The sequence below is a fragment of the Antennarius striatus genome, chromosome 16, assembly GCF_040054535.1.
Source record: "Antennarius striatus isolate MH-2024 chromosome 16, ASM4005453v1, whole genome shotgun sequence".
In the NCBI taxonomy this organism is placed as follows: Eukaryota; Metazoa; Chordata; class Actinopteri; order Lophiiformes; family Antennariidae; genus Antennarius; species Antennarius striatus.
In genome coordinates, this window is record NC_090791.1 from 11375532 (window position 1) to 11447620 (window position 72089).

General features: G+C 39.1%; 1 protein-coding gene across 1 annotated transcript; it reads right to left on the reverse strand.

Annotated features, from left to right (window-relative positions):
- Positions 1-1201: 1201 nt before the first annotated feature.
- LOC137610034 (neuronal pentraxin-2-like) lies at positions 1202-10725 on the reverse strand. Its single transcript, XM_068337449.1, has 5 exons — positions 10279-10725; positions 8160-8406; positions 6237-6481; positions 2953-3132; positions 1202-2278 (listed from the first exon to the last, which is right to left on the reverse strand). The coding sequence occupies exons 1-5, from the start codon at positions 10723-10725 to the stop codon at positions 2051-2053; spliced, it is 1347 nt and encodes a 448-aa protein (XP_068193550.1). The 3' UTR covers positions 1202-2050.
- Positions 10726-72089: the final 61364 nt, after the last annotated feature.

Genomic DNA, 72089 nt, shown 5'->3' on the forward strand with positions numbered 1-72089 from the left:
AAAATAATGACTTCTAGTAACCTAGTATATATGGCACTAAAGTTAAAGTCAGCTTTAGAAACTTATGAGCCAAACTGAGTGGCCTATTTGCTGTTAAATTACCAGCCTGACATTAAAAACTGGCTAAAAATCATTTGCCATGTAAAGTGCAGCAGCAAGCAGCTGAGCCTCATCTCAGATTGGACAACCAATCGAAACATGATTTAATTGATAAAAGGAGACCACGTTTGTGTGTGTGTTTGTGTGTGTGTGCACAGAGAGAGAGAGAGAGAGAGAGAGAGAGAGAGAAAGAGAGAGAGAGAGAGAGAGAGAGTTATCATTGGAGTTCAGCCCTAATTCAGCGTTTAAACAATTGTTTAGGACTCACTCCTTTAGTTTTAGTTGCAGCATAATTTTTACGGACAATCAACCAATTGGCATGAACTGAAATGAGGGCTGAACATGAAGGTGACTTTTGAAAGCACCAGTGGTGATTATTTGTCTTATTCCTGCAACCTCTTTTAGAAAGTCGAAATTGTCGATAAACAAAAGCACATGTGGTTCTTACAAAAGGCCATTCACAATGTTATCTACGCATTTCAGTTCGTTTTTACATAAAGAGGAGCCGATCCTCTCTATCGGAAAGAGACCTGTTGATTTTACAGCGAGAATTCTTTACAAAGACATTCAAAAACAGGAAAAAATCACAACAAGTTGGTGACATATCCAAAGACTCATTCCATCATTCACTGTGTACACACAGCTTTATAACATTCTGCACTGTAACCTCCTGTTTAATATCAGCTTATATTTTTCTAGTCAAACTGCATTTATTCTATGCCATGGAAATAAGCTTTTTAAAGGCTTTTCAGACTCGGTGAGGAAATTCAAAACAAAGGAGAAAAATAACATGAATGTTTTTGTTGCCTCATTAACAAATGTTTCCTTGTGAGGCCCTGGCACCGGTCTTAACATCAGCATTGTGCTGTTTATGAAGAACAAACTACTTCCAAATGAACGTTCAACACAACAATAAGGACTAACACAGATTGAACTACAAAACAAATATATTATATTTACTACTGCAAAATTCTGATATTTTTAAAAAATATATATATCCATAGATGAAAAGTATACCTCTTTTTCTTTACAGGCAAACAATTCATTCTGATAGTGACATTCAACATGTCCACAGACTGATGCATCCATCTTACATCCTCTCCTCACCACTGCACCCCATAAACACAGATGACTTCTACCAGTTAAGAATTGTCCTTGAGACGCAGTCTTTGCACCCAGTGGATGCTTGTGTGAAATCAAAAGCTCTATTCGAGCCCTGATGCTGGGTAAATGTTTGACATCTGACCAGATCAGAACCGGCTCATCCATAAATCTGTATGGCAGCTGCTCAAGGGGCAGAGAGGCATTAAGCTTTACAACTCGAACATTTTCTCCACTTCCCATAATCTCTTGTCTTTTAACACGCGGGACAAGCCATACATTCATGTTTAGACACCAGAAAGAAGCAGAGAGAAACTTTGCTTGAAAGAAACGCTGTCCTGTATGAGTTGACCAGCAAGGGCAGTCTGTGTCCACCTTGAAACCATGAACGTTTCACTGTGCTTGTGGTTTTGCATGTCACTGCCCTTCAAAAAACAGCGAGGATCATAGGATCCAGAGCTCCACTCTGTAAGCGGGGAAATATGATCCATCACACATCAAAGTCTGCAAAAGCAGCACAGCATGGACAGCGTAAGGAATGCAATAGAGAAGAGATAGTCTCAAAGAGGTGCCAAATGGAAATGGAAGAGAAGAAATTACATTATGGCAGGCTGATGTAACAGCATATTTTTTTCAGATGAACACGTTGATTTAAAGTCTCCTGTAAGGTCCTCTCTGTTCAAACTGAACAGACACATCAATGTATAGTTTACATCCAATAAACATTGACTGTTTGTGCAGTCAGAGCATGTAAATATGAAAATCCTTTTGGATGCAACTGGAGCATATAACAGTCAAAACACACTCCTCCATCACAGCGGTGAGACTTGATTCCCTTGCTTCAGATCTTTTAGGACTCAAAAGCGCGATCCTCACAGATCTCCAGAGCAGCTTTACTTGCGCCACCAAACACTTCCACATTTGCGTCGATCCAAGGGACCACGTTGCCCGGCATGTAAGCTGAGCAGTTGGCCAGACCCACGATGTCAACGGGCCGCAGCACCCTGTCCCACATGTTGAACTGGCTCAGCTCCCCCACAAAGGCCTGAGTGGCATCAAAGCGTCCTCCGACTACATCCTTCACAGAGAGAAACAGAAAATGTCCCTTTTAGAAGCCGTCTGAAGAAAATGTAAACAGACTTAAATTAAAATGTATCAATTCTGTTTGATATTCATGGAACCGCAGAACTAGTCTAAATAATCTGTGTACTGCCACTTTAAATATCGAAATGTCGTGCATTCTCTAATACAGAGTTACGCGCAGCAGTCTTAACATTCTTGTGACTGAAAAAGAATAAAAACAATCCTTCAGCTCCAAACCATGGCAGCTTAACTTAATGGCTCTCTGTGGAGATTATACATATGTCACCATACATGTTTAAACAGATTATTGATGCTGTCATGGTACTAGCTGCCAGGAAAACTCTCTGATGTAGCTCCCAGGGGCATTCAAGGGCTTTCTAAAGGTAGATGAATGAGATAATGCAGAAAGGGCCACAGTAGCGTGAGAAGAGACTATCTTCTTCCTCTCCCCTTGCTCCCTGCTCTGTGCCTCTGGCGTTAGAACTCAGGAGAGAGTACACACACCGGGTGGAAAAACACACACTTGTGCATGCTGACAACACACACACACACACACACACACACACACACACACACACACACACACACACACACACACACACACACACACACACACACACACGCACACACCTGTTCATTACCACCTCAGCTTTCCTTTGCTACTCTCACCTGCTCCTGTCCAAGGATGATCACCCCTCCAGGTTTAATTGGGTGCCAAGGGGCCAAGTTGTCCCCGGTGCCCAGTCGCTCGCCGTCCTGGTAAGCCTCCCAGAAACCGTCTCTGGTCGTCCAGGTGATGCAGATGTGGTGCCAGCGGCCATCGCTCACTGACAGAGGGAGCTGTGCCACCTGCTCGACATGAAGGATGAGCGACATGAGGGCGAGGAAGAAAGAACGAGGAGCGGGAATGACATTGGGGGGAGGGCAAGGGGGAGATATGTCAAGAGAGGCTTGAGATAATTGAGCATGTTACAAACAAGGACAGCAATTAGAAGAATCTAGCTTCAAAGAAACGTCCTCTGCTGAGAATTCTCCAGATGACTCATGACATATAAAATTTAGATTACCCAGGTGACAACAAGGGATTGAACATCCTTCAAAGCCGTTTGGTAGCTAACAGCTAAACACTGTACTTTTACACTTTTGGGCTTTGTTCATACATAAAAGAAAAAACAACAAGTTATATTTCCAACCAGTGACATCATTATCCTCAGGGGAGAACGTGCAACATATGAGATTGTAGCATGTGTCTCATTAGACTTTCACTTGGGAGCCTGTATAATTTGTTCACACTCTAAAACTAAAATATGCAAAAAGAGAAAAAATAAAAATGAAAACATGAGCAAAATTCAGGTCAGTCTGAACTGAAGTAAAAGACCAGGTTAAGTTTTACAGGTAGAATCATCATCTGGGACTAAAAGGGAAACATTATTTTGGTAAACTGTGAAGACTCTCCGGATTGGAGAAATCTGAGTCTTGCTCATTCTATAAAGATAAAGGTAATTTCTGCATATCTTAATGGACATTGCTCCAAAATATTCTGAAACATGTAACACTAAAACACATTCAGGATTGTCTGTGATCTTGGTGGTCATTATCTTACAAAAAACAGTCAATATAATAATCCTCAAAAGCTACAACTCATTCAGAAGTTTTCGGTCACAGAAAAGATTATGAAATGGCATCCATTCGTGCCGCTGGGGCACAAATTGGTGTCCTGATGTGGTATTGTGGATGCAAAATTTTGCTCACAAAGTGGTTACAATTTGCATTACATCTGTGTGACAAATGACATCACTCCACAAATTCCTGCAACAACTTCGGAGATATGATTGACAAAAAGGAACACCATCATGTGCTTCTATCAAAACGTTACAAGCTCTTTTAAACACTTTCAAAAGTTTGAATAAGCTCCGAACCAAACATAATGTTTACCACAGATTTAGGACCCATAAGATTTGACGCAACTTGTTGAGCAGCATCTCAAATCTTAAGACTCCCTCTTGTTGCCAAGATTCAGATAATGCATACCACATCTTTGTGATATATACCGTTGACGCTCTATATCCTCTGAAGCTCCCTGTCCTCTCCTAAATAAAACGGAATTGGGTCTTTGGTAATGGCTTGTATACGACAGCTTTGGTGATTTGCACTCAAAGACACTGGCAATAACAACACAATAACCACAGGCCACATATAAATGAGTCATTCTTCTTCATTTAAATGAGGATAAATGAGCTCGTTCCTAAAACACAAAGTGCTTCAGTTATTGCATTGTAAAGATTATTATTTTCCTATGCACCATTTTTAAATCAAAGAGTTTTTCTTGTCATGGAAAAGTGCAAGTGAAATTCTATTGTGTGTCAAATATTTTAAAGTGATGCAGGTGTTGGTAGGGGCGTCTTTTCTTTTCCTGCTATTGATGTCAGAATGTCTGACATGACAAGGATTTATTTTAGTCATGGCCCAAAGTGTATTTTTGTACTTCAGATCCAAAAGGATTTGCACAAATAGCTGCAGATAGATGTTTCAGAAGGTCATGCAAGCGGCAAAAAACAGTTAAGTGTCTGCATTCCACAGATTGGCAGAAGTAAAAAAAATCCCTTCCATGATTTCTTATATAAGAACAGCTGAGTTTATCACAAATGATATGCCCGGTGGCCACATGACATTTCAGAGTGAAGATGACACTTTATTTTATAGAATATAAAAATAAAGAACCATAAAAACATCCTGAACAAGCCCAGAATTCTGCTTAAAATATCTACTATATTTTTGCATAGACGATGGCTCACTTTTTAATTTTGTTGAGGCAGCTTTTTTGCTTCCCTCTTAGCATGCAGCCAAATCAACAGCATAAACAATTTGCCCCAGCGGACCCTTTTTGTTCAGCTCATAGATGAGCTGCTGAAGATAAGCTAATCATATTCACAAGTCTTGCCTCACCCTCCTCACTTCGCCCTCTTTTGCTCTGTCTCTTTCCTTCTCTGTTTGGAGGATACAATGTCTTCCTTTTTTCCCCCAGCACCTTCTGATCTTTCACTTCATCACCACTCTCTCCTCTCAGCACCCTATCACCTACAACTCTCTGCAGTTTTTCCAACTCCTACCCGTTTTTCTATATTTTTTTCCTCTCACACTATCATCGCCTTCTCCACCATCTTTCTCTCATCTGTCTGACTTGAACACATGTATAATGCATGGTGAAAGGAAAAGCTGTGAGAAGAGCTGCCTGCGCCAATAATACGCTAATGTAAACAAGACTGTGAGTGTGTATGCGTGTGTGCATGTGTGTGTGTGTGTGTCCGTTTGTTGCAGCAAAATTTCACCAAATAAAATTTCACAAATCCAACATTATGCTGCGGAAGTAACCGTGCCACAAGGCAACAGAAAGTTACTATTCATTTCCTTTAAAGAGCAAATGTTATAAAATATTAATGTATGTTTCAACCACTTTGTTTTCTGATGTGTTAATTAAAATCCTGTTAGTTGACTGAGAGTATGTGATTTAGAGGCTGCTAAAAAGCAAAGGAGACCAGTCCTTCAAATGAGCACACATAGCTGGATGAGATCTATAATGAATCAGTGTTACTCTTTGGTGTGTGTAGGATGTGGGTCAGAGGTATGAAATGTTTATATGGGATGAAATTACATATTCACCCAACAGTCAGTGATTCTTCTCTTGACTGCATCGCCGCTGCTCTCACATGAATGAATGTCTCACACCACGGCGCACTCCTGCAGTGTTTGCTTTTAATGACCATCACAGCTAATCTTTTTTCACTACCTCATTACTGCCGGTTGTGTTGCAGAGCAAATGATGAACGATTCCCAGCTCCTCACTCAAGGAGCCATCAGCAAATAAACAGCAGAGAATGAAAGCATTGGTTAGCCCCCCTTTCCAATCAACAAATGATTAAAGAACTTTATGAAGCAAGACACTGAGGACATACCTTATCATTAACCAGCAGCTCAATGGGGTTGTTTCCCCACTCAATGAGCACTATCTCATTTGCCTGGCCGGGTACACCGTAAGAGAACGGGGTCCCGATGCCAGGACTGGCGCTGGACTTGAGCCACATGCACACGGTGAAGGCATACATCTCTGGGAGGCTCTTCTTGATGCGCCCATACAGGTAGTTGGTCCGGAGAGGGAGGGAAACCTTAAAATCCTCTGGTGACTTGAAGGCATTATTAGCTGTTGATGGATATTGACAGTAAATGGTTATATCTCTAATATGTATTCAAATTTGTTCCAATTAAAAGCTGTTCTTTTGGTATGACGAAGCTGAAGACAGGAGTATGATGGAGGCAACAAATAATTACACTGAACATGATGAAGAAAATCCTTGTGGAAGCAGAGAAAGCATGTTGACTCATGGAAAATTATATAAAGCAAAGAAATACCAAAGACTAAAAGAATCAATATTTCAGTGCACAGCAAGAAAACTACTATGACACTATTTAAATTTGCATGTTTGTTCACCAAACTTGTGCTGCTTGCCTATGGGTTATTCTTAAAATAAGAAGGTGCTGTACAGCAGAAATTTCAGCTGCACAGGATAAGTTATCACAAACAATAGTTTGATGGTTATTTGTATAGCAATACAAGTCTTATTCTATTGTTCTTTTAATTCTCATTGTTTGTTTTTTTATAAGAAAAAGGTGCTACCTTATTAGCTCCCTAAAAAGGTGAGAAATGGGTAACACAACATGTTATCAGTTATTACATCACCTATACTAATATTCATACATAAGAAATCTTTAATTCACGTAGGAATAATTTGAAAGAAAGACCCCAGATCTGGATTCAAACCCAGACCTATTAACCTATGCTTATTAATTTCAGACTTCCATGTTAGAGATATAATTCGGTCTGAGAATAACACATCTCAACTTCTAAAGGATAAAGTCTGTCAGTTAAGAAAGAAGACAAGAGTTTTAAAATATGAAAGCAAACGAACAAGAAATTGAGTAAACATCTGTAGAATATCATCATCAAGAGCGAAGGGAGAGGTAGCAGCTGAAAACCTAAAGAGAAAATGAAGACACACACACACACACACATACACACACACACACACACTGGTTTGCTGTGGTTTTCACCAAGGAAACACTTTATATATTTCAGTGGGGTTGAGCCACAGTATTGAGTCGAGTCTTTGAGGAACAGCTACTGTTGAAGCCACGTTTGTAGATGTTAACAGACTCACTGTGGACGTCTCCTGAGAAAAAAGGTTTGTCCATCCAGAACTAGTTGATCAACCACAAAAGAAGAAGAAAATCAAATATATCATCTACTGTGTAAGTTTAGGTTTTAACTTGAACCTCTTAAGAATTCAAACACCTGTTTAGCACTGACTTTATGTAAATTAAATTACATAAGATTTGTTCGGGTGGCATTTACAGGGTTGGTTTTCTTTTTGTGGCAACAAACCTAGATTTGACCAATTAATTTTTTCTGAATCTTCCATCCATTCATCTTCTAATCATTGCTTTATCCGCCGTAGCGGAATCCCTAAATAGTCACTAACTGAGTCGACAGCCTTGGAGATCACAGACCTACAGGAGACATTCAGGGAATGGTGAGATAATCCCAATTTACCTTTGGGCAGAGACATTTTGTCCACCATTAAAGGGATCCCCCAGAGTGTGGACAAACATCCAATATTTCTTTAACTAATTAAATATTCAAGCCTTCCTTCCAAGACCAGGCGCTCCTCCAAAGAGCACCACTGTGAAAACAACACGAGGTTTTCCCCTGCATCATCAGAAAATTACACAGTTATAAACTAATTAATATTATGTCTGCCAGACAAAAAAAGGTTCATCATTAAATATGGCCAACATCTCACATTACCCATTGTTCCACCTACTTTTCTCAAGCTCAGTGATTCTCTCCAGGAGAGCACTGAGAGCGCTCTCTGTGCGATGACGGTGGGCTGCCGTCTCGTTGTAGAGCTGGCTCTTCTCCTCCTCCAGCTCGGCCACCTTCCGGAGGAGCTGGGTCTCCAGCGCCCCCAGACGCTGCCGGAGCAGCTCCCTCAGCTCCGGCGGCAGGGGGGTCAGAGCCGGTGGGGCTCCAGCTGACACATTGGCGGTCGGAAGACGCAAGCTCTGCTGCTGGAGGAGGGAGAGAAGAGAGAGAAAGATTGGAGAGAACAACAGAGAGGATGGATGGATGGATGGATGGATGGATGGATGGATGGATGGATGGATGGATGGATGGATGGATGGATGGATGACAGATAGATAGATAGATAGATAGATAGATAGATGGATGGATGGATGGATGGATGGATGGATGGATGGATGGATGACAGATAGATAGATAGATAGATAGATAGATAGATAGATAGATAGATAGATAGATAGATAGATAGATAGATAGATAGATAGATAGATAGATAGATAGATAGATAGATAGATAGATAGATAGATAGATAGATCAAAACAGTGACACCTACATTTAATCCACTTAATCCTTTCCATTTAAACGGCCTACAGTCTCCACAAAAGACCCAGATTTGCAGACTGATCTTATCTACCTTTTAGCCATGATGTCCTTTTAGCACAATTATTTTCGAAACAGCAAAGTCACACCGCCGACAGTGTGCCCATGTGACTGAGTTTGATTGGTGACCTGCCAAACACCCACGGCGGGGGCCGGGGTATTAAGGGTAGGGGAGACACCTGATGTCACCCAGAGGTCACGACAGTCCTGATTGCACACAGTTTCCAAACGCCGGTGACAACATCTGTCCAGAACAAAGCTTCTAGGTTGTGTTTTCACTCTGCATGCCCCCCACACGTTGGTTTCTAAACGGTGTTAATATTGCCCCGCTTGCCTGAGATTCAGGCCCGTTTGTAATATGTCGGTTTTGATTAATATTTTCCTGACAGAAGTCATCCATCTGAGCAGCTCAAATGAGAGATTGCCCGAGCACCTAGGCCAGGAGCAAGCAATTGCAAGGTCATGAATGTCAACTATTGAAAAATTCAGATGACTTTGATGAGAGGGTCTGCTCCAGGGAGCCATATCCTATTAACAGCACCAGTATTGCAGTAGTTATTAATTTGAAGCAGATCAATATATGTGATTAAAATGTGATATAACATGTATCCTCACTGCTACAGTATAGGCTTGATTTGTTCAGGGTATTAAAGTTTCCAATCAAGGAGAGAGGGCAAGGGGGAAGGGAACAGAGAGATGAATGGATCAGCGATGCAGCATACTTTATGTAGATATAGAAGAGAATTTAAATAAACACGACTGATTGTTTAAGGCACCAGGGCTGACAAATGTTGAGAAAAAAAAAAACCCCAACTACAGTTATGATGTAACTTAAGTGATAAACCATGAATCACATCAGCCTTCTGCTCTGTATAGCCCTCCACTATAGGTGACCTCAATAAGAGGAGTGGAAAAAGCTAAACTAAACCATCACGCTTTTTTTTTTATTCAACACTGACACGGGTGTAACGTGCGCACATTCATTAAATCAACTGCTGTGAATAAGTAATCACATGGCTGCAGATTAGATAGCATGTGGGACACACACACACACACACACACACACACACACACACACACACACACACGCGGTACTCATAAATTATTCAACATTGCGCTTAAAAATCTCCGCACTCTACGTGCGCGGTTCTCTCTTTGATGGCATTATTTTATTGCACATTTATTATCATAATTACGATCCTCACGCTGCTGCTCTCACCACGACAATCGTATTGATTTGACATGCTTATAACGTGACCCTTTGATCTCAAAATTCTCCTCTGCATCGCAGAGCTTTAGACGCGTATACGCACTGTTCCCTGTTCATTCATTCATTGTTTGTATTACTGATTGAAAAATATTACCACAGTCTGCTGCGTTTACAACATTTAGAGAAGTATGCGTTTGGTTTGGGGTGGAACTTTCACCCAAAGTGATTTTGTGGCACATTTACGCAAAGAGACATCATGTCTCCGTCTTACTTCCAAGTTCTCTAGTCGACCTTTCAGACTCTGCATGGTCTTTCCCAGTTGATCGATGGTCTCCGTTGGGTCCCGCGGCAGGTCCCCCATGGTGTTCTTGCCGTACTCCTTCCGTCTGGAGCCCTGACCCCGGGACTTCCCGTGGACCGACTCGTCGGCCGCAGCTTCGCATCGCGCAAGCTTCGAGTTGAGCTCCTTGATGGTACCTTGTTGGCTCACGATGGTCTCCTTCTGCTGCAGGATGGTCTCCCGAAGCTGGATGATGGTGTTCCGCAGCTCTTCTTCCACGGGACTGCTGCTCTGGACGCGATTGCCCGTGGGACCGAACCCACAGCCCGGCTCTGCGCCCGGGGGAATGGCATTGCAAACGTAGCGACTACCTGTAGCGTCTTGGCTTTGCACCACGCATCCACTGACCAGGAACAGTCCGACAAGTAAAATCATCATCCCGACCAAAAATAAATTCTCCCTATTAAAGAAAAGAATGATTTCTATCCGCCTCAACCTCTGCGTTATCCAGTGGATTAAAAACTTATTTCAATAATAACTCCGTTCTTTAACCGCAAACATTTTTCAGGACGTCCAAAGTCTTTTGAATAAAAACGACAAAAATAAAATGATAGTGTAATTATCAGAAAGTAACGGAATCAGCAGTGTAAAATCATAAAATCATACTTCCACTAACCACATGGTTGGTTCTGTTTGGGGAAAAAAAAATCTACAAATAAATCTAAATTCTTATTCCAGTATGTGGAAACTAGGTCGGTAAAAATCAGAATATGATATCCTTTAGTGGAATATAAACTTATCTTGTTGGTTATATTGATGGAAGAAAATCCACAGTGGGGTTGCAGGGAAGTAGGTTTTTCCTGTCTTTCCTCTCCGCTTGGTTGGATTGTCAGTGAGTGGTGTTGAAAAGACAGCAACGCTGCTCAACCGGATTATTATTACTGGGAGGTGCGCTCTGGCGCGTCTGCTCATCATCTGTGCGCTCCGGTTATTCAGCTTCAGCCTGCGTCATCACTGGATCCCAGTGGATCCAAGCCATACTATGATTATTTCCTATTGACGTTTTATTAACTGCTTAGATGTGCTGAAGCTTGACCATGTCAAAACATATTTAAAAAATTAATGCTCCTATATTGCCTGCTTTAAAATGTATAGTTGCCTCTACTATTTAATAACGTGATGCTCTGCAAACAGATTGGTAAACAAACTTAGTAATAGTTTTTGGTGAAATATTGCGCTATTTCTGCCCCGGAATATGAATTTAATTTTAAATAAATATCTCACTTTAAATTGGGGCACATGTGACCTACAATCGAAATTAAAGGATTAGCGAATAAAATCCGCAGTTCAAAGAATAAAACGGAAGGTGTTACCTGCATTAAAGTCAGATCCTCTTTTCCTTGTTTCAATTACACAGACAAATTTCTGAATGAGAAATGGACTCATATTGTTTTCATCTCATAATCCGTGACACTGATGAAACTCAAAGTGAGACATGTTGCTGAGCAAATAGAAATGGATGTCATTTTTTCCAGGCTGTTGATGCATCAAACCCACGTGTTGCTATGACAATAAGATCGTTTTGTGAGGCATACCATCAAGGTCTTGCTGGATGATGCCACATGTTGACCCCCCCCCCCCACTCTGTATTTAAAAAATCACATTGACAAACAGAATACACCATGAAATAAAGTATATCAGTGTGTGCTACAATCTGGAGGTCTTTCCTTGGACCAAATCTTATTGACAGACTCCTTATGACTCCTTATAAAATTTTTATTTTCAGTTCCTGACCCAGCCAGTAACACATGTTCCTTCTGCCAGACAGACGGGGTAGACATTACAAAATGATAGCTGAACAGCATTGGTGAGAAGTATAGCAGACTTTTGCCAATCCAGAAGACGCTGGACTGCTGCTGTGATTCTTTTATCTCATATTATCTTCTTCTTCTTCGTCTTCTTCACATGTTGAATATCATAACAATATGAGTCCTGAGTATCAACTTGATATTGTGTTTTGTGTAGAAACATGTCAAACCTTCATGAAAAAATTATCCCAAAATCCTTCTGTGCTTGGCATTCTGTTCCTAAAATAACCCACACAGAAAAAACAATATTTGGGGTGGGGGGTGGGACCAAGTACATAGCAGAACCACGCTTCTTCATGTGAAATATGATTTGATGTCATCGTTTCCATATAATCAGAAATCTGTAGGCAAAACTTGACGTTGGCAGATGAAGTTATTAGTCACATTCACAGAGACAGAGCATGAAGAACATCACAGCCTTTGTTTTGTGGATCCCTTCATGTTTTGTCAAAATAAGACCAGGGTGCCTGTCAGATACCTGCTAAGAAATGCAGCATTTCAGAAACCTCAATGCCAAGTGTTAATGAAGCTGTTTGCTGGGATTTCTTTTTCTCAAAACCTCCTCATCAATCGTTATTTCTTTAAATGCTTTCCTTAAAATCTGATGCAGCAGGACGGTGATAGTTTGTGTAGGAGGTTCTCTTAATGTGATTTACGGTGTTGCCCTGCTGCCCATCGCAGCTGTCCACTGTTATCTGCTCACTATAGGCTTAACAGCCAAATGTCAGCTAGCATTAATGCATACACACCTCACAATGACCACACACTGGCAGAACTGACCGGAAACGACAGGTAAAATCTCAACTAAGGAAGGCAGTTTCTAACATGACAGGTCCCCTGGTAGCTGGGACACACTATCACCATGGAAACCTTGTCTCTTCCATGACCCCCCACTCCCATCACAATGAGCAGGAACTGTCAGGGGCAAAACAGGAGTGCAGAAGACTGAGCAGAGATGACAACTTTCACTTCAAAGTTGATGGGATAAAGATATTCCCCTTTCATGTTGCAACCCTCAGCGCTGGGGTGAACTCCGTGTGCTTTTTTAAGAACCCTCAGCATGGAGGGTTAAGTCAGCAGGGATTTAACTCTTATCCTAACTTGAGTTTCCCATCTAAATCAATATATTTCACAGATATGTTGCCTGGCTTGGCACTTAACAGAAGTCAGTCATGCAAACAGATGTGCTGATTTTCAATGAGTCTCCAGAAAATTAAAAACAGAAATGCACACACACAAAAAAAAAACTAAGGCTGAAATAAATCACCTAAAAATGTTTGGGTGTTTTTTTGTTCTTGAAACTAATTTATAATCAAAACTACTTGTGTAGATGATGCATGTTGCAGCTGCATTTAGAGTAAATATATTAGACACTCATCTAATCCCTATGCTACCAAATAGCACAAATTAATCAATTTATGTAAATTAAGTTCTCACATTGCTATTATTCTTGCTTTTCATTTACAAAAGTTATCATAATTAAATGCATAAATATATACAATTCAAACTGCTATGCACTATGTTGATTTAACTTGTAGTAACTAGTCATCACTAGCTAGGATAAGTGATGTGATGCCCCAGATGACTGGTTGAGCACATGAAAACATAACTGGTGGATAAAGCATGTAAATGTCTATGAAAATTGTACTGCAAATACAATGATTTCAGATTTGATCAACTTTTAGTTAAGAGCCAAATCTATAAGAATTATATACTTATATACTTATATAATTAAGTCCTTAATCACTACTTCAATACTAAACTGACTTTGGGATGGAAGTCCTGGACTCTAAAAAATCAGACCCATACATCCCAAAAACACTGACCATCTCATCCTGTGTCTTCGTCATCCTCCATTCCCTCCACTCGTGCCTCCTGCTGACAGCTTACCTGCTGAGGGTCACGTTTGTGGCCAGTGGTTCTGTGGATCAGAGTCTTGAAGAGTTGGACAATTCCCACAAAAACCAGGACAACACACAGCTTTTTAGCAGCGACTGCACACACATAGTACATAGAACCCATGCATCTGATAGGGAGAAAGACAAAGCAATTAAAGACCTTAAACTGCACAGTAAGTGTGAAATCCACAGAAGAGAGACTTTTGTCCTGCTTTTTGACAATAGTGTTTCATAAGCAACACAGTAATAATTATTGTCCGTCTGTTACTGATCAAACCTACTTACCAGCATTCATTTGTCAGTGAATTAGAGAACCGATGAGAGATAATCAGAGGTTAGATCCCCGTATCCTCTGCCAAATTGCATCAGGTAAGACAATGAATATTTATACCAAACATTTCCTAAGACTTAACAACTACAAGCTAGGCTTGGAATCATCTAATCCTTTTCATTGAAAACGCATGTAATTTCTTTTGAACTGAATTTATTCAGGTCATATGCAAACAAGCCCTTTGGACAGCAATTAAAGTTAAAGGTAGACGTTTACCTTGGATTGACAGTGACCTTAATTCTCTTTAAACAGAGAGATGATGCTTGGGAATAATAGCGATTGATGAAGACTGGAATGCATGTAAAAGATTAAGGAACACATTTTTGACTTAAAATAGAAATACCACGTCAGATTTTTATAAATGTTTTTCTATCAATGATTTGATTATTTTGAAACTATTTCGACACAAAATTAACAACATACTTAATAAATCTAACAAAAGCATAAGACTCACATCAGATTCAAAATTTGTTAATGATCCTTAAACTTGCCACTTCTTTTGAGCCAGTATTTTATGTTCACCTGAATCTCCTTACCGTGTTATTCCTAGTCATCCCAAAATGTAATTATTCCTTCTCATTCAAATGAATAAATCCATTGATTTTTGGAAGTGGTACTGGCAGAGACAGTTCAAAGACTAAGTTCATCAAACTTTCCTCTTATGTTCTTGCATATCCTTTGTCTGAATTACTCAATCATTATCCACACTCAAAATCCCACCGATATGAAACTGAGCTAGAATGACTCCGGAAGCATTAAATAAAGTTGATCAGTTTCTCCTCCTGAACTTTATTCTATTATTCTTTCAAGACTATGGCTCCACTCATGACATCATAGATGCCAGTGTAGCTCATACATCTTAGTCAAATGTACTCATGGACAAAGAGGTAGCTCAAGGCTTCCCTCCTACTGTTACTTTGTTCCATTTTTATCAGTGACCTACCACATAAAAGCTAATACTATATGCAGGTGATAGTGTTAACAGCTCACATATTCTGTGTATAGTGTACTCCAAAATGATTTCATGCATTTACTTTAGACATCTCTCCTCATTATCCCTATGGTTTCAAATGTCACTGGACTTTACATAACTCATTGAATTCACTTGTTTTTTTGTGTTTTGTATTTTCTGTACATCAGTGTTTTATGTCCCCCTCACAAATAAGATGACTCATCTGAAGGGGTTTATTCTCCAAACGAATAAAGGTTACTTAATAAAAACAAAATATCAAACAAAGGTATGTTTAGAATATATGCATGCATTCATCACAAATACACTGAAATATGCACAGATGGATGAAACTACAATAAAGAATATATTAGACATGCTCATAAAAAACTGAACTAAAAGCTTTTTATGCGCAATAGTGAATAATTATGCGGCTTTTCAAAAAACATGTCTGTGTTGCAGTTGAGGGTATTGTAAATTGAAAGTATATAGAAAAGGAAACAGAAAATGTTCTTATATACATAGAGAACTTGCAGCTTATGTAGGTAATAGCTCTAACTTCACTTAAAACATGTTGGTTTTCATTAATAAAAGCTCCAATTAAAAATGATGTATGATGAATGCAGCATCAGAGGCTAGATATGGCATACAGCAGGGTGTGAATGAAGTCATATGAGGAACTACCACTCTTAATATATTTTTATTTAGTATTCTTTAACAATCCCCAAAGGGAAATAAGAATGTCTCTCTAGCAAACTGTTAGCAGTCGCACACATGCATATATAGTGTGTATAGGCCCTGTAACACACACAAAAGAGGCCTGTGGGCATGCTGTGAGGGGGAGGTAGAGTGGTGGGCAGCTCCTTCGTTGTGCACCCTTAATGAGCAACTCGTAAAGGGGACGGCGTCTTGCTCAAGGACACCTCGGCAGTGCTTGCTTCAGAGTGTGAGCTGAGACCTCCCACTGTCAGGTCACACTCTGAAATGACTGGGCGGGAGCGGGAATTGAAACGCCGATCTTGGATCATTGGACGACCCGCTCTACCGCTGAGCCACTGCCGTGTAAAAGCAGACGCTTTGAGAATATAGCAAAGAGACAATTTACAAATCACGCTGTAGCCTCATCATGACTTTCTATTCATCTGATTGGGTTAAATTAGAGGGGAGGAGCCACATTTCTTATGTAGATCCTCATTGACCAAACCTCCACGTCTTGGGAAATGTCAATGTCATGTCAAAACATTTATTGCTGTTTCAATGATCTGAGTTATCCTGTCTACACACAGAAACTAACAAGCAAGTAGCACCTGTTACATAATGTGTTCCAGCCCTCATTGATGGAGGTATTAAAAAATAACTGAATTGCGTTTTATTCTCAGGTCTGACTCTATTTTATTTAATATATATTCAAGGCTCTCTTTGCAAAGAACTGAACTATTTTTAGTCAAAGGACTCAACTGCACCACTACTCACATAGTATTTCATAAGCAAACTCTCTTGACAACTGTAATGTCACTTTAGGATGAGGGAATAATCATGTGTACAACATTCTCCCCACTGTGTTTTATCTGTGATTCTGCATCTGCTCTTTGGCCCACAACACAACTGTGAGTCCTCAGAGTATCTTGAGCTGATGTCTTGACTTTGCTCACTCACTGTTTGTGTGCTTGGCAGGATTCTGTCTTTGCTGGTTTGTACCAGATCTGCTCATGGGTAATGTCCTGGTGTCAGATGAGGTGGGTGCTCATCTCTGCTGTTGTGCTGTTCTAAACATGTGTAATGGTCCTAATCCTATATGTATCATCCTGAGTTTGACTGCACTGTGTTTTATGATGTTATCATTATATTTATATTGCAAAAGACAAAAAGGGAAAGACACAACAAAAAAGGGAATAAATACACACATTAATAGGACGCAAATCTGTAAAAAAAAATTATTGGGAATGGAAATAAAATACATGCCATGTATTTATTTTTAAATAAAAATTTGAGCGAATGTCTTGTAAATTTTCAAGTTTTTGCAGTAAACAAAAAAAGTTTCAAAGTAAAGGTAAGCACCTTGGTTCAAACAATTCAATAATCAAAACTTTGTAATCATGCTGTTTTTCAAACTTTTGAAAAGCTACTGGAATATATACTGGTTAGGACATGCTGGATCTGATACAGATAATAAGAACACCAAAAAAAGGTTGTAGAAAAAAAGAGGTTTGGATTGTAATGATATCTGTTTCATTAAGGTTGAGGACAAGTTTAAGTCGAACTGGAAGATATTGAGTTGACAATTGAAGGGCAACATTGTATTGATATAAAAGCACTTATTTTCCCTCTATCCATGAGATGAACATACCATAGTCGGTGTGAAAAGATATTAATTTTAGCTCTTTTGTATGAGTTGTTTAGTGGAGGAAAGGTCACATGGTATCTTGTGCTGTAAGCCCACACATTGTTGATTCCACATAATGTCTGACATCAGGCTCCATATTAAATGCAATCTCTTGTGAGGCAGCAGACATTGACTTGAATCAATGGAGAAGAATACATGACATTCAATGAGCAGAACAATCTGGCGCCCCACCACCAACAATGGGAACACATGGAAGTGAAATGAGGTGAAAAAGATCTTTTCACACACATCATCATTATTAGATTTTATGCTGCTATCATGATGTAAGATAACTACCCTGTTCCAAAAACATAAAACATTTTGATGACATCTCTAAACTTGTTCAAAATCCAACCACTTCTTTTATGTCATGAGATGCAACACAGATACTCAAAGGAATCAGCGATGAAAGTGCGATGAAAAAGCGTTTAATCTCTCTGATTTCTAAGTGTTGCCACATTGAAGAACCCTCGCTTAAAGATAACAGGAACATGGGAAGGGAGGGTTTCAAAGACATCTTGGCTTCACTTGACCTTCATCAGGACTTAAAACAACCAGACTCTGTCATGACCCGGTGTCTAAAAGTGGCCAACTGCAAAGAATCATTCATTTTTCCATTCAGCTGTATTTTGGGTAGCATGGTGGCGCAGCGGGTAATTCTGACGCCACACAGCAAAAAGATGCCGTGTGGAGTGTATGTTCTCCCCATGTCTGTGTGGGTTCTTTCTGGGCTCACTGATTTACTCCCATTTCTAAAAACATGCCATTTAGGTGAACTGATCACTCCTACTGTAGTCTGCAGGCATCAGTGTGTACTTGTTTGGTATGTCGTGTTGTTTTTCGTGTAGCTCCTGATGCTGTCGTCTCGTCGTCAAGAAAATAAATATATGTATATATTTTGATCTGTTTTGGCTTTTGGGTTTTCTCCAAACCACTTGGCACTCAAATTGGAATTCTTCTGTTGCGTTTTCCTAATTTTTTTCGAGTTAGGTAAACGATTATGGACAATCATTTGCAGTCATTCTGATCAGACTCTTCACAGTTTAACGCGCTCTAAAGCACTCTTTTTTCCTGAACAATACACTCCATTGCTCTCAAACTTGCAAGCCTTGCATCATGTGAAAAGGTGATAGGGTTCCATTCACAGTCTCTAGTGTAACACAACTCTCAATGATTTGTCTATTAATAAAATCAAACTCGCAGATTGCTGTTACGTAATTCACATGTTGATGTGTGCTATGGCTTCACACAGCCCCCACTTAGTCCACAATTAGCATCTGGCAATAAGACCGTGTGTGTGTGTGTGTGTGTGTGTGTGTGTGTGTGTGTGTGTGTGTGTGTGTGTGTGTGTGTGTGTGTGTGTGTGTTAGAACAAATGTATTTGTGTCATGTGTGTACAACTTTCACTGAAAGTTCCAAGAATTACCAAAAAGAAGAAAAATTCAATTACAGAGTTTGAGTCCACCAATTGATTGCTCTGCTCAGTACGTTGCTCGTCCTCCAGTGACTCTCCTTCGCATTCCTCGGTTGTTGAGACTAATATAAAATAGACGCATCTCTCCCACACAGGCCCCTTAGCACCGCAATGATGGATGGTATTTAAACACGGAGTGAGCGTTATCGCTTTCTGTATTTTAATAACTGGCCGGTGTTTGGAGAGTTATATGTGATGACTGTGCTGCCCAGTCCTAACAGAATCATTGGATCACTCATTAGCTTTGATTACAGAAAGGACAAGTAAAATACCAATCTAAACAAACCAACGGAAACTCTATTAACCTCAAATGCAAGAGCAGGTTCTACCACGAGGCTCGAAACAAGACAATGATGCTGTAGGTGCTGTTTGAGTAGTTTATTGTCATGTGTGCTTGAAATCTAAGACCCAGGGACTCAATGTTGACATGAGTAGAAAATCAAAAACAAAACTGAACTGTAGTCCGGGCAGATAAAATCCAATATCAGAGAATCCAATATCCAAAAAAAAACGGCCAACACCAGGAGGAACTGGAGAACTGAAGACATGAAAAACACAGCAGTGCAACAAAACTTTAAATCACATGGAAGTAAACACAGGAGATCCCCACAAAAGCTGATGATCTGATGAGAAAAAGCAAGAAAACATATATATACAGGAAGAATATAAGGCACAGGCGAAAACAAGAAAGAATTGAGGCACTAGGAAGAAGAGCTAGTGAGACGGGAAGTGGGATTCAGTGAAGATTCAGTCCCATTAGGGGGGAGTGTGTCCGTGTGTGTGTGTGTGTGTGTGTGTGTGTGTGTGTGTGTGTGTGTGTTATGTTATGTTTAAATGAATACGTGGAAGATTAACGTTAACGTACATTAAGATTGGGACAAAAGTCATCATCGTGGGTGTCACTGCGGAAATCCACAGAAGTGTGGAAGCAGAATGCATGGAGGACACACACACGCACGCACGCACGCACGCATGCATGCACACACACACACACACACACACACACACACACACACACACACACACACACACACACACACACACACACACACAGTAGGAGGGGATTCAGTGAATGAATCAAACACACAGAGGTAAATAAACAATCAAACACACAATGAAGGAAATGAAGTTTGCAGCACTGTTATGTTATCTGACTGTTCATAACTAATACAATAATTTGGACAATGACTGATTCACTGTGGAATGGTTACTTAACGCATATTTAAAGTCTTTTAGAGATTATTACAGTAAGAAATTGCTGTGACAAGACATTGAAAAAAAAAGAAAAGAAACTCTGACATGGTCACCTGCTCACAAGAGATTATTTTTGGAGCACGCGTAAAACAAAACCATATTACTGATCTGTTTCTGAAGGTAACCATGAGATACTTGCACCTAAACCTAATAACAATGACTTTTTTATCAATAAATTCTAAAATATTGTTGTCATTGTTTGTGACATGGTTTAAACACATCAATATTCATTTGATAAACCAACCAAACAAACAAAAAAAATAGACAAGTAACTAGAACAGCTTCACCCACATTAGACTCATGGATTAAATTTCTCGCATGTAAAAACTGCAGTGTGTGAAATTTAAGACTTGGATTTGAGGCTTCCTTCTTAGGTGTTTTCATTACAGTTGTTTTTGGTGTGTCTGTACCTGAATAATGTTAATTACTGTACTCAGTGTTATAAAACAACCTTTCTTAAAACAGCTGTGATTTTCATCAAAATAGAAAGAAAGACTGTTAAATGTGTTCTGATCTTGACTCATGTAGGGTCACTTTATATACTAGTAAGTCCTGATATACATTCTTTATTACAGAATGTAATAAAAATTGATACTCCACAGTGGAAATGCTCAATGGTATCTCTAAATATCTGCATCTCTCTCGTAATCCCGTAACTGTTGGTACTTTCTGCCAGCTGTTTCTGTTTCTGATTAGAAACAAGCCACAGGAGACGATGCGCGCCAAGGTCCAGCTGCAGTAGGTCGTGACTGGGCTCAGGATTAAGAGAGTCCTGCGGGATGGGCTTTGTGAGGGTTAAGGGCTACGAGCCTGGCAACATACCCAACTAGGAGAGACAGGAAATTGAGACAAATCCTTCTGGATGTTGAAGGTAGCCAGATGTTGTCTGGGCCACATGTAAAGCCACCTGGCGCAGCAGGCGCCTACCGAGAGAATGGCAACAATCGCTTTTTGTCACGGGATCCAGGGGACTCTCAGCTGCTACAGCTTGTGAGATTTGCCTTCGCTTTCCACTGAGCAGAATAACTTTAAGAATGTTCATTCCTCAACTGCTGCTCAAACATACAAACTAGTTATCAGACATTCTCTATTCAAAAATTTGTCTCCCACTGCCTGTCACGTGTAGTCCAATCACTAAATAAAATTTAAGAAGTACACAACAAGAGTAAGCAGTGACAATGATGCCACATTTCCTTGATGATAAATTGTGTCTTATTTCACAGCTCTGGAGTCACAGGAGACTGAAATCATCAGTTCATGTCAAACAGGCTGACAGTGTGTGATCTGACATCATTCTTCTCACATTCCAAATAAAGAGGGAAAGTCTTACCAGAATTATTGTCAGAAAAGTTTACAGAGCACAGATGGACATTTTCTGTTCTTGTCAATTATGTTACTCAGCAGTTGTTACTTTAACCACACTGTACTGAGAGAATTTGTGTTGCTTTACATTCAGTATTTTGTGACTATTGACTAACATTTAATTTTACCAGCTTCATCTCAATTGTTAAAGTCTACTGTCTGATTTTGCTCCATTCTTCATCGGTGAATTGGTGTGTGTGTGTGTGTGTGTGTGTGTGTGTGTGTGTGTGTGTATACACCCAATGCACACAATGTGAGTTTGGGTCATATCCAACTAAATATCTAAATGTCATACCTAGGATCATAATATTGGCAACAACACTGGCACATAAAACGTCTCCACAGCTCATTAATTAAATAAATTACTGTGGATTTTCAATAATGCTTACGTTTTACTGCAGAAATATTTTATTGTATCAATACTGGAGTTCACTGCACAGTGAAATGTTCATCCATCCATTTTCTGGTAGAGGAGACGACTGCAATCGTCTCATCTCCAGCTGCTTTTCCGCTTCGTGGGTCATGGGTGTTGCTGGAGCCAATCCCAGCTGACTACAGTCGAGAGGTGCGGTACACTCCAGATATGTTGCCAGCGCATCGTGGAGCCACATGAAAGACACACACCTACAGATAATTTTGCCTGAGCGATTCACCATGTTTTTGGAGGTGGGAGGAAGTCAGAGAACCCAGAGAGAACCCACGCAGATACGGGGAGAACATACAAACTTTACTGTGTTATTTTTCAAAAAGCTTATAAAGGAAGATAATTTCACATGATTTTTAGACTGAACTACAGTGTGCATATTTTAATGGACTGAAAACACAGCAGATTTCTCTTTATTTCCAAACACACAATGTTAATTCACTTTCACCTCTTGCCTCAAGCCAACTGCTGAGGGTCAAAGCACACAAGTATGAAGGATTACAAGAACAGTTTGAGATTGTGCAGCCCACAGTTTAATTTCTATGCTTAACGTTTTAACACATATTTATGAAAGTATGTCAGTCTTGTGTTGTAGACGCTCATATGTGACATTTCTTGTCTTGCTTTACCAGATTCAGTCTTTTCATGGTATGTTTTTTGAAGCTGGTGTATAGTTTGTCAGATATTGCTCAGACAAAAAAAGGCCACAAGAGACAAGATGGATTGAGAAATTAGCGAACAAGAAGACAACATTCATCATTTTTATGTCAGGGGCAGAAGAAGAAGACATTTGGTTTCAGGTAAGCCAGCTGGTCTGTTTGTTTAATATACAGCTAATTTCTCTGGTTTCATTGTTTCATTATCATAGTAGTGTCGTCTGACTTCCTGGTACCAGTTTTTACAGCTGGCTATACAGGCTTACTAGATGTGATAGACTCGTGGATTTGGATTCAAAAAGAAAAGAATGACCAAACAAAAAATCATGAAAGTCTCTTGAATATCACTAATGATGGTCCTCAGTGCATGCTTACCCTTACCCTTTGAGGAATTTAAGATGTGGGCACCAGAAAGGCTGGAGTTTGTGTGATCTTATATGTATGTGTTCACACTCATACATTATTCTCTAATATTTGCACATGAACGAAGATATGTCAAGTTAACCTTGCTGCAAAGATGAATAATTCATATTCTTGCTAATACCTGGTTACACACTTCTTATGGTGGCGTAATGGGTAGCGGTGTCACCGCACCAGACAGCGGATCCCGGTTCGAGTCCCGCTCTGTGCAGAGTTTGTATATTCCCCCCCTGTGTCTGTGTGGGTTCTCTCCAGGTTCTCCAGCTTCCTCTAACCTCTAAAAACGTGCACTTCAGGCGAATTTCCTGTAGGTGTGAGTTTGTGTGTGTGTGAATAATTGTCTGTCTACATGTGGCACCGCTGTGCGCTGGCGTCGCACTTGGAGTGTACCATGCGGAGTGGAGTGTACGCCCACAGTCGGCTGGGATGGGCACCAGCAACTCTGCAACCAACAACCGCGGAAAAAGCAGTTAATGAAAATGAATGAATGAAAGAATGAATGAACTCTAAAGACAATAATAGCTTACATTACCAAGAACACACACACACACACACACACACACACACACACACACAAACACAAATACTTGTCAAAAAGCATGCATGGCAGAGGGTGGGTGCAAAATGTTTTTTACTTTCTGGGGTGAGCTTATGAAATATTTGAGAAGCACTAATACGAATTTGTCTGATATTTAAAATTTTCAATTATTTGTAAAAAAAACGAGTAGTGTGTGCATGTTGCATCCAGTAGCATTACAACATGCACACACATGTGTATGTTTTGAATCAGATCTGTGGAGAATGCTGGCAGTAATAAGCACTAACTCTGAATGCCACAGAGACACAGCTTCCTTTTGCCCTTCCAGCCTGTCCTTCACTCGCTGAATCCACATCAGTTATTCTTTCAGGACATTCAGAGGGAAGCATGGAGGGAGGCTGCACAGAGCTGATCCACGCTGAACGCAGACACTCTCCTGTCTGCCTCACGCTAGTCACACACACGCACGCACGCACGCACGCACGCACGCACGCACACACACACACACACACACACACACACACACACACACACACACACACACACACACAGTCTTATTCCCTATCACATCATTTTTAAAATAATTTTGGAAATATATCTGAAATGATAATTTTTGCAAGAGGGGTTGTTTGTACTTTAGTGCAGCTGACTGTGTTACCCATCAGTATTGAGGTTTTTTTTACCAGTCGAGGCAGCGAGTCAGCTACAGCTGCTGTTATGCTGACCATCCACTAGTCCATCCACTTGCTACTTGCGATAACTGAATGTTTGCTTTCTGGGACTTTTTAAGCATCACTGTGATTTGTCTCAGAATTCTCTCAGGTCTAGTCCCCACATGAAAGTCTCATTGATATTCAAAGATTACTACTCAATATGAAAACAAGAAGAGAGTGAGGTAGCCACAACGATTCCTCCTGACTGCTGCTCTACACTTGCATAAAGCAAACCATTTTAGTTCCTTACTCCCACTCATTTAAATGCATTCTACAGAAATGAACAAGAGTAGACCTTAGAAATGAAACCCTAACTGGCAGCAGGACGTAGAAGAGAAATGAGCAGCGTAACGCTTCTTGACATGCTTTTCCTCATGGAAATAATTGGAGTGAAACTGTATCTTCATATCTGATGTAACTGCGGCAAATAAAACACATTACTTCGGCATTGCGTGCACCAACACGAAGGAGAAATAAATAATGTTGTTTGTTTTTGGTCTGAGCAGAAGTTATACACGGTCATTCCCCAATAAGATGAATCATGACCTATTCTCTGAAAGGTTTCTGTCTGCCCTGCCCACTTCCCCGTCTGCATGCACCTGATCCCTGATTGTGTCTCCCTCACCTGTGTCCTATCACCCCCCCATCAGTCCTGCATATATTCCCCCTTTGTGTCTTGTCTCGTCGCCAGTTCGTTGTAGTTCATTGCTCACATTCCAGCCTTGTGTCATAGTTCTTGCCCTTGTTATTGTGTTTGAACCTTGCTCGTTTTTTGACCTTGCCTTTTTGCCTACCGCCTTGGATACCTCTGCCTGGTTTGACTGCCTTTCTTGTGTACCGACCCCCGCCTGGAATAAACCTTGTTTTTCTGATTTTACCGCTCAGTGTCTCAGTGAGTCCTGCCTCCCTGTGCTACGTTCATGACAATGTGAGCAAACGGTTTAACAGTTTGACAGCAATAGCTAAAAAATTCAGAGAATCTGAATTTTCTGAAACATCTGCACCTAAAAGGTGAGGAGGGAAGCCGACACTGAACCCCTGTGACCTTCGACCTGTCAGGTGGCATTTTATTAACATCTTACAGGATTCCATGAATGCTAATAATGCCTCCGTTAAAATGTACATATTCCAGCACATAGTGCTGTTTTCTCATCATCATGGCTTTAGGGTTTAGGGGTTTATGTACTAATTAGCTTGCTGTAGTCCAGATCTTCTCCCCTGCTGAAAATGCAAGTTGTAATGTGAAGCACAAAATAGAAATCACAAGCTATTGAAAAGTCAAATGTCAAGCAAGAATTTTGAATACAACCAACTGTAAGCAAGTCCAGTTGATTTGTTTATGTTCTTCTTGATTTATTGTTTGTTCTATGATCATTTATTTTGGTTAAAAAAAATTGGAAATCATTGACTGTCGTCACCTTGACATTTGTCTTGACTTTTTTACAATTGAGGTTGCATCAACAGGATCCCATTATTAAAAGATCACTTCCAAGGAGGGCTCACATTTTTGCCCTTCAGTGAAAAAAAAACAAACAATGCTATAAAATGGGTTCCAGAGAACCTCGGCTTTGTTGTATTATTAATAGTTGCACAGAGACCAGAGAGGATTAGTGTAAAGAAACATAGGTGGAGAAAAGCAAGAGAAAAATAGCAAGTGAGAGTCAAAGAGAAAAGGTGAAATGATGGCAGGAGGGAAAACAAAGCCAGAGTCGAAAAAATACACAAACATTCAAATCACTAAAGGGAAAAGCCATGACAATAAATAACATAAAAACAACAGACTTTAAGCAAGGGAAACAAGAGAATGGGTTGTGAAAAGAGTAAAAAAGTGAAAAATATCACTGGTGTGAGGAAAAAGGAATTTATTAATTTCAATTGATATTATTCAGTCGTGCCTCCCTCTGTTTGCGCATGTGACTGTACCCGTTCAGCAAACCTTGAACTCTGTGATCACTGCACCTGAAGCAAGGTGCATTTTAGGCACCCAGTAAATTATTCACAACCACAGCAGTGTGCTGAAAACCCCAAAACCTATCTGAATTTTTAGTATCTGGTCTTGTGCTTTCTGCAGTAAATCCCTCTCTTCTCGCTCTGTTTCTCTACACTTTGCCCACCTTAATTCATGTATATAGAACTAAAGCTCACTGAAGTGGGAACAAGTCAGATCAATGCGTCATCAATAGGCTTGAAATGTTGCCTCCAATCCGAGTAATGCAAGTAAGGTGCACAATGGAAAAAATAGGGCACAGACTGAAAGAGAGCACAAGCTCCACTCATAAATAGTGAATATACAAAAAAAAACATGAGTTTCCTGAAAATGGATGAATGATATATGGTGAGAATACGGCTATATTCATGCCCTAATGCAGATTTTAAAACATGTTCTAGCATACAATGCCAGATGTTCATTATCTGAACACACTCAGCAGCTGATGAGCCACACATTCAAGTTTCATACCTCAGCACCTCCATTCCTTTGTGCTGACCCAGTTAGCTTTTCTTTTGGCCTACCACCTTCACACTCAGCCCAGGGCACGATCCCTCCAGCCTCGTTTATCCACACTTGTTGCAAACTATGACTCATAAAGCTAATTTCTGTTTATTTCCCACAAGTACAATGTTGAACCTGACTTTCAATAAAAAAGAATTCAGTTTTCTCACTAATAAAAAAAAAAAGCAAAAAAAAAATTTCTTAACGTTGTTGTTCAGTGCGATCAATCAGTCTTGGTATGGAATCAGTTTGGCTTGAACTGCTGTTAATGTTTAGTCAAACACAGAACACCAAATTTGAACTAAATTTTTTGTGTTGATTGTTTTTTTTTAAACTTACATCAAAATCAATTTAACAATGTAAAATAAGACTTCCGGATGCTTTAAATTGAGAAAAGTATTGATCTTTCACTACCCATGACATTCCACATTACCTTTTACATTTCACATTAAATGTTGTTAATATCAGACTTCATACTTTTGGAGAACTCATGTAGACCCCAGGAGAACATATAAACACCATACAGAAACATCCAGGAGGAATCAAACCAAGGACTTTCTTACTGCGAGGCAACAGATTTGCCCACTGCATCACCATGTATTAGTTCTTTTAATATAAAATTAATTTTCAAAGACAAAAATTACGTATTCTCTGGAAAAAAACAAACTTAGTCCTGGATTTAGTAGACTATCACCTCATTTATATTAATGCGAGAAGGAAGAAAATCATGCCTGAACGGATAATCTGTCTCTCCATCAACCCATCTGTTTTTGAATTTCATCTGAAAACTTGCTTTGTTTACCTGTAATTGGCCAACTTCAGTTTAATGAAGAGGTGTTTTGCGAATTCTACACAAGTGGCATGTTAGTGTGAGCAAGAATGTGTGGGAGACGTTTGCAGAGGGCTGCTGCTCAGCTTGAAGGAAATTACTGAGTGAATAATTACTACAACTGAACAGATTGAGAAAGTATGACCACACTGAAGGCTGCGTTGGAGTGTGTAGGGCATGTTAATGTGCTGCTGCAGGTATGATATCCCTTCAGGTGTGAATTTAGTCTGTAGCTGATTGTTATTCAAGTTACAATACATAGGAAGAATGATCACTTTGTAAGTTTACACACAGTATGAAACCATTTGCTAGCATGTAACCTCCTTTCTGCACAGAGTGACCGCTTCACAAGAGAGTGATTGTTGCATCTAAACTAACTTTTCCGACACTCGAGTCAAGCAAACATGATATGAAAAGAGTAAAAGCAGGATTGAATGCACAGAAGAAAAAAAATATTAATGTGTTGACGTTTTACAGGGATTTACAAAGAAAAATAATGATATACGTAAATTTCCATTGCTCACATTTCCATGACCTAAGGTATCAAACAGGTTTGAATCAAAACAGCTGAGTGAAGTAGGGGGTCAAGAGATGTTAGAATTATCTTGCAGAATAACCACAGTTAATATTTAATTTAAACACAGTAATAAACCGTTTCTATTCCATCACGCCTTGTTTGGCAGTGGGAGCCATAAGGAAGCTCGTGGAAGGCGGCTCATGGCTGCTCAGGGAAGGGTCAACTGTAGAAAACAAATGTCATAACATTGTCCTATGAATGTAAGTGGCAATAAGAGATTCTTGTTCTTGTTCTTCTTGTTCATGTGGGAGGAGAGAGAGAAGGGAGTGCTAAACTACTGACTGTGGTTTCTGTCTTTACTTTCCATTTCATCGTCGATATTCATTGATATAGCTGGGTTTTTCCTTAGTGTTTAGTGTCATGTCTTTGTTGGTTTTAATGTGTAATTTGTTTGTTTTGTGTGTCATTTTTAGGTCAGGCTTGGCTGTTTGGCGATCCGCTCAGACGGCATCATGACGGCCACCTCACTTTTCTGTCGAGGAGGACTGGCATTGAGGTGGGTGCCGGTTCACCTTCCAGTGTGGGGGAGGCAGCACTAGTGGTCGGGGAGATCATAGGGCACACCGCTGTGACGTCTGCTGCTCAGATGAACTTGGCGGTGGTTTTGTTTGTGGAAAAGGTGGAAAAGGTAAAGTTGCTGACAGAAAGAGGGATGACTGTCAATGTACTGTTTGAATAAGTCCTGCCTTTGTCGCAGGTGGCATCTAAGATCAATTCGTCAAACGGGCTCCCTTTCATCAGCAATGATGTTCTGATTAAAGAGCGGTCTCAGCACAGAAAAGTCGTATTTTAGTTGAAGATCAACTAAAAGTATCTGATGGACTGACCATTACATTGATGAATCTTTTATAGTCTTACTTTTTAAAAAAAAAAAGTTTGTTTTTGAATCAGTTTAACAATCTGTGTTAATATGCAAATCTGTAAACTGATAAAAGTAATTAAAGTGTTATTGTAAAATTAAAAAATTCTTCTTTATCTCTTTCTTCTTCTTCTACAGAGATACAAGTGAATCTCCAAGGCTTTGACAAGACTAGGGTCGTTTTGTTAACAATTCATTACAGAGAGCATGAAATACTTTTCAAAATAAAGTAATCCACATCTTGATTCTCTATGATTAACTTACCAGAACACCACTGTGAAAAACTTCTTCAAGGCCTCAGAGTCTCTATTTTTTTTATGTGGAGGTCTGGATAGAGAAATGCCAGAATTTTACTAATGAAGACAAGCCGCACAGCCTGGAGAGCGTGCCTTACACGGCTACTCAAGGAACTAATTAGCCATTCTTTTTCTGCATTTGAAGCCAGTCACAGAAGCTGACAAGAGGGTTATTACGCTATTATCTCTTTATTCACCAAACATTTTCAAGCTCCCACCAAAGAGGCCATATAGGGCCACCCCTGTCCATTCACATGAGGAATAGTCCATCCATCCATGAGTTTGATTTTTGACATTTCTTTATTTTTTTTTGGTTATTTGGACACAATTTGCCTGGTTTCTGTGCGTTTGACTTCCATAATATTTCAAAACCACAGGCTAGGTTTTGAAATATGATTGTAACAGAGCAATGAACAAACAAATGCAGCTGATGCTTGGGATACGGGAGGATAATAGATCATTAAATTTACAGCTTCTGCATGACAACTTTTGTGAATGATCCATCTTTTGTTTTAATTTAAGAAATTGTATTCATTTTCTGGTACGTTCCTACTGCTGTACTCTCTTTGTAATCTCCTTGGGAATTCTCCCAGTGTCAAAAATCCTCTCGTCTGCTTTCTCTTATGTCGTAAATGATGTAAGAAAAGATTTGCACATTGTAAGAGGCTTCTTAATTTTTAAAAGAAACAAGTCTTAGTGGAATGATCATGGCAATAACAATTAAGAAGAGCTTCTTATCTGTTGCAAGGCGGATTAGCGCTCTGTTTCAATGCCAACCAGGTGAAGCATCCAGAGAAATTTACAACAATCAGAACATTTCCATCCATCCATCCATCTTCTCGTAGATGAGTAATCGTAACCATCTCATCTACTGCCACTAATACCCCTTGCAGGTCATGGGTCAGCTGTAGCCTATACCAGCTGGCCATGAGCAAATGGAGTGGTGCACTCCAGACTTGATGCCAGCGTATTGCTGGGTCAGGCCATTTCTCTCAAGACATTGATCCATCTCACATGTTAAGCCTACAATCCCTGCCTTTAAAGCATTTTAAGTCATTCTGATGATATATCTGACCTGTTGACTTGTTATATACAGCATAGAGGCAGCTTTGACAGATAAACTTGTCTCTCATATCCTAGCATCTGTCAATCAATTAAATCTGCCTTTTATCGTGTCCATTTGGAGTTAGAAGGAGGTTCATATATGATACAGTATAAAAGTTATTGCTCAGTCTGATCATGTGATTGATAAAACTCTAAAACACTGGACAATTAATGTGATAAAGACTTGTCCGTCCACCCTGAAGAAGCTCTTGGTCCACAGCCCCCAGTTGCGTCCTGTCTTTGTTTTTAACGCATTTCTCTTATGTCTGCAGTATATAACAAAGTTCCAGTTATACAATCAAACAATAGAACCATTGCCATTTCTCCTGTTGTGCGTAGACCAGGCACTTTTTTTTGTCAATCTCAGCAGGCCACACACACATGTCTCCTGTGGAGCCTGTATGGAGAGCATGTTGATCCCTGAAGTCTTTTCTTTGACCTGGAGCTGACCTCTACTAACTTTCCAGCTACTGCTGGATGATGAAGTTCAAAAAAACTGCGCCAGTTTGTCTTACTCATGTAACACTCTCTTAGTGCATCATGAAAGCCAGACAGAAGTAGGTTTTAACGCAGACATATGCTTTTTTGACAACTTGACAAGAAAAGCTGATCAGGTAAACGCATGTTTACAACCGATTCAACATTATCCATATGGAATATATCTTATTATGGAAACCTACTGCTGGATGTCGGAAAAAGAACTACAGCCTTCTGTAGACTCAATTCCAATTGTTTCATCCTTATGTTGATAGCAGGAAAAAGAGAAAATCAGAGTAGTGGATGCAGCAGGTGTGAGTCAGAACATTTTGTCTTCCCTTCAAGACGCATAAAGACTGATAAATCTTTTATGCTCAGGGTGCGACAGCCTGAGCTGCTGGCATGGTCTAATATGAACTTGTGAAAACCTGGATATGTGCACTCTTTGTTTGAAAATCTCCAATCAGTATCCCTCGTCTTTACAGTGATCTGAAATATTGATTAGTATTTGAGTTTGTATTCCCATCACAATCATGCTACTAACCATGAGCTGCTTCTCAAATCAAAAAAATCAGTTGTTCTCCAACACACTACACATTAAGTCTGAAATCGACTGAATGTTTCTAAGGGATACTGTTAAACCTTTTATACTGACAGATAAAGCTACTGTTTTTTTTGGTCTTGTCACAAGGATTAGGGTTAGGATGTTGTTGCTAAACCACTGTGATTACCTCATTAACTGTGAACTAACACCTTTCTTAGCATGCATGATGTTTGCCTGCAGCATGTATGTGCATGTGTTGCTCAGGTTTGTCTCCCTCTCACAACCTGCGACTTAATCACGACCTGTTGATACACTTTAAATCATTCTCTGATTCCCTCCACATCACTGAAAAATTGTATGTTATGTTATGAAAAAATCCCAAGTGGTTGGAAGAAAAAAAATTCATAGAACCTTCGTTCAGCATCCATCTCCATGGAAACACAATCGTGTCTGGCGAAAAAAGAGCTGAAGGCCTCCATGCAGACACAAATCCACCCGCCTCAAAGACTCTTTGATGCACAGAAACACATGACCCTTTTTTTGGTAGTGTTGATACTGAGATATGAATTTTGGTGCTAATTCTGTTCTCTCTCTGTCTCTCTAAAATAACTTATCTCATTCTTGCTTAGTAATAAACACTTGACTTCATTTTTGAAGACCCAAAAGGTAAATATAGTTTATTTATTTAAATCTTGTGCATTAGTATAAAGTGATTTACATAAGGGTTACACAACTGATTGTATTGTAATTACGAGGGTTACGGAATGTTAAGGCAAACATGGTCAACGTGAGATGATCACGATCAAATATGATTAAAATACACTATCCTCCATCCTTATGGTGATATGTTAAAATGGAAAAGTGGGACTGCAAAATATATGCAGGTCAACTCTCAAATGTTTTGGCTGATGGACATGTTTCATTTATTTTCATTTATGAGCTTTTTCATTGCTTTTCAAATTGCCCGTGGCAACCATAGAATAAAGCACTGAACCATCTACCAATGTTTAAGGCTCCCGCATTCCATAGATAAAGCATCCTACTAAATGAAACATTTTATTACAAGGAGGCATTATTTTTTCAGCATCTCATCGCTCCCAGCTAGGATTTGGGTGAGATTTAGGTGAAATCTTTCAAATCATTATCACATCTCTGTGAAACACATCAATACAAGGGGGGTAATCAGAGCAATATCGACTTATAAAGTGTGCATGCTGGATAATGAAATACTAAAAAATGTGAGACCCTGCAGACAGAAATAAATTAACTCTGAAACTGACATCAGGTTTGTCTTCTTTATAACATTCTGCTGCTTAAGAAAATATGTTCAAGGTTTTAGTTATTGTGATGTTGTGATTAAAATAATCATTAACCACCAGATATTTACTTACATGGAAAAAATATTTATTAATATTTATACTCTAATTAAGTCATGACATGACAAACTGAAGAAACCTTTTTATGGATTTGTGACACAGAAACCCACTAAGTTGCAAACTGTATTAAGGGGGTCAGCATTTAAACTGGCTCTCATGTGAGTTTATCTGTCCTTGATTTTTACCAGTTCCAGCTTCCATCACTGTAAAGATTGCAGATCCCAATGCCAACAAACTGACAGGAAAAAAAAGAAACACAAGGAGAATTAGAAACTATAAACCTATCACGGTTTCACGTGCAATCGTGGATTTGTGATTGTCATAATATCAAAACATTTGACATGTTTCTGGATTTGTGCATGCTTGCTTGTTACCTCGGCCACAATGTGTTCTTGACCTATATTTACTTGTAAGCAGGTATGGTTGAGTGAGGTAGTATACTGTATAATCAGTCGCTGGTTTCTCTTATTTTTTTCTGTATTTTGTGATAAACGCTGTTGGGCAGCCAAATGTTTCTGATAACTGGGGTCAAATTCTTTACTATGTTACACATGTACCCGTTTTTTGTTCGCCGAATGACAACTCTTCAATCAATAGCAATATTTTCCAGTCAACAGCACTTCCAGTACTGTATGTTTGTATGACAGACTTCCACTATGAGGCTGGATTTTGGAAAGAATTCCAATTATTATTATTATGTTGTTTTTTGTTGTGCATTTTTAAAAAAGGATCTTCATCCTCTTTGTAAAATTTGACGGTGCTTTATGATTTTAATTGTCATTCCACATGGGTAAACAATTGTAACTGCAAGCATTTCTCATTCTATTCATCTCCAATGTCTGCAGTTCAGTTTTGAAGTAGCTTCTACAGATCCAGTCACATCTTAGTGCCTTTAAAATTCTAACTGCAGTCAGAGTTCAGTAGGATTACATGAGTGAACACTGTTTGGTGATGTCAAAACAGAAGGACAGTATAACAGAGCTTCAGCCTGAGCAGACGTCACAAAAACTGAAGGACACATGGATTGACAAAATTCTCTTCAAAGCTGATTGTATGAGATGTGAAGATGAGGTCTTTTATGTCAGTGAAAGATTTAAAAAAAACCCATAAAATTGGAAATTCAGTGCAGCTATAGAAGAATTTAAGCTTGCACTGCCTCCTGCTGCCTTATGCAAAGAATTGCATAACTCTCTCTCACTTTCTCTCTCTCAAATCACATGAATATGTGATCACATGAATATGTGATTTGAACACTGTTCTTTCAGCAATGATCTTCTGTAGCTTCCCCTCCTTGTGGAAGGAGTCAATGAGAATCTTCTGGACAAATGTCAAGTCAGCAATCTTTCCAGTTGTGTGTCTGGAAACTAAATGAGAGATGCATGGTATTGATATGGCGACATTACATTTAATGATTCAAGAATATAAACAGTTCTTACTTTCTGATAAATATTAAAATTTGCACAATATTCTGTACTTTTGTAGATACACCTGTATTGAAAATACTAAAATACTAAATATACAAAATGACAACGTAGGTTATAGGACATGGTCAAAATGTCATGTAACTTATTCAGGCAATGCTTTGGTTAGCAGTCACTCATTGCAAACCACTGGCATGTAATTAATGCCAAGTCAGCCTTTTTGTCAAGGGTTTCTTTAGTTTGTTTGGGGGAAAACAAAAACAAGTTTCACTTTTGGCACTTTAGCATAATGAGCTCTGCTTAGTTGTGTTCCTTATGTGTGTTCCGCTTCATCAATTTTGATACATTGATCATATTGTCTCCATTGTGCTGAACTTATACATAATCAGCATTGTAATTATTCAAAGTGATAGTGACACAGGCAGCACGCCGACTAGCTGAACTTTATTTCTGTTGTGTGATAGGCTGTTACATCTATCTATACAGAGGCTGTCCTAGGTGTTATTCACATTATTTTGTTTAATCAGACTTTTAACTGTTCAGTACTAATGAGGAAACAATGACTATGTGCAGTGGGATTAGAATTAGAATGTGCAAATGGTTGGATGTTTTGTGAGAGGACTGATAATAAAAACACTATTCCAGACTCTATGAGTAGATTTTCAGGGTTTAGGAATTAGGAAATTGGATTTGTAAAGCAGCGTTTTACTGCATGTAAACTATATAAGCCATGTCTAAGTCAGCAGTTGCAGTAGCACCTCTTTTCATTACCTGAGGAGAAATTAATCTTAAACATACTTTAAATATTCTTTCAGTCTTTGCCTGTCCCAAATAGCTTATACTGCACCTTTCTCTTACCCTTCCTCCATTACCCACTTTCCTGTCTCTCTTGTCCCTTCTTCTTCCGTTCACCCCATCCTCCCCTCTGTGACCATGCAGTGGACGCTCTCCCTCTTGTAGCCCATTCAATGCTCAGGTCGTCACCAATTAAAGGCTGTCATGTTTCCTTTCTGGCGGAGCTGCTGTAAGTGGTGCAGACAATTTGTATCACAGAGGGTCTATCTCATGCATGGGTGGGCTGAATGATGGGGCCTGCCTGAGCTAATGGGCTGTGGGTGCAGAGGCCATGGACCCGGATAACTCCACCGCTGGAGGCTTGAGGAACTGCTTGTTAAATTCAGCGTTCAGACCAGACAGAAACGACATGGTTGCACTAAAAGGTAACTACAGCACATGGGGGTAAAGGTGTGTCAGGTGATTCCTGCATGTAAACAGCCAAAAGCACACAGTCACACATGACATTTTTTTGTTAGTGTTATGCTTCATCTTTTGTCTGTCTCATCAGCGCAGTCCCTCTACTGCTTTTTTCTTTCCAGGTTGCTATAATTGGATCAAGCACCACAGATCACCTCTCATTACCGAACCTGATAGGGCCTGTCTCAGCTTCTTAGCAAGAAGTCGAACAGCAAGACAAAAGAGAACATGGGTGGGAGCTCTGTCTGTGTGTTTTTGTGTGAAGCCATGTGGAAAAAAGTTTAGAAATTAAATGTCAGGCTCAAGCTCTTTGAAATTTCTAACTACAAACAGTTCAATTTGATTTAAATTAAAAAAAATTGAAATGAAAGAAATATGACATTATTTCCTGGTTGTTACTCATCCATAAATATGTCTGTTTTTACTGAGCTATCAAACGACAATTGATATGTTCACTACGTCAGAATTTTACTAATTTTTTGGGTGGTCATTTTCATTTTTTTATGAAATGTACTTCTGTCCGTTCTTAGGTTTTTATTCAAATTCCACAGACAAGAATTGTGGGATGGGTCAGTTGATATACATAAAGTCCTTCTACTGGTAAAATCTGTATTGGTGGCATGAATGCAGAAAATCCCACCAATACACACACTGTAAAGTCATTGCCAGAGTCCCTTTTGACAGTGTAACTGTGAGGATGAAGGGGGGCGGAGTGTGTATGTGTATGCGTATGCAGACATGCACTGAACAGGAGGGGTCACATGGTATTAACCCATTAGACTGACATTAAAGTAACAAACTGGAGTGCATTGAGTTTAAACACAGTTTAAACAATGGCAGCTTAGTTCATGAACAATGATCATTAATCTGATCCATTGTAACGGAGGCCATTGATTTTTCCAGGTTTGGACCTCATTCTATATTGAAATGGCCTTCTGGAACCGATGAGCTTAAGGTCAACAAGCCATGTGATTGTTATTTACAGGTCTGTTGGAAGACAGTTTTCCTCTCAAAGGATTTGGGCTTAAAGTTGGAATCAAATTAAAGGAGCCAATATGAAAGGATGTTCACACTAGTTTAGTTCATTGTTCTGCACCTAAATTTCAAAAATACACACCCTCTGCACCATTCTTAAACAATACAGTTAATCAGCAACTTTTTTTTTTAACAATAAGAATCTCATGTAGAAATAACTACAAAATGGCCTGTGAAGATTTTGCTTTTCCACAACCTTTAACGTGGCAAGCACACACTGTTCTTATTTGCAAGCATGTTGCATGCTTCTTTTCGAACTGGAGGCTGCATAAAAAAAACATACATTAATTAGTACAACTACTCCATATGTGCAACAACGTAACCGCAAGGGTTTGTTGATGTCTTCCATCTTTGGGAAACACAAACCATCAGGTTTGATATCAACTCCCCCTTACAGCAGTGTAAACTAAATTATAAACAGAAACTGCCAGAATGGTAAAAAAAAAAAAAAAAAAAAAAAAATCGGTCGATGTGGCCAGATTGTGTCATTATGAATGTCGATAGGACTGGCTGTATTATAGCTGGAGGAAATAATTTTCCTGTACAATTTAAACTCTGTGGGAGCTGGGAGCACCCCTCCACCCCCCACCCCCCCTTTTTTTTGGCTTTGTGCTAATGGGACTGTCAAGGTGAGTCCATCAACAAGAGAAAAAAAATGAAAAATGTGAAAGCCAATTATAAAACTATGCATCTGTGTGTGGTACGAACACATATGGGTGTTTCATTAGGTCAGGTTTGTTTGCAAATGCACATTTTGTGGAGGTGGAAGCAACACAAGCAACTGAAAAGATTAGAACAAAGATGATTGTGACATATAAAGGGAGTCATTTTCAGCTTGTCGTGAATGACAAGCAGCACCCACTGGTATCATACCGAATCATGCTGGGAGATGCTTTACAAATAAGTTTTAGTGTTGAGATTGCAAAGATGTAACAATAAAGAGACTGATTTGATAGTTTTGATGGTTTAAAGTTCTCCCGATTCTTCTATTAAAATGAAAGTAGGAGAAAACAGAACATTTTGTAAAAGTACACTCACTACGATGCTGCCTCTGAATTTTCGTGGCTGTTGCATTTGACATGCTTAGCAGAGCTGCAGAAAATAAAATGCTGCATCCAATAAGAGCACAAGTGTTTGTTTTTTCGTGTCACTGTGTGATGCTGAGGCTGACATCTACAACTCAACCCCTATTCACTGTATTCATCGTTGCAAAAGCAAGTGTGTGTTCTAACCACTAGAGGGCGCTCACATATAGATTACTGTTTAGCTTCTGACAACCACACTGGAAAAAACAGTAAATCTGACATAAATTGTTAATCTGTGAAACATGTCTGTTTTACATTGACAAATAATATATCATTTTAATGTGTGTGTATGTCTCAGAATAATTTAATCTCCATCATCAACAGGAAGCTGATACTCAATTCTTTTTTTATTTTCATCAGCCACTCATTCACTTTTTATATTTGAGATACCTCCCACCCTCTTTCACAGTAAATATATGCTGGGGAATATTCTAGTTTAGATTTATGCTCAAGAATCTGCACAACCATGCATTCTAAACCCATGGAGAACCAGTCCTGTCTGAACATGAGCCACACACAGCTTTCTGAATCATGGCACTGCTCTCCTCCTGGAGCACTGTTTCCACCCAGGAGAGGAGATTTACTGAATAAGGATGGAGACTTCGTATTCCCACCGTCAACACAATTGTGGTCCAACAACACTACAGAGAGAAGTTGGTATTGGCTTTGAGGGCAAAACCAGTGCTGTAAAAATAATGTAGGCTATTGTATTTCAGACACTGATTAATGACATGTCCTTACAGGGACAAGGCTGGGTCATGTACAAGCATCACAGCGGTTTATGATAAAACTACAATCCTTTGTTCCCTCAAAGTCTTGACTCTTTGCTTTTGTCCTCCAGCTCCCACTTGGTATCCAGGAGTTCATTTCTCCCACGTTATCAGCAAACACCTGCCATTTACCTTCCCCACACTGACATTTTATTAATTGACAAAATGATTTACAAGCAAATGTCACATACCTCACAGACGGAAGTAAACAGAATAGAGGATGTTGAGATTTAATTGCGAACATGTTCTCTGTTTTTTTTCTTCTTCATATAATCATCGCACAGCTTAACATTTGCCCGCTTCCTCCATGTCTGGTAGGTTGATTCTAATCATTACACACATGTAGACATAAACGGTAACCTCCTTCAGGCAGTTACATTATGCAAATGATGGCTAGGATTGTCTTACATTTGGAAAAAGCCATCTGCACATATGCAACTAATATGTGATAAGTTTATTGATTACTGCTGAATCCTTGATGTCGGACATGCACCTACTCTTGTGTTTTTAACTGGGCTTCTTGCACACATTGTGAACCTGCAGGGAAGGTTTTTCTATTTTGATCCAAATAGAAGAAGAAGATAGCTTTAACCATTTTTAATCTTAAAATAAAGCTTTAGATGGAATTAATTATGTCATTTTCAGCATTTTTCAGATAAAAGATTTGTTTGGTCAATATTTTACTGTACAATATCTGTCATTTGGAAGTTCTAGTCTGCAAAATCCAATGCAGGTCCTCCGAGTTTTAGAAATACTGTATCTGAATGGGGAGAACTTCAGAGGCTGGATCCATAGGAGAGAAAAGATGATCACTTGCATCGACTTTGTCGAAATGCAAATGTGTTGGTGTGTTAGCTGAAGGGAAGCGGTGGGCAGCTCGACTCTTCAGAGCAGAGCAGGGAGCACTGTGTAAGTAAATTATTCTAACGATTTAGCTAGTGGAGCTGTAATTGCCGACAGGCAGGGAAGCATGGCTAAAGAGGGTAACTGTAATTTGTTATAGAGTAGGGTTGTTTAGTGAGGACATCCTGGTGACTAAATGAGCCGTGCTGCATTCACAATAACGATATTAAGAGTCATACTGTCTTCACACCTGTGGGAGGGTTCTACATTATGCTCACCTCCCATTGAGAACAAAGACACTAGGTACAGAGCAGCAGGTTTAGATATGAAAGTCAGACAGCTGTAAAATATAATGCATCGTAATAACATATGCCTAAAGTATTTCAGTCTTCTTCAAAAACCCAGCAAATTATTTTGTCAATGTAATGTTTCTTTTTAAACACTGGATCAAGTTGTTATTTTGGTCTCTGCATACACCAAGACTAAAGATAGAGGCAAATATTTTTTTTTGTATTTGAGCCAGACAAGAACCCATTATATTAATGAGACATATTTTATAAAACATATAAACATATAACATATGTTTCTCAATTAAATGAAACAAAAAACTAAAAAAAAAGCACTACTTTGAAGACAATTTCTATGCAGAAAAAGCTTGTTCACTTACTTTCTCGCAGAGGCTCAGAGGAGGATATGAGTAGTGATCATTTATTTTAGTGAATCTAAAGCTACCACAAGGAACTAGCTATAGCTTAACTTCTCTTTGCAGAAAGAATGATAATCCATGGGAACAGCTAGCTTGGCTCTGTCCAGAGGAGACAACCCACCAACCACCAATTCTAAAAATATCACTTAGCAGAATGAATTTGAGCTGGCATAATATGACAAATAATTGTTCCATATTGATCAGTATCAATCCTGCCAGTTTATATAGTATTTTGAATAACTGAAGAATTCATTACTTGAATTGAAATATTTACTTTTCTGTAAAAAATACATATTGTAAACATGTAGCTGTGCGTCACTTAATGTTATGGTGAAGAACTGAACGCAGCCCACCTGCAAAAACTGACAGATAAATTGACAACAGCTGCGAAGCAGTGAAAAGAGAGAGAGAGAGAGAGAGAAAGAGAGAGAGAGAGAAAGAGAGAGAGAGAGAAAGAGAGAGAGAGAGAGAGAGAGAGAGAGAGAGAGAGAGAGAGAGAGAGAGAGAGAGAGAGAGAGAGAGAGAGAGGAGAGAGAGAGAGAGAGAGAGAGCGAGAGAGAGAGAGCGAGAGAGAGAGAGAGAGAGAGAGAGAGAGAGAGAGAGAGAGCAATAAAAGAAAAAAAACAGCAAGGAAAAAAAAGACAGAAGGTGAAATGGAAAAAAACAAAAGGAGGAGGAGGAAATAACAGGAAAGAAAGCGGGGGTGCTTTCTCTGCCACACGGGAGCTGGACCTGTGAAACACTAATGCATGGAATTGATCTCTGTCTCCTCACTTTTTGTTTCTTTTATTCTTTCTTGTCACCTTATACTATAGCCTTCACATAACACACCCACGCATGGGAGCAAACACTCCAGACTGAAATTGCTACTGGCTCCCTAAATTGCCTCTCAATTTTCATTCAGCCCTTCGATTAGTCTATGTGCCTGCTCTCCCTGTGTCCACTCTCAAACCGCTATAAGCAATGCTAGCAGCAGGATCAATGGCATCCAGCCCCAGGAAGAGGGGCTGATTGGGAGGGGCTGATTGGAGATACTCTGGCCCACTGCTTTTCCTTCTTCTACTTGTTTATTGCAATTCTTTATCAAGATAGAAACTAATCTTTCCCTCATGTCCAAAAAAACAAAAACAAGAAAAACCCTCCCAAACACTTGCACCACCAGAAATACTGAATGTGATTCAAACATAAAAATGGCCCAGGTCTACTCCTTCTTCTACATATTCTAGACACATTTTCCACAAGTATTCTGTTTCTACCATAGAGAAACCGATATTGGGTTTTTGAGGCTCATATTTAGGAAAAAATGGTTTCTGGTGTCATTTTCTGTCTCCACAAATTCTAAAGCTCTTGATAGAGTTTTAAAGCAGGCTTCATCATAATTAAAATTACCAACAAGACCTCATGATTCTCTTCTTCAGAGGTTTTAGATATAAGGCCTGTACAAACTATGCACAGGCCAAACTATTCAGTTTGACAAATTATATGACAACAACATTTAAGCATTACATTATGGAAGGTAAAAAATATTGGACCATATCTCTAAACAGATATGTCTTTGATAGGACAAGATAGGGTGGTTATACAGGGCTAGTAAGTAGTAAGACTGAGCATCGTAATCAAACCAAGGACACCTTTAAAGGTATTTCCAGGTACTTTAGAAAACAATTTCATCCTTTTGTCTATGCATAATTACTTTCACAAGTTCCTTTTGTGATGATACAAACTGTTATCCATTGAAGGTATTTCATTTTGTAAAACACATAACTGAAAATTTAGTGTCCACCTTTATCTTTTTCCACTTCCCTCTGGCCGCCTGTCTCTTATTATCCAGATCCTCCTGCTCCACAATTAAATCTTGTTTTCTTGTCATTTTTTCCATGCCTCACATTGGAGAAGAAACAAAGCTCCACTCATTTTCAGTTTTAATTACAGTCAAACCTGACATTGTTGTTTTGTTAGTGAGGGTTGCACCTGAACTTTTGACTCATATCACGTTTAAGCTGCTCGTTAAATCAAATACTGTATGTGTAATGCAGTTATAACACAAACTCGTCAAAATTCTCTTTCAGTTGAAAATGAAGGGGGAAAAAAGTTTTTTTCTGGATTTATTGAGCTGCCAAATGATCATACCCTAAACACAGTTTGGTATTCAGGATCTACGTATTAACTGCATTTCCCAATTTAATAACTGGCTGTTAAGACGGAAAGAGCCAGTAACTATTCGACAATGTGATAAGTAAGCTGTTAACTGCATCCAAAGTAGCTTAATGGGTCAATAAGAAACCTCGCACAGGCGCTCCGGTGATTTACAAACAGGAACTACAGTTTACCTGCTGTCCAATAATCCGACTAGTAATGTGAGTATAGTGTAGTTTATATAAGTTGTGATCATTGTAATGGCCTCATTGTGCCCTCAAGTTGATTTAAGTGACATCTTGAAGAACAAAGTGTTATTATTTCTTCATGTAGATATATTTCAAAGAAGCATATATTATTTTTTAAACCTAAAACATTTTTTGTGAGTATGGAATTTCAGTGGTATTTGGCACCAGCAGTCATATTATGGCAAGTGTTGCTTAATTGAGCTTTCATTATAATGGTGTACCTACTCCATTTTCTTTTCTCCTCCACCTCAGTTCTCCTTGGCAGAAGTTGTTCTTGGCCAGAGGCATTGGTACAAAGAGATAATCACTCCTCACTACAGTTTCTACCTCCATTTAACTGTCTTGGGGTTAGACCCACACTTAAACAAGGACACTGCTCCTGCTGCCTGGGGATGCTGCTCCTTACTGCGAGGGGGTCCAGCCACATACCATATTTGACATGAGAGCAGTTTCTCTCTGTCATTGAAGGCCATATTCTCTCCTGATGTGAGAGAAGGTTGTTTAGATGCTGCACTTTTGAAAAAAGGTCCGTGTGATTTAAGAACGTGGCGAACATGGTTGAAGTGACTCATTTATCACATATGGAGCTGTGTGGAGGAAGAGTGACACAAAAGGAATATAAAACAGAAAGAAAGGAAGTCATTTCTTCAGGTGATTTACACTCATCAACCTCTTTCCCCCCTCATCACCTGAGCCCCACCGGGGAATCTATCCCAGCTCAGCCCGCCAATTACCCTGGGTTACGGATGTATGTGTGTGTGTGTGTGAGTGAGTGTGTGTGTGTGTGTGTGTGTGCGTGTGTTTGTGTTTACGTTAGTCTCGATCAAAATTTGACAACTGTTTTGCTGTAGCTTTGTACACAATGTCTGTGGGTGATCTGAGTGTGTGTGTGTTTGTGTGTGTGTGTGTGTGTGTCTCTGTGATATAAAGCTTGGAGGGACTTTTAGACAAATGAGCCAAATCAATGTAAAAATTAAATACAAGCAGAGCAATCAATGTCTTAATTTGTGTGCTAGGGTATGTTTGAACATACACACATATATGTATTTATCATTTTCTTTCACTGATTGATCGTCTGCTCTCCTCTTATAATCAGGGCTCGAAATTGCGACCATTTTGGTCGCATATGCAGCCAAATTTTTATCAGTGCAACTATTAAATATATTTGGGAGCACCGGTGCAACTAGGGAAAAAAATCTGGTGCGCCTTTTTTTCCGCTCTTTCTCTCTCTCTATAGAGTAGGGGTCACCAAATGGCTGATGGTTCTGTCCGGACCCGTTCTGTCCGGACCAGTGACCACTCCATGATAAATTCACGAGAGTAAATTTTCTTGGCGCATTTTTACCTGCAGTTTGCGACTACAGACGGCGGGCGCTGCTCCTCCAGTTAATACGGTAATAGCTCCACTCAGTCCAGCCAATCAGATCGTTTGTCTACCCTGCGCTGTCAGTGCACCAGGAAGTGAGACAGCTCGCTACCACTGTGAGTTTACTGCTACAGGAGCACAGAAGAAGGGAGACAGCATCGCTCCAAACAAAGGGAGGTTAACGAGGAAAACCGCTGGTTAACAATGAGTGGACAAAATTTATGTTTATCCCTCCGTCAGGCAGTTCAAAACCATTTTACCTCATATGGTCTGAACACGTAGCATGAATTAAAAGTGGTAACATGAAGCGCCACTATGAAACAAAGCACAGATCTTTTGCGCAGAATTATCCCCTGAAGTCCGAGCTGAGGGCAAAATGACCGAGAAAAATGCAAACGAATGTTTGCTAAAGGCATGGTGGAGTTTGGGGCAACATAAAACATCTTTTAGTGATGCTTTAAAATACAAAACAATCCAATAGTAACCAAAATGGTTCAGTCTCATACAGTTTTGTGTGGATGTTGAGAAAACGCGTAGGCGCCAAGTGTGCACCCTCAAACGCACTACCGCGACAGTTTGTTTGATGAGGATACATGAGCGTAGACCTGCCGGAGAATGTGCGCAAAACACCGTGCTACCAAGAAAAAAAGTTAATTTCGAGCCCTGCTTATAATGCTATGATGTCATTCATCATTCATGCGTGGACATTTCTCACAAATAGTTGATCCCACCAAAGCTTTCGATGCAATGAGTCACTACCTTCTTTTGGGTTTAAAGCTTGGATTTTATCAAAAGCATGATGCATGCCTTATTTCATTTTGTATTTTCCAGGACACCAATGTGTGGTTTTGAGATGATGAAAGTCAGATTTGCTGATTCAGCAGCATCATCTAACCACCTAATTTCTCTACGTTGATGATGGACGTTCTACATGTTTCCTGATTGTTCCCTACCACATTCAGAGAATGTCATTATATGTCCATCAAAAGCTTTCATGCCACAATTTCAACATGTTAATTTTAATTATTCCATGACATCAGCTGTCAGCCTAAAAAGTATTGTTTAATGAAACAGAATTCAATCTTTCAGGCTCTAAACCTTTGAATATATTGGCCAAAACGCTAAAGTATGAGGAAGAACCTCATCCAACTCTTTGAAGAAACAAAAAAAACTGTTTCTGGACTGTAAATGAAACCAATCAAAATCAAAACATGCCCTGATCAAAATGTTAAAAAATGAAATACTGAAGTTAATGGAATTTTAGGTTATCATTATGTCAGAGTTATTTTTGTCTCACAACTTTTCCATTACATGAAATTCTCAAAAGAGCTCTGCTGCTCAGACCCTCTGTCTATCACCTACGTCTTTAAAGGAGTTAACATTACATTATTATAACATTATTATGACATTTTTACATTCATGTCTCAAGTGGGGTCTTGTTTGTATCTCTTTAGTATTTATATTTTAACATTTGTGACACTTTTGAATCAATGCTCCCACACTTTTAATGCCACAGTGTGAAAATCTATTGTCATAATTGTTCTCATCTTTGTAAAGATATGACGAAATATTCTCCCAAGAGCCATTACAGCTTCAAATAACTCTACTTATTGCCCATTGCAGGCTTTGTCTCTGTGTTGGTGTGTGCTTTTCTCACATCTCTAGCACAACAAAAGATTCTGGTCTTTTATCATAATTGCCCTGCTTTTTTACATGTTTTGCACACCTCTGACAGGACAGATGGCTTTATTCTCAGTATTTAAAGGTACTTATGTAACCACAAAGTTGCATCAAATTCACAATTTTCTTCAAGAAGTGGCTCCATATTGTGTTTAATGAGTGTGCTGCTGGTTATGCGGCTCTGACCTCCACTTTCCTGACAGTTGCTCTCATGATGCGTGAAGTTGCAAATATGTTCACACAGGACTTGAGAAGTTTAGTAAAACATTTATTCAATATGCAGTTTTTCCAACTTATTGTTGGTTGGGTGTGCACCTACATGTACCACAGTTACAAATTTGAGAAGAAACATAGTTGAGAAGTGATGAATGTGTGTGTGCATAGATCAAATAAACTATGATTCAGTTAAAAATATGTCTAACACTAACATCCTGTTGGTGTGAGACACCAATGGTCCATGCCTGAAGTACAAGTTGGTGTACTTCTTTTTGATATTTCATTTAGTCTTGCCATATTACATTTGAATGAAATGATATTTCATTTTAAAATTTAGTCTTAAAATGAAGCATTTGTGAGCGTTTATTTGTTCCAGTCAGAAATCTTGCAGCAGCATTCTGTTTCACCTGGAAAGTCTTCAGTGGTTTTTGGGACAACCTGATAACAGGAGATTACAATCATAATGGATAGAAGTTACAAATAAATGCTTTTGAAAGAGAATGTGCCTGACTTTTTAAAATTATTGCAATGTATTGCAAATGTATAAAATGGGTTCCTCTTTTTGGTGTTGAAGTTGTTATATCATGGAGATGTTCTGAGGCGTGCACATCTGAGTTAAGCAGCATATAAATGCAAGTGATTCAAGTTTCTACATCCTAAACATTGATGAAGATTAGCTAATTTGTTTAATTAATTAGCATTTCTCAGGTGGTTTTATAATTGTGTGTCATCTACATAAAAATGAAAATTTATTTTGTGCTTTCATACAGTATGTTTTCATTTCTTGTCAACAATTCCACACTAAAATTGATTTGTCAAGTTCCATTATTCAATCAAATTTTTAAACTATTCCAACAGTATTCTGCGATGGTCATGGGTGTCAAATGCAGCACTCAGGTCTAAAAAGATGAGCACATTAACTTATCATAGGTTGAACTTTACACAACCAGTCTCTTTGAGACAGTGACACCATATTTTTGTCTCAGTTCTGACAGAGCTACTTTTCAGCCTTTTTAACATCTGTGTGGGCAGTTGACACAAAGGGAATTTGGCATTATCTGGCACTTAGCAGCGTATTGTCTTCAGCCACATGAATAAATTATTTAATAAATTTCCACAAATAATTTCATTTCACTGATTCTTCTACGTGGCTGACAATTAAGATCCCAAAAAATACAAACATAACAAAACAATCTTTAATATATTCTTAATATTTTTAATAGTTGCTGTATGAATCTTAGTCTCTAAATGTCAATCAATTCCTTCCCTGTGTTCACTGACATTGTTTTTCCACAAATGAACACAGCTTCTCCACATGAGTTCAGCCCAATGCCTCTTGGTACGCCAATGATCACTTCAGAACCTCTGCTCTGAATGCCCACAAACCAAGAACAAGGCAGAAAGAGCTTGAGAGAGAACATGTCAGGTCCACCCACACACAACTAACAAGACTGATCGCTCATGCAAATTGCATTCGGCACAACCCTCTGAAATTAATACTTTGACATCAAAGGAAATAGAGTGTGGAAAATGGAAATGATGGCAAGGTAATTTATAGGCATGAATGCACATTAGGGAAAACTGCAACATCGTACAAAACAACATGAGTTCAGGAGAGTGCTGATCTTCATTTGTCCGGGGGCAGGGGTGCTGTGAATAAGGGGTACAGGTTGTGTCCACCATGTGTGCAGAAAAATACTGAAAAGAAGGTGAGACAGAACAATATAGCCGTAAAATGTTAAATGCTCATTTTGTTACAGACCTTTGGGCTTCGGACAAGAATATGGCTGTACTGCATTAATTATGTGGATCAATTCTATTCTACCTTCATACAAGGTTTTTAGAAATTACCAAAGAAACCTTCAAAGTCTGAGGCTGTATCTGTTCAGAAGGTGAGTCCTTTGAACGCTGCATTTGAAAACAAGAAAACAAAAGTGGTGCAACAAGTCTGTGTCATTTCTAAAGTTTGTTTGCATAAAGTCTAAAAATGTGTCATTTGCTGACGAATATGATGGCTTTTTTGCACCGTCCACCATGTTAGCATGTACCACTATAATGGATGTCTCCTGTGTAGCTGAGGAAGGAAAATCAAGCATTTCATTTCTTTCAATAACAGATTCCTAACAAAACTTACCACCATAAATTCCAGAATATTGAGCACACCTGAATATAAGCAGCACCGACTAAATTTTAAAAGAAAAAAAAATACATATACAGCATAGGTCTTTTCCAAAAGCCGCAGTTATCAATGTGTTGTAACATGAAATATTTACACAGAAATATTTTTTAAAAATTTAACTACCACTTCCTTTTTAAGTGCTTGTAACACAGCAATAAAAGAAATTATCTCCAACCTGTTGCCATCAAACCACAGTAGCATCTTCCTCAGAGCATGATCTCTTCCACTTGTCTGCCTCACTCTTGTACTTTCTGGTAGAGTGCCCCCTGGAGGCTGTTATCCTGTAAAAATCTGGAGAGTATCCGCATTAACTATCCGCCACAGGGTTCAAAGCATGTAGAAAAAATACCGGTTTATACGCCAGAATTTACAGTAAATAACATTTTCAGCTCAATTCTTATTACTCCACCTCTGGCTATTACTACTACAAATTTAAAATTTAAAACAATTTAAAACAATTTTTTACTGGTATTACTAGTAATACCACTACTATTACCACTATATCTTTATCTACCACCGACTCTAGTATATGAAAGATGTGGTCCTTAAATAAAGACACATTTTTACATGTGAAAGCATCAATACAGAAAATCATACATCCTAGTTTCCTTAAATGTGCATGTCAGAAAGTAAAGTTCTGATAAATGACACTGGAGCGAGTGAGGTATGGACCCAAACCCAGTAAACCAGAAGAGAAGTCCAAATTTAATACAAGCAGAATATAAAACCAGGTAGTCAAGAAAGAAATCAGAGGAGGAGCGGGCAACCGGGCAAAAACTCCAAGAAACAAGCAAAAATCACACAGTAATGAGGGTTGAGCAGAGTATATGTAAGGCAAAGACTAATTGGGAGATTGCAGGTGGCTGCAGGAACACAGGTGACAGGAGTGAGAGTGAAGAAGAAAAATACTGAGGGCAAGAGGGAAGGCTGGAACTGAAGTTCTGACCGACGTTCAGAAACCTCTCCCAGAAAAAAACAAATTTAAACGGAAATTTTATTGTATTGTTTATTCTCTGATTTGGTTGAAAATTGCCACTTCATTCTGTGCAACCATCAGAAGAACAAATTTTTGTTTTATGAAGCAAACCATAAACCTATTGTGACCTGCTGATGTACAGTATGCTTGTTTTTTCTACCTAATTACCACATGTCATCATACAGTCTTGTGCTCGTGACTGTTTTAAAAACAGAATTCTGTCTGCAAAACTCTTACACCACTGACCGCTGCACAGTGCTGGTCAGGATCTGTCAGCTCAGGCTAACAGATGGGCTCTGTCCCTCCATCTTTACTTCTCTTTGATCATTGCTGTCTGTGAATGTCAGCCTTCCTCCCTCCAGCTGTTGTAGGAAGTGTTAATGTCAGGCAATGCAAGACAACTGAAGAGATGCCAGCTGCCAGGATGCTCTCAAGCTGGCATTTCAGAAACTGAGGGGCTGATGTGGATGTCCAAACTCTACCACTCTGGGGAGTCAACATTACAGATTCAGTCCTTTCCTTTACATATTTTTTTTAAATGATTGATTCTTAAAATGGCTTTATATATACTTGGCAGTCTTAAATCAGAGTATTTGATCTTTATGTTATCTCCGTCAGCCCGTATTGGCTCTATTTTGAAACATGGTTGACAAATTTTGATCTTGCAGGTGTAAATACTGTCCTAAGACAGAGAAAGGTATGTTCATCATATATTTAAGGTGCACAATGATTTGATATGAATCTGAATGAGTGTCCTAATTTTACAAAAGAGTTGCCAGAAGGCAGAAATTCCACACAGTCCTGGCTTTTCCATTGATTGTCTACCTTTCTAATAGAATTGAATAAAACAGATTGAAAAGAAAGATTTTAGAACAATTAAGCATGCACACAGAGAAAAAGAAACATTCAAACGAAGCTGTGCTGTCCAGCAGAACACTGTAGAAATGTTATAAGAATCAATTAATTATTAAGGTCATTCACTGTACAATTATGTCCAGTGTGTAGAGAATACTGAGCTATAGGACATAATATTCAAGTAAACCTACAACAAAATCTGTCACTGGATCGCTGCTTGAAACACAAAGTAACTGAAAGCAACATGGAGAGAGTGGAGAAAAAAACAGGACTGTTTGCATGGTGAGAGTGAGAGAATGAAAGCGATGGGATATCACAGCTTTTGGCTCAGGAGAAAAGAGAATGAGGCCGTGCTGTGAAGAACAGAGGATGAAAATAGAAAAAAACAGAAAAACAAATATGGCTCAGTGTGAATGTCTGGTATTTCAGAGATGCAGAATTCCTGCCAGGTCTGATGTGACCACTGCTGTGCCCCTCATTTCCACACTCACCCCCACTGTCACTCTGGACGTCTGATCCACTCAGTCTGGGCTGCATTTTGTCACCAAAAAGAATCTGAAAATTAGCACTTGCACTCACAAATCAGAAGCACGATGTTTGTCTCTGTTTCTCGTTCTACTATAATATTTGTTTCTTCTGTGTCTCTGCACCATTTCCTCTTTCCTTTTTCTCTTTCACTTCAACTCCTTTCTGTAAAACTTGTGTACCTTTGAGACTGTATTCCCTTTTAATTCACATGATTTCAGAAAGTGGTTATTTTAATACACCTATCACTCTGATGTCATGACTCATAGGAAGTAATAAAAAGAACACGTAATTCCTTCGGGTGGGAATAAAGAGAGAATAAAGACTTCTCGATTTGAAATGAATAAAAAAATAGACAATGGGCCATTTGTGAGGACTTAATAATGACTCACTGCCCTTAGTGTGTTGGTTCACATATCGACTCTCACCCACAAAAGCACATAGACAAATACAACCTTTGACCTCTGTCTTAGCAAGGTGGAATTGATTTGATTGACCTTTGACCCAAAGAACATCCCACCTGCTGGGGTCAATGGAGTTCTGACCTCTGGCTCGACATGGAGCTTGTGGGACTTAGAGAAATCTCTCATGAGCTGCCATCGAGCAGAATTCTCAGTGAGGTAAGTACACTCAGAGCCGTGACCTGCCCCCCTGACATCCCAGTGGATGCCTTATGCTTCCATGAATATGTTCATGAATATTCAAAGATCGCTGTCCTTCTCTCTGATGGAGTCTAGAGAGTAAATGTTCTACCGGCTGCTCCTCCGCACTGACTTAAATAGATGCCATATGCTTTAAAATGTCACTCCTCGATGTACAAAGCCCTTTGAGTGAAAAGTACAGTTCAAAACTGAGCTTAAAGTTGTGCCGTGCGTAATCTACAAAAAGCTGCACAAACAGTCAGTGTTGGCAACAGAACAGAACAGTAAAGCTGCAGCTGTCAGTTATGTTTCAACAGAGAACCCTTTACTCATCCATGGTTCTTAGGTTCTTAAATCAAAGACGACTTTCTTTTTTTTGTGGCCAAAGACAGACAAAGACGGGTGAAGTTTGTGCAAAAGAAGAAATTGTAACTATGTACTATGAAAATTGGTCACTGTCACTGAAATTAAGCCACTTTTCGACACCACAAAGACAATCTTGTTTTGTATGAGTGGTGCTTGTCTGAGATGTTCTAAAATATGTAGTTTGCACATTCAAGTTAATAAAGTTAAGCATTTTCTATATTTCCCCACTTATCTTTTCTAACCTGTTTTGATCGGGGAGGGCAGGTGTTTCTGGAGTGTTGACTTCATTAGCTTTCACGGGATGTGGCTGCTGAGATAACCTTCAGGTTCAAGAAGTCAAGGCACGGAATTCTTCTTTTTTTTCCCTTGGGTATTGCGTATGGCTTTTAATACCACACAGAAAAAATATCCCCACTTCAAACTTGATCTACCCAAATGTTCCACTTCATAAAAAAAGCATACAACATGAAATTATGACTTGCATGTTTTAGTGCACCAAAATAAACCTAATTGGTTGGACACATATGGGCCCATTAATGATTTAATTGATATTTAACATATATTTAATAGTTTCTGTATACATTTCATTTTAAATACTCATCCTGTTTAGAGTGGGGCTGGGGTAGGAGGTGACGCACGGCCTGGATACATGAATGACAGACAACCAATCAGACTCACATTCTTGCCTATATTGCATGTTTTTGGAGGTGGGAGGTAGCCAGAGAAACCCACACAGGCACCAGCGCTACCCACTCTGCCAATGTTCTGCCCCTAATTTACCCATAAATTATTCATTCATTCATTCATTCATTTTCTAACCACTTTAATTACTGAAGTATACTAAATCAAAAAAAATAAATTAAAAATTAAAAATACAGACTGATCACTTACTAGTAAACATTATATGAGTACATGTTGCCAGAATAGAAAATAATCACATACAACATGTACCTGCTGTTTGAATAATTATCATAGTTACGTGTAACTAAAATCAAACCAAATCAACTTTATTTATAAAACGTTTTTCATGCAACAACATGCAACGCAAAGTGCTTCACAGAACTAAAAATGAATAAACACAAGAAAGAAAAATAATTACAAAGAAAGTCCCTCCCTCCGTACTAGACACACACACACACACACACACACACACACACACACACACACACACACACACACACACACACACACACACACACACACACACACACACAAGCGGTGATGTACTGTAATTGTCACTGTTTGTGTGTTTGTCCGTTCGCTCGTCCGTATGTCTACCAAATATCTTCGCAACTGAAAGAAAGACGAAACAAAAAGCACATTACTCGGGCAGCAAAGGGGATGAAAATGAGTTGATGACCTTGACCTTGAGAAAACTAGGTCAAGGTCAAATTTCAACTTTTGTACACTAAGAAACTGGATCACATAGAAAGACAAGGGAGAAGACCAGTGTAAGACCATAGATAAAAGCTAGTGCTTTGATCTACCTATGCACTAGCTTTGATCTCTTGTCAAAGCTAGTGCATAGGTTTGACCTACCCTTGTTTTCTCCGGGTTCTCCGGCTTCCTCCCACCTCCAAAAGCGTGCGCTTCAAGTTGATTGGCCGGTCCCAAATTGACCGTAGGAGTGAGTGTGTGTGTGTGAATGATTGTTTGTTTCTATGTGGCTCCGCGGTGCACTGGCGTCGTGCCCGGAGTGTCCCCCGCCTCACGCCCTGAGACTGCCGGATAGGCGCCGGCTCCCCCGCGACCTGCGTTTGCGGATTAAGCGGGTTAGAAGATGAATGAATGAATGAATGATGGGTAAAAGCTATGCAATTGTCAGGTACTACTTTCAGGGCACCCTGACCTACTCTTCGAGGGATGTTGCAGTCTCTGAATGCGTTGGCTCTTGTTTATTTCTTATGCTGACCTGATCTTTGGTTTTTTTGTTTCTTATGCCCCCAAGTGATTGTCATTCTAATAACTGACTTATTACAAAGTACAACATCATCTTTCCTCTGACATCAGATGCTAAAAGATGAAGGAGAAAACTAGTGTGAGTAAGACCATAGATTAAAGCTATGCAGTAGCTTTGAACTACCCTGAAAGGTCAAAGCTATGGACTTGTCAGGTACTACCTTCAGGGTACTCTGACCTACCCTTCGCGGGATGTTGCAGTCTCTGACTGCTTTGTTTTATTATTTTTTTGTCAACACCTATCTCTTTCAAGTCATTACAATATCAACACACACATGCACACAAATGCGTGCGCGCTCACGCACACACACACACACACACACACACACACACACACAAACACACACACACAACAAATGATTAATAGAGGAGAGGGGGGTAAGTAACACTTGGGAAGGGATGACAGGGATAAATGAGAGGCTGACACGATGCTCACGGTCCACAGCCCTTTGTAGTCGTTCTTGTTTCATGTATTCCTAGAAAAGCTTAGTTGGTATTAATGTGTTGCTGAGAATAGTGGCAGGATTGCAGCCTAGAGCAGAACTGTGTGTAGACTGGCGTTTGAAAAGGTACCAGTTCACCTCCTGGGGACTGCCTTTGAGCAAGGCACAGAACCCAAAACTGTACCACTGTTCACTTGATTACTACACTTTCTCTCCGTGTGTGTGTGTGTGTGTGTGTGTGTGTGTGTGTGTGTGTGTGTGTGTGTGTTTGTGTGTGTGTGTGTGTGTGTGTGTGTGTGTGTGTGTGTGTGTGTACGTGTGTGTGTGTACGTGTGTGTGTGTGTGTGTTTGCGTGTGTGTGTGTGTGTGTGTGTGTGTGTGTGTGTGTGTGTGTGTGTGTGTGTGTGTGTGTGTGTGTGTGAACGTGTGTGTGTGTGTGTTGTGGTCGTATATGTTGTGCTGTGTATGTATTTAAAAGTGTAAAAAGTATTGCTGGGATTATTAAAGCAGCATTCTTCTTATGCCTCCCCCCTATAATGTCCGATACCTGTGCTACGGTATGTCTTCATGTTGTCTTACATGTCTTATATTTCTTTTTACATTGATCAGTTTTATTCCACATATGAGGCATGCTGGCCTTTACTACCACAGAATGGTAAAGTTGATTTTTATCAAAAAAATGATGTATGTTACTGTGCCTCATGCAATACCCTCGAATTCTGATGATGTATGCTGCCGATAATGATGTTCATTTAATGTAATTTAGATCTATAATGTCTACAACACCAGAGTATTTATTCCACCATCCCTGATGGAGCCAGATGGCAGCTGAGGGAGTCATGGCACCCTGGTTGAGAAAGCTGCCACTAATAACTTAAAGACATATCCCTTTTGTCCTGGCGGTTAATACATGCAACCTGCTACAAAATATACAATATTCAGAGCTTTATGAGGTTTTCACAGCTGCCAAGTGACACAACAAACATGATCAACAACAACTCCACCTGATGCCTTAGCTCCACTGTTGAGTGTCTATCCACACACATGCGCACGCACGCACGCATACACACACATGCTGTTCAGTCTGACAGTAACAGCTCATAGCTGGTCATTGCACAAACAATCTTTCCTTGATGTCACTTCCAGTGGTCATCCATCATGAGTTGATTCAGTGGCGTGTTAGTGTTTGAGGTGTTCTGTTGTTGTGGAAAACCAAATATCTGAATCTGCTCGGTTTTTTTTAGTTGTCAGCCACTGACAGTCATGTACAGATCAAAAATCAAATCTTTCCTCTCCTTATGCCTGGTCCTTGGCTCCTGGTTCAGTACCTTTATCAAGGCCAACCGGTTCTTTAAAACCCAGTGTAATTTTGTAACTTGTTTTTGATCAGTTTCCTTCAGTACTGAATATTAGTGCTTGCCTGCACCATGATATTGGTCTGTTGGTTTCCCCTTGACACTTACAGAGCTGTAAGATTTAGTTGAATCTTGTAGAAAAGTTGTAGATTACAAACAAACAATCAAACAAACATCCTCTTTCTTATCTTCTTTATTTTGTCTCAAGAGCCAGCCTCTTATTTGTCCATTCGGGGCTACTGTATGAACATCGGCTTTTTTTGTGCTTCTGGTTGTGCGTAATAAAGCAGCCCTTCCCCCTCATAATATGAATTTGTTTGATGTCAATTTCCAGAAGCGTCTTGTGTTTAGCCTCATCAAAAAAGAAGAGATCCACTCTTGTTATGCACTTGTTAATTCAAGAATGCAACCAAACACTGCTAAATATACACAGGAGATCTCCAGCGGCTGATTATCGCTTTTATTTCTCTGAGGAGGCATATATGTGTCTGTGTTTACAAGTATACAAAAGCAAACCAGGATGATGAAACTGTAAACCTTAAAAGTAAACCGTTTCTGACAAACCATCTATTTTAGTAGAGCAGATCATTTTCATCCTTTTCATTAGAGCTGAAGCCAAAAACATTTGAAATTATAAAGAATGAAGAATAGAGGACCTCTCATCGAGATCCTGGAGGCCACATTAGCCACCAGCAAAATCCACATAAATGTCAGACCAAACTGATGTTGGTACTACATTATGGGTAATGTAGGCAAAAGATTTGGAAAATCTTGTTGCTTTTAAAAAAAACAACTTTCCATCATAAATCCAAAATAAACTTAATTAATGTAGTATTCTATAATATCTGTAATTCTTATTTTGCTCTGTGTACATACCAAACCTAAACTGCTTCAATTTTTATGAATATAAAACGATATAAAGCAATTTGTTAAAATGTTCTCTAGTTAAAAGAATAAAATTTTATTTGATTAATTTAACCAAAAATGTCCCAATCAACCCTTAAATTCAATTTGTGTGTGTGATCTACACTGCAACTGTTTTGACCCTGAATCTTCATCTCACTGTTATTCCATTTGGACACACTGTTAAATAAACTGTGTGGGAAGCAGTGGTTTCTTCACCTCAGACCTTTAACAAGTGAACACAGATTTTTATAAGGTTTTACCAACTGGTGAAATCTATGTATAGTTTTATGTGTTTGACTCTATATATATATTATTGCACAACAACAAAAGCTTTGAATGTCAAACACCAGATTGCCAAACACTCTGTTGATGGAAGCTTTTACGTATATATCCCTCACAGTGCGAATATATTAAAAAAGAAAAACAGGAACACATCCGTTTTATGACTGTTCTCTCTAGAATAAATGAAACTCAAAGGTCACACCACCCACTCCCATCTGCCCATATGGCTTTGGAGGAATTTGAAGAGTGCACGTTACAACTTTTTTTTTACTATTTAAAATGTGAATCCTGGTGACTGTGAAGTGTGAAACACATTTTCAAAGCTGCTGTGTATGTATAGCGCTGTCAGAAAGAAAAATACACTGTCTGAGATAATGAGGTAAATATCGCTCTTGTGGTACAGCAAAACTTTTCTCCCATGCTGCATTTGATTTTGGAGGACTTTAATGGGCATTTTAAGCCATATGGATTTTTTTCAGCTTTTGAAAAAATTGCTAACTTGTGAAAAGCTTGTAAAGGCATTTACAGGGCTTTTTTTATTGTTAATAATAGCAATAAAAAGTTTCATTTTTAACATAACTGTTAGGTTAGATAATTACATTATGACACACAGGGAGGATGGAAGTTGTCTTGGGATGGAGGGAGAATGCCTGTGGGACGTGGGTTTGTAGTTGAATCTGGGCAGGGTGTGGACGGGTCCCAGATAGCCAGCAATCTGACGGGTCTGTGTGCTTGCCAACCTTAGAGTAACAGGCATTAGGGAGTTGTTGGACACTGACAAGGGCATAGAGGACAGCCAAGCGTCAGCGAGTGAGTCTTTCCCTGCTTCCCTGGCTTATCCTCTTTTTCTCACATTTTTTCTCCTCTTGCCTCCACATTTTTCCACAATTCATTACCAAACCAGAACACAAAGACAGCTCGGTTAGGCTGTCAGGAGTATGATGAGCGGATTTTATGATTTGTTCTCAGGCTTTTTCAGCTATTCTGTGAAAATCCACCCGAGCATTAACAGCCCATTTCTTAACACTGCTTTTGAATGCTTGTATTTTAGCAGCCTTGAGTCACAGGTGATTATCAAACTTTTTTCTCTCTGGAAAGTGCCAAGTCATTATCAGCATGCTTCGAGGAGAAATCCAATCCTAAATAACATTCCCAACACAATAGCTTTCTCATAAAGGGTGCTGTATTGGGCCAAAATAAATGAGAGGAGAAACACTGATGTTATCAATCATATTGTTTTGCTTTCTCTTCAGACTTTCTCTCTTTTTTTGTCCATGTATGTGTGCAGCTGAAAGGATGAGCCAAGAGGTTCAACGTGTCTTTCCACAAAGAGAAAAAAATCTCTTTTTTTCTGTGACACAAAGGCAGGGGCTACCCGTGAAGTCCAACAAAAGTTATTAAAATAGACAGGGGAGGTACGGAGGAGCAGCTGTAAAACTCCCAAAAAGCTGTAATTACTTTTCCCTTCATCTTTCCCTCACTCCCCGTCTCCTGCAGTCTGATTACTTACCTTGGAGAAAATCTAATTGACACAGCAAATTGGCAAACACACTCTGAGAACTTCAGCAACGAGCCAGTCGATCTTGACTGGATAATTGAGAGAAGTATAGCTTTGCACATACCTAGGTCTTTGTGGGAGAGCTTAAAAAGAGGATGTGGTATCTGCCTTTTCAGACCAGTGATTAAAATCAAATAGAGTCAGTAATTACAGATTGGAAGACCACTGGGAAGGCTTAAGACCCAAAAAGAAACAGAGTGAAGAGCTGTTTGGGAAGACTTTCCACTTTACTGGAACCACTTTATAAAGTTGTCTTTGTTGGCCCTGTGAGCCTATTTGTTTTGTTCCTGCATATTTATTCTAGATGAACTAGATATGAACTGGGAGGTTTTATTTTGTCTGCAAAACAAGGATCATAATCTAATTTGATTTTGTGTGGTTAGTGAAAGTTTTTACGTGATTCTGGTTGTGCGTCGATTTATGAATGTGTAAGAACCTTCCTTAGTTTTGCATAACCTTTAATTGCACCATGCATAAAAATATGTACACTATGTCCAATTTTGTTCATGCATACTGTCTTCAAAATGTAATGTTGCTTAGGATTGAGAAATAATTTTAATATGATTCAGGTCAAACAGAATATTGAATCTAATATTGACTCTTTTTTAATTCTGCATTAGTCAATAACATGGATTGGCTAGATGTGCCAGCTAAATTATGGCGAGTTATGGCGACTAACTGCTTACTTACTAACATTATAATCATCTCAATACACTGAGATGTTAGTTAGCTAGCTAATTGTTAGTTAGCTTGCACACACACACACACACACACACACACACACACACACACACACACACACACACACACACACAGACACACACAGACACACACACACACACACACACACACACAAACACACACATACACACACACACACACACACACACACACACACACACACACACACACACACACACACACACACACACACACCGCGCGAACAAATAATGTCTCATATTTCCAAAATATGTCACAAAACTGGAATTACACGTGGATATTAACAATATTTTAACAAAACTTTATCGGGAGTTTTATATACTGACGTGCTGAAATAATGTAATAGGTGTGTTTTTTAAATTCTGGTAAATTAACACTTTATCATTTGTGTCATGATTCTTTAGTTGTGATATTAATTAGTGCTACACGGTATGCAGTTTTAGCCTTGACAATGAATTCTCGTGCAATAGTTACATCACAGGAGCTGCATTTCCAAGACAAATTAACTAAAATCATCATAAAACTTTGTGTCCAATTAAAACGAAACAAGAAACTTTCTAATTTTCCATGTATTATCTGCAAGTTAGTTCTGTTTGATTTATGATGTACCTGTTCCAGGATAAATGCAGTTTGTTGTTGGTGAGTGATAATGAGGGTCTGCACACAGGGTCTGTAACTCATTGTCAAAAGTAGTGTTTGTTCAGTGAAGGAGATGTAGTCCAGCTTTAACATCAGATGAGAGCTTACTGTATGAACTAATAGACTACATTATTTTTAGTAAGCAGAACTGTCCTCCCCTTATGTAAAGGACTATCAATTTGCTCTTAGTACATCTAAGACAGTCACAAAGCTCACTGAAGGATATGAATCCCCATCCAATGTAGGGTACTCCCATCTTGTCAGTTGACTAAATAAGTTGTCAAATTCTTGACTCCTATCAGCACAAAGATAAAAACTAAGCAGCACTCGTACTCTATGGCTGCCACTCTGCATCATGGCTCCGCTATCCTGGAGCATTTGACCTGTGGTCGCTCTCGCTGTCTCTTTGACTGCACAGTGGAGCTTGAGGGTGTTGACATGGTTGCCTTAGAGGTCTTGCACCCCACAGCTAATGTCTCCATACATATAAGTGCAAAGGGTTTTGGTCTCCTGAAGGCAGTCTACCCAGCATAGTGACTACATAATCAGAGATAGGTGAAGAAGACAAATTAACAGTCCAGCAAAAAGAAAAAAAGAAAAGAAAAGAGATAAAGAGCAGACAAAGAGATAATGTTCCTATAGGCTACAAAAAACTGAGAAAGAAAAATGAGACAGAAATGGAACAAATTGAGTACAGAGTACAACATTATAAATAAAGAAAAGTGACAAATGGAGAAAGGTGTGACAACCAGAAGCTAAATCTTGAGAGACAAAGTGACCAATAAAAGAGCGCAAGAGCGGAGGAGAGCAGAGGATGGACAGTAGCTGTGACTGCTGCTACACTTAACCAGCCCTACAGGCCGTTTCAGACCAGTCGTCCAAATGTCAGCCCAGTCAGGACCACCCTCGGAAGCCAGAGAGACCCCCAGGATGCTCCAGGAAAGAAGATAATAACTGACAATGGAGAGCAGAGCTGCCACTTCCACACACATAAAGCACAGCACTGCCTCTTCTGGTACTTCTGGAAAACTTGTCTGAACTGGTTGCATTCCATTGTCTGAATCTGCTCCCTCATCTACACTGTTCACAGAGTGTGTTCAGACTCCACTGCACCTAATGTGGGCACAATTTTGTTTCTCCCAAGACTCAGCTTCAACATGGACAACAGAGGATGATACAGCAAGAAAATTGTCCGTTCTATCAATCTTGTACTAATGCTGAGATGAAGACTGAAATGAATAGTGTCTGGTCTAGGGAGCTCTTAGAGAGCATGGAAAAGCAAGAGGAAAGAAGGTAATGGTGAAGAAAAGGAGATGCACAAAGAGTAGATAGGGAAACAGAAAAAACAACAAATAGAACAGGCAGAACAGTGGGAACAAAGAGGCTTATCCCTGTTCAGGGGTTGGAAAGGGAGACATTAGAGCCAAGAAAGAGGCAGGAAAAGAAACGAGTGAGAAGGAGCAGTCTGATTAATTGAGACAGACTCAACTGACCGCAAGTCATTAAACTGCCACTGGGTGGAATGCCACTCACTATTTATTCTCTTCAGTACAACTCTTTGGGCCTCTGCTTTGAGGCCTCTATCATCTCGCTCTATCACTTGTGCTTCTACACACACCCCTAAAACACTGGTGTAGTTCCTTCCAGACAGCAGGCTGTTATCAAAAAAGAGGGGTTTTTTTGTCCTAGTTAAGGATCTATTTGCAGGGATGTTATCATTGGAAGGCTACTAGTTTAGAGTGGGTGGGCATTTGGATGGATGAAGGCCAAAACAGTACGTTTGATGTACAGAGGAGGGAGAAAGACAAAATGTGCATTTTTTTCACACATGAAAATGGATCATTGCTGATTGGTTTGAATCATTTTGAAAAAGATTTTTGTGGTCAAAACATCCACCTATCCATTTTCTATCACCACTGTATCCGCTGTTGCGGGTCACAGAGAGCTGGAACAAACTTTTTTCTGACTTACTGTCATGTCTCCTGGAGCCAATTAACAATGAAGGTTGGGGTACTCACCTGTACTCAATTCTTTCTCACACATACTCGCATCCTTAGATGTCGCCATTTTGACCCAAAAAATCAATGCCAGGCTGTTATGACAGCCTCATTTCTACTTCTTCTATGCACCTTCTGAAAGTCACGCTCTCTGCGTTGCGTGCCCAAACAAGTGGGAGGTGGAGATCCATTCAAGCTTACTAAAATACCAAATGGTGTGGAAAGACTGCTCCAAACCTCAGTCACTCAAATGATTGTACTGACTGTCTAATCCTATTTACCTCGGGTGATCTGGTCCCATCATCGTGCCCATCACCTGCTGTGATATTATTGGTTCTGTAGATCAACTCCAGCTCTCCAACTCAACATCCTTCTGGCCTTTTCAGACAGCAGTACATGAAACAGGTCGGAGTGAATGCAGTACATGAACAACTGATCAATCAATGGTTCTTTATACAGTTCTGATGATAGCCTTTCTCTCTGGCTCGGAACAATGACAGGTTACTATTATATAAGTCTCAGGAAACAATAGAAGAAAGAGTAGGGTAGAAAGAGAGTTATGAATGCAACACAGTTATAATTTAAAGTTTGACAAAAGGGGGACTTTACATGGTGACATGGTTTTGTACTCTTAATTGAAATCAAGAGAGACCATAATTAATGTGGTCTAATGAAAGCATAAAAGTGTCAAACTTGTGGGCTTTTTTTTAGCAACATGTCACATTTAGCAATGCTTTGTCTGTCCACCACATTGATTCACACTAGCATATCTCATTATATTGCATTTTTAATTACCATCATCTAGCACCATCATTGGTTTGTAACAATCATCCATCCATCCATCCGTTTTCAACCGCTTCATCCACTGTATTGGGGAGCTAGAGCCCATTCCAGCTGACTGACAGTGTGAGGTGGGGGAAACTCCGGGCACGACGCCAGTGCACCGCGGAGCCACACATAGACAGGCAAACACACACACACACACACACACACACACACACACACACACATACACACACACACACACACACACACACACACACACACACACACACACACACACACACTCACTCACTCACTCCTACTGACAGTTTGGGATCGGCCTCATAACAATAATTTTGTTATATATTAAACTTCATGTCTAACTCTGTGTTTAACTGTTTGTGTGTCTTTATGACTGCTAACAGTCAGTTTTTTTAACTGTTAGTATTTATACACACACACACACACACACACACACACACAAACGCACACACACACACACACACACACACACACACACACACACACACACACACACATAGAATCGCATAGATTTGCATTATGTATTTGATTGTATTTCTATAAAAACTTGCATGCCGTTGAATATGCTAGTTTTCAGTGGAGGTGTCTTATTGCACTCTGGTGATTTGTTCTTCCCTTTCACATCCAGTTCCTCAGGTATGGATGTAGTTACTGGCTAATGGGCCTTCACCCACCACAGTTCCCCCCTGACAACTACCTGACCCATATCTGCAGAGCTGTCTGTGAATCACACCAGTTTCCCAGGTCCTACTGGGAACAGAGGCATGGGTCAAATAGATGTGTGTGTGTGTGTGTGTGTGTGTGTGTGTGTGTGTGTGTGTGTGTGTGTGTGTGTGTGTGTGTGTGTGTGTGTGTGTGTGTGTGTGTGTGTGTGTGTGTGAGTGTGTGTGTGTGTGCTCTCAGATAAAGGTTTTTCATTGTATGGAAGCCTGTTTCCTCATGAACGCTTCACACTCTGTTGTAATGTGCTTCTTTCCCACTGTTACAGGATATTTTACCCTCATTACAACTTGGGAGAAACAAACAAAGGCATTTTACTCAGAAAGGTTTTCCTGTTGTTGGTGTTTGCATCGTTCATTAACATACTGATAAACCAGGATGGCAGTGATACTGGTAAGTATAACAATCAACAATTAACTGAATCAAAAACTGGACTGAAATGTCCAACAATACTGATGGCCAGTCATTTTTGTAATACTGATGCCAGTAATAGGGTTTAAGGATTAAAATTCCCATAGATGGATTAAAACTCCAAAAGTTTCAGAAAAACATGTTTTTTTCCCTGAAAGTGACCCCTTCAAATGAGTCACATTTAAGAACACTTAGCAAAATGTCAGCTGGCACCCTGGATCAATGCTGACTACCTGCAGGAGAACATTTAGCAAGAGAGAAATTCATTAACTTAATAAGCCGTCACTGAAATATTCACTGTCATATTAATTATAATTTACGATGCCAAATCTGTGGAGTACAAAGAGGCTATTGTTTCACTCAGAATACCTTTTCAGCCACTCGAAATGCCATTGTCAGCAACTACTAATACAGAACCTGAAACTTGGTGGAACAGTTAGCTCTATATCAATGGAAAACCCAGTTCATTCTGGAGAGGATCTTGAAAAAGGGATCAGTTTGAAGAATTTGTCTTTCACTTTAACACTGGGTGAAAGAGCTGTCATCACCATTATCATGAATATACAATACTACATAACAGATTTGGATAAATCTTGGTTGAAGAAATAGGAAACTAACCTTTTTGAGTCTGAATTTTTTTTGTTTATTTTAAATATTCTAAGGTCTTTTTAGATTGTTTCTGTCTGTTACACATTAAGTCCTTGATGGATTATTAACTGGGAGGATGGGTAGAGCATGTGCCTTGGAAGAAACTGAAGCTAAAACCTAAAGAAAACTATTCTTGGTGAAATATTGACTTGGTCATGATGTTAATGTGTTTCCAAAGTCTGGGGGTACGTTTTTATAGATAACTGGGGAAACAGAACTGCTTCTGAGTCCTAGTTACCTAATGAGTGTAAATACAATGTGACTATTGCAGAGTTTAGTTTCATAGGAATCTTAATGGGATATCTGAATACAGCCGTCAAGCTTGAATGCAAGAAAAAAGGTATGGATCCAGTTACTGGCAAATAAATGGAAAGTCTACCTCCCCTGAGGACTACTTTACCCAGATCTACAAGCCTGTCTGTAAACCACACCAGCCTCCCAGGTCCTACGGTGGATGTCTAGAATGAACAGTATGAGGTGTGGGTGAAATACAGAGTAAGCCCCCTAAGCAAACATTGACTGGATGCTGTTTTTTTCCTTGTAAATCCTTCACACTCTACCTTGTAATGCATTTCCGACATGTCTTTCCAAGTGTTTGGCCCTCACACAGCAGCGCCTGAGAGAAACTAACAAAGACATTTTGGCAAAAAGACATTGAGTAGCTGTTGCAGAGCTGGATTTCATGAATATCTTAAGGGCATATGTGAACGCAGCAATCACACCCAAATGTGGGAAAAAAAGGCCAAGAAATTGTATAAAAAATATAGCTACGCTCAGCTCATGTCCAGCAGAGCCCTTCAGCAGTTTGTGGTGTGGAAGGATTCAAAATAACTGCGGGATTTTAGAGAGAATTGACATCAGATTTATTTTATAACTGATATGCTATTCTGGTATGATTTCAGAAACTAAAACACTGAAGAAATCATCTGCTGTAGTGTGTATGTATGTAAATGTATTCAGGAAGGGATCATATAATTGATCTCTATAAGCTATCTCTGTATTTATTTAAATCATTGTGTGGATATTTTTCCCTATTAATAGGTTAAACTATGTTCATACGGCAGCACTTGTGCAGCATACCATGTAGTTTGTGAGTTCAAGTAACGTAGCAAAGTAATAGGTCCTGAATGATCACATAGGACACTTCCTTTTCTTCATATTGCTACCTGACAATCATGATTCATAGTAATTTTCAAACAGATTAATAATTTTTATAATGGTTTATTTCTGCATAAACGCCTGTAATTTTCAAGGGTTTCCCAAGTGAAATCTGATAATGACATTAAATAAACCAGTCAGTGTGTGTATTATGTGTACTTCATCTAATTTGTTTAAAATCAAAAAACAGTGTGAATACGAAGTTAACCAAAAGTAAAGTGCACAAGAAAAAAAGTGTGGCTTTGTTATTACAGTGTTATCATATGTCCATGATGGTGCAGCACACTGCAAAAGTAATAAAAAGTATTTGCAGGAAATGTCTATATAAGTGTTTTTTTAAAATTCCAAACTAAAAAGCACTTTAATGTCTGAGTAAGAGCAAACATAAAATCCAAGTTATGTGTGAATCAATGGTGAAACAGGACTGAGAATTACGTTGATTTTACTGAATGCGAAGGTAACCCAAAATGGCTCACCTTTGACTCTCAAAATATTCCCAATTTAATTATTCTAATAAATAAATTAAATAATATGATCACAATAAGGCAGAGGTAAAAGCATATTGACAGTTTGATTTTATATAACTCTGAGACAGAATTAGAGGATGAAGGTTAAGTTGTGTAATTTGGGGAGAGGTCAAAGGTTTTTCTCTTTTGTTTTTTGTTTTCTGGCAATGACAGATCCTTTACTATTTGAAATCTGTACTGTAAGACCACTCCTATTTCACAGTCATTCCCATTCTTGCTTTGTTTCCTAACTATAGGGACACCTTGACTGTCACAAGTTTGAAATTAGGAACTAACCTTTGATGGCTTTTTTTTTTTTCGCACAGATGATATTTCACCACTTCCAGTGGTGATAATTAAAATACTCAAGCACTTTTCTCCAATTTAAAAGTGATACAAGTACTTCTTTTTTCTCAGTTACTCATTTTTTTATCTCTCTTTCACAGATACATGTCCACTGTGCAGCCAAAAGATATTTCATTATTTTCTTTGAATCTCTGGATCAAGTAATAAGATGTTAGTGTTTAATACTCTGAATATTAGACAAGACTTCTGGATATTTTGCCACCATATGAAGGCGCTATCTCCACTCTCTGCATATTCCATGTGGTTGGAGACAACATTGCAATTAACATACATAATCCATCCTAGAACACACAGGCAGGCAAAAGAAGGTGAGTGTTAGTCACTCCCATTGACTGATCTCCAATGAACAGTCAAGACATGGCGTGAGACAGAGATAAAAAACCGAAATGCAACAGAGAATTAGAAATCTACGTCTGAGGCGACCTTAGATCCACCAGCATATGTATAATCTGGAAAACAGTCTGTTGGAGGAAGCGGTGAACGTACTGAAAGCCAGATTAATCTGGATGAGCCACTGCATTCACCAGGATCTACCAAGGTAATGTTGTGTGTTCCTCATAGTTCCTCCCAGTTGGGAGAGTAACCAGTATGGGTGGGAGTATCACCAATTTAGTTGTGTGTGTCTCTGGTGGGCTTATTGAAGCAGCTGTTTTTGTGTGGTTACTGGTTGTGGCATCATGAGAGAGCAGCAAATCGTTGAGAATTTATTGACTTATTTACTTCTTTATTTTTTTCCTGGACATGTTATTACAACAGTCTTCACCACCTTCATCTAATTTTTAACATCAATAAAATCCAAAAAAAAGGGCTGACGGGTAGAAGTTGTCTGGCTTGTGTAGTCCCTGACCCCAGAATTCAATTTAAACACTTTTCTCATCAGAATTTATTTTTCAATCAATTCATACATTGAATTTTATAGTTTTGTAATGTCTTCAGCCTGTGTGCACAGCAGCATTTGACAGTGTCCCTCTCATACAGAGGTCCTGTACTCATGGAGTACGTAAGGACTGCAGAAATGGTCTTACTATTACATAGAAATGTTGGTTGCATTGTCACAGATTGCCCAGACTCTCGTTTTTACAAATGAAAACCATGGCAGATATGTAGATCTGGAGTGCTGGTGTGGCTGGTTTCTCTTAAATAATTATCCACGGTATCATTATTATCCATGGCTCATATTAAGTGCACAGAATATTTAAGAAGTAAAGAAAAAGAGAAAAAGATAGAGAAAAAGATGGAGGTGTGTGTGTGTGTGTGTGTGTGTGTGTGTGTGTGTGTGTGTGTGTGTGTGTGTGTGTGTGTGTGTGTGCGTGCATGTGTGCGTGCGTGCGTGTGTCTTGATTCAGAGAACGACAGTTCCATTGTAACCTGCAGGACACCTGCTGGTCTCTTACAGTAAAACTTTATAATGAAAGTGAATTCTTCCTGCTTAACAGCCTGAGTAAATGGCCAACTAATTAGGAGTGAGAAGGATGGAGCAGACTGAGGATGTAACAAGATAATCAATCAGAAGAAGTATTAAGTTCGCTTTAAAGCAGCACAGGATTTAGTTTCTTTCTGCTTAATTGTCTGAGTTGTCTTTGCCGATGTGCCTCATGCATTCCCTCTATCCTCTCTTTTTACCCTTAGCTGTTCAAAACTTTATTCCTTTCCCACATGAAGCAATTTATAGTGTTCTAGTGTCACCAAATACTGAAATGATTGAGATGTTATCAGTTTGTAAGGTACCTTCGTAAACCAGGGCTGTGGGTATTTTCTCTCAGAAATGATGGGACTAATCAGCTGCTTGAAAGACCAACTCACTGATTTTAAGAGTTCAATAGTTGTAGCAGACGGACGTTAAGTCTCGTACATGGGTGTCTCATCGTCAGCCGCCTCTTCCGCATTGCGGGTAGGTTGGGTTGCGAAGGGATTCCTCATATGATATTATGTTTTTATTCTGATTTATTGTTCAGCAACATGATATCATCTTTTTTTAGCAGTTTTATAGTGATTTTAGCATCCAACATTTGTGGTGGACAGATGTAAATTTGAGTTATGATGACATGATTTTATTTTTTTAATCTTTTATTTTTACTAGTTTTTTTTCTAAAACGACATATAGTTATGAACGACTTGACTCAAAACAACCTGTCCATGTATTTTATTTTATTATGTCTTGTTTTTATGTGTTTTAATTGTTTCTGATAAGTCTTGACAATAGTAAATCCATATTTAAAGTAGCAACGGCATTTAAATGACCTCAAACGGTGATCATAGATTAAAATTTAATACCTGTAATTACAATGGGAAATCAGAACATAACAGAATCAAGTTCTACATCCCCTCCTGACTTTGTTCATTTGTATCTCCTTGGATAACAAACCAAAGAAATACAAGCTAGAAGCTCCATAATTACCAGAGAACTATTAAAATGATACGATTCTCATTTTACTATCACTAATTTAACAAACAATTATATTTCACCAAATGATGATAAAGTTCCTTTCGGAAGCAGATGGACCTTTATGGTTGCAATCCATTTTTTATTTTGTCACTCCATCTGTGTCTTTGCCATTCCTTATCCCTCTGATTCATTGCTTCACATTCCCCCAAAATCACCTTGATTTTTATTTTTTTTAGAATACTTAAAATGTAAATCAGGAAGCATTTATAGCTCTCTTTAAATGCACTAATGATTTGAGGTCATAGGTGGCTTGTTGAGTAATGAATGGGTTCTAATTAAAGGCGTAAATTTTCACCAGGTGGCCCATTAGGACTGGGGAGGAAGGAAAACAGATTAATTAATGAGATAATAAAGTATGTTGAGGATGACTCCTGTCTTGATGTGATTAATATGGAGGACTGTCGCTATACAAGTGGATGACTCACTAATCAAAGCTTGAGCATATTAACACAAAAGCTATTTTTTATTGAATAAATCATGAAGATATTTTATTTTTTGCTTATATTTTTGGTTCCAGAGAACAATAAAAAATAATAATGGTCAAATCTTTTCGGAAACCTGTTGATGACGTTAATTTGATCTCAATATACTGTAGAGTTGCTTGCTAATTTGTGAGTAGTATAGAAACAGCAGGCTTATCTACAAATCACAAGCCAACAATAGCCTGACATTTGATAAGCAAAATTAAATCTGGGTATAGCAACAGAAAGGATAAAAAAGGAAATGTCACCAAAGGGCAGAAAAAAATAAATAAGTGAAATAAAAAAAATAAAAAGAGCGACTATTTTTGCAATTGTTTATACAGACCCTAATTCATGAATAAATTATATTAATATTGAAATGATGTTGATATTGCAACAAAAATCCAATAAAAAGTGTTATCTGAACACAGCAGCGTGATATCTTAACATTTCCATGTAGAAAACAGTTACAGAACATTTCTAAAGTATAGGATTTCTAACATTAAATTTCTGAACATGTTAACATTGATTGTGTGACTTTTTCCAAATCTAATTCAAAGTTGCTTGATGATAAACTCATGATTTCTTTTAAATCATGTGTTCATGATTTTTTCAACAAGATAAAAAAATCAGGTCTAAATCATGCTGTTGACTTTAGAGAGACCTCCCCTAGAGCAAGCAAGTTGGTGACAGTGGTGGGGAAAAATCCTGACAGAACACTCTGACCAGGTTGGTGGCCATCTGCCTTGAATTTTTTTTTTTTTTTAGACAGAAAGAGACAGAAAACAGTGAGAGGGAGAGATAAATTGAGAAGGGAAATTAGTTAAGCATTTGTGCTCTGACAGAAAACAGCTTTGGCTTTCATTGAGGTGATATTCTGTGAGCTAACATTTCGACACAGAATTATAGATAAGATCAGTTCTACATTTTTATAGCAGCTTGTACCATTGTTAAATATTTCAGATGACAGCAGGTTTGGTGGTTGAATGAGAGAGACAGTACCCTGAGGTGAAGTAGATGCTAAACACGTTTCAGTTAAACAAAACCACCTTGAATCGGCAGAGCTGCTATAACTCTGTGTAAATCTGTTTGCATCCCAAATAATGCCTTTAAAATGTGAGACAAAGATGAAGCACACACATTTTGCAACATTACAACAGTGTTTTTTCTCGCTATTTGTCCTGATTTCTGATCAATGCTGCACCTGGTCTTCGTTGCCGTTGGGTACCAGTGTATAGTCACAATAAGACAACACATTTCAGATGTGTAATCCATGTCTGGGCATCAGGAAAACATCAAGGAAGTGTTGTCCTACGTTGTGGTCACTAAACATGCTTCTGCTAATGTGGGGAAAAAGGCAATGAGATGAGGCTCACATGTATAATCTCAACTCAAGGATAACAAGATGAAACAACCGAAAAAAGTGATGTGTATTCACCGTGTCATGCCAGTAACAAGTGATGGAAAATCCGGGGAGAGCTGTCAAGTTACTGCGCATTTAAAACGACAGAGATTTTTTTCTAGTCTCATCTAATCTGTTATCCCATTCTGTGCAATGGATTCAAGAGACCTTTAGAGGGTTGAATGTAAAGAAGAAGAAGAAAAGCCTCATTATAATCCCTTGCAGAGGCATTCCTGAAAGGTGGCATTTGTATTCAAAGTCAAAATGCATTCACCATCAAAGACGAGTGTAGAGGAAATCCAGTCCTCTTCTACTAAGTTTGGGATGGGGTGGAGAGGAGATTAATGCAACGGAGTACAGGGAAGAAAAAGAAGATAAAAAGTAACGTCTTGGGATTAGCACTTCATTATAGTGTGTCCACAGTATGATAACCATTTGTGCATTAATTCACCTGCTAACGTAACAATACTGTTTTCAGAGGAGCCGCTTGTGTATGGACTCATGTAACCATAGTATAAGCCTTCAATACATGCTCTCTGAACTGCTGTGCCTATTGACACTTTGGAAAAACAAGTGCTGATGAAGTCACTGCCAACTTTCCATAATTGTAATGAAGTTTGACTTAAACATACAGGCACTAATCCAGACGAGGAGTCTCCAGGCCAAGAATGGCTCTCAGGATGTTTTAAGACTAAGAAGAACACTTATTTCATCTGATACCCAAAGGTCCCCATTAAATTTTGTGAATTGTAGACACATGGCTGAACTCAAGTTAAACCTGCAGTGCTGAGCCTTTTTCTTCTTTTCTCTTCTGCCTGGCAGAAAGACTGATTACATCCCGCGAAGCAATGATGTATTTTAATTGTCAGTGTTTGTGTGTTTGTCCGCCTGTGTGTTTGTCCACCAAATATCTTCACAATCGTTGCAGATAGAAAGATGAAACAAAAAGCACATTACTCAGGCAGCAAAGGGGATGAAACTTTTATAAAGACGAGGGAGAAGGCCAGGGTGAGTAAGGCCATAGATCAAAGCACTAGTTTTACGTTATATTCAGGGAGACAAAATTAGACCACAACCTTGACCTTGAAAAACTAGGTCAAGGTCACATTTTCACTTTACACCTTTTTAGATACACATCTCTGAAACCTCATGACAAATAGAATGCATCAGTTACATGTTGGATCATAGGTCTTTTATTAAATGACCCTGACATATGAAAGTAGGTTGGGGTAAAATTTTCAATTCAGGGTTGTCGCGGGATGTTGCAGTCTCTGACTGCCTTGTTGTGGATGCTCATATGACATTGTTTCCACCATGTACCTCCTTGCTGTAACCTACTATCATTGCAACACATTTGTTTTTCAGATCTTGCAAAATAATCCCTGTTGGTTGATGTAAAAACAATCTTTGCACTGGTGAGCAAGTGAGGAAAGGAAATCAGAACAGAAGGATAAAATAGCTGAGAAATTTGACTGGTAGTGTTAGACCTAATCAGCTTTGTGTCAACTTTGATGTGAATTCAAGTTTCATGTTATGGGTTTTTAGGCTAACAAGAGCTATATCAGGCTAATAAATGTATACAATGCAGGATATCTACAATGACAGTATGAAGGCTACTGTACACTACAAAGTAATTCCTCTTTATCATCACTTAAAGGTGCATCAGTGCATTGATCTTAGTGATGTCTGTGTTTTTTACTTCTCTGCTGTGGAACATTTTTTGGGTGCAAACTATTAGGAATTAAATTCCTCCAGCCAGTGTCCAGGGTGTGAAGTAGGGGCCAAAAACACAGCAACCGTGTTACTGTACATGGCGGTCTTCATTTTTTGTGTGTGTGTGTGTGTGTGTGTGTGTGTGTGTGTGTGTGTGTGTGTGTGTGTGTGTGTGTGTGTGTG

Excerpts from the sequence above, each read along its gene's own strand:
- LOC137610034 (XM_068337449.1), bottom strand. The coding sequence starts at position 10,725 with ATGATGATTTTACTTGTCGGACTGTTCCTGGTCAGTGGATGCGTGGTG. Across the intron at positions 8,407-10,278 it reads GTCGACTAGAGAACTTGGAA|CAGCAGAGCTTGCGTCTTCC; the intron begins GTAAGACGGAGA and ends TCCCTCCTCCAG. Across the intron at positions 3,133-6,236 it reads AGCTGCTGGTTAATGATAAG|GTGGCACAGCTCCCTCTGTC; the intron begins GTATGTCCTCAG and ends CATGTCGAGCAG.